General features: G+C 53.9%; 4 protein-coding genes across 4 annotated transcripts; 2 read left to right on the forward strand and 2 right to left on the reverse strand.

The window, feature by feature from the left end:
* Window positions 1-7247: 7247 nt before the first annotated feature.
* On the reverse strand, window positions 7248-9570 carry LOC134057350 (olfactory receptor 14J1-like). The gene has a single exon (XM_062514339.1). It carries the CDS (start codon window positions 9544-9546, stop codon window positions 8614-8616), a length of 933 nt encoding a protein of 310 aa, XP_062370323.1. The 5' UTR covers window positions 9547-9570; the 3' UTR covers window positions 7248-8613.
* Window positions 9571-17651: 8081 nt separating this feature from the next.
* Window positions 17652-25282, forward strand: LOC134057245 (serine/threonine-protein kinase pim-1-like). Its single transcript, XM_062514242.1, has 6 exons — window positions 17652-17694; window positions 17961-18067; window positions 18157-18207; window positions 18403-18769; window positions 19409-19588; window positions 25185-25282. The coding sequence occupies exons 1-6, from the start codon at window positions 17652-17654 to the stop codon at window positions 25280-25282; spliced, it is 846 nt and encodes a 281-aa protein (XP_062370226.1).
* A 16381-nt stretch (window positions 25283-41663) lies between these two features.
* Window positions 41664-44237, reverse strand: LOC134057345 (olfactory receptor 14J1-like; the record flags this gene model as incomplete). The annotated part of the gene is made up of 1 exon (XM_062514333.1): window positions 41664-44237. A coding segment is annotated over one exon (870 nt), but the record flags the coding sequence as incomplete, so codon positions are not given.
* Window positions 44238-47669: 3432 nt separating this feature from the next.
* Window positions 47670-54701, forward strand: LOC134057246 (serine/threonine-protein kinase pim-2-like). The gene is made up of 8 exons (XM_062514243.1): window positions 47670-47711; window positions 48441-48542; window positions 49075-49257; window positions 52121-52819; window positions 52906-52956; window positions 53154-53540; window positions 54176-54338; window positions 54595-54701. Exons 1-8 carry the CDS (start codon window positions 47670-47672, stop codon window positions 54699-54701), a joined length of 1734 nt encoding a protein of 577 aa, XP_062370227.1.
* The last annotated feature ends 14348 nt before the right edge of the window (window positions 54702-69049 follow it).

The following is a 69049-nucleotide window of genomic DNA, read 5'->3' on the forward strand; positions in this document are numbered from 1 at the left end:
CACTCCCCAGGTGATGTTGATGCTGAAAGTCTCCCTAGGAGTTCTGGGCACAGAGAAGAATGATCCCTGTTTGGACCACCTGCTCCTCACCCCAACCTCACCGTGTCTGACATTGCCCACCCGGGACTGACATCCTGAAAAATAAAAAAAAAATCCCTATAAATGTATTCTTATAATTACAATTAAAGTAAGCAATAAAATTATAAATATATTTTCCTCATAAAAGGAAATATTAGCAGTTTTTCATTTAATAAATGAAAAATAATTAAATTTAGTAAAGAAATTTATTTTTGTACTACTAAAAAGAAACATTATTTTTAATTATCTAATTTTAGTTTTTATATTAAAATCTATCAATTTTTTAGAAACCAGAGAAGTTACAAGTCATTGGATCGAAGCAACACAAATCCTTTAAATTATTGGCTGTTGATTTCTCCTTCTTTATGCTAGTCTTTTTATCAGTCCTTTTGTAATCCTTTTTATGCCAATTTGGGATCTATGGAAACTTTTTTGGGGCACATTTGGGGCAGATTTGGGTCTGTGGAGGGAATTTCGAGAGAACTTGAGGGTCTGGAGGACACTTCAGGGAGCCGGGTGGGCACTGGGCAGGGCACTGAGGGATTCTGACGGACACCTCGGCGTCCGGGGGAGCTCTTGGGGATCCAGGGGGGAAAACTTGGAGGTCAGGGAGGGGAATGTGGAGCCCTTCGGGGTCCGGGCGGGCACTTGGGGGGCTCGAACGGGGCTCTCTGGAGCGGGGGGGATGATGGGAGTTGTAGGCGCGGGTAGAATACTGTTCAGTGGAGCCGCGGAGCATCACGGGGGTTGAAGGCGCAGCCGCAATGTCTCTCTGTCGGGCGCGGTGCATGACGGGAGCTGTAGTCCCGGAAGTGTCTCGGACTGGGCATTTGGGGTCCGGGAAGGCTCCTGGGGGACACTTTTGAGTCCGAGCTGTGACTTGAGGTGTTCAGGGGGAACGTATAAGGTTCGGGAGCATTTGGGGGGGGCTTGGGGAGGTCTAACGGGGCCCTGTAGGGCGCGGAACACGGCGGGTGTTTTAAACGTGAAACTGCGTTGTATGGGGCTATGGGGCCGCGAGAGGTGACAGGAGATTAATTCCCAGAAGTGGTTGTAACGGGAATCTGTGGCGCTGGGAGCAATCAGGGAATCCGGAGCCGCTTTTGGGGGCTTCTGAGTGGATGGTGACGGGGCACTTCGGGATCCTGGAGAGTGTGGGGGACGCTTATGGGACATGGGGGGAGGGGGCAGATAGCGGAATTCTGTGGAGCGCGGGGCATGATGGACGTTGTAGTCCCAGCTCCAATGGGGCTCTATCGGGCCGCGGTGCATGATGGGAGTTATAGGCAAAAAGGAAAAGCTGGCGCTGTCACCAGGCCCCGCCCCCAGTCCCCGATCCCCGGCGCTGATTGGTTGGCGGCAGTGATGGGCGGGGGTGGGAGCAGCCCATTGAACCCCTCCAGTCTCTCCCAGTACAGCCCAGTTCATCCCCAGTACAGTTCAATGCAACCCCAGCACCTCTCCAGGCCCTCCCAATACACCTGAGTTCATTTGTATTCTCTTCCAGTTCTCCCCAGTGTCATCCATAGTACACCCACGTCATCCCCACACTATTCAGAGTGTCTCCAGCTTGTCCCAGTATACCCCAGAATTGCTCAAAGTATTCAAAATTTGCTCCAGTATTGCCCAGTATCAGTCCCAGTATGTCCCAGTATGTCCCAGTGTGTCTCTGTGTACGCCCACAGTCCATCCCAGTCCACCCAGATTCCCCCTCAGCATTCCCAGTGTTCCCCAGTGAGTTCCAGTCCTCCCCAGCGTTTCCAAGGTAAATTGAACTTCTCATGGTTTCCATGGCACCCAAACCCAGCAGTGGGGTCAGTGCAGTGTCCATGGCCACAGCCCCTGGCAGTGCCCAGTGCAGGTTGGGATGATGATCCACCCTCACAGCTGGCCCAGGGCAGCTCTGCAGTGGTTTTGGTGGCACCTTGGGCTGGCACACACCTGAGGAGTGTGTCTGTTTGCAGTGGGGGAAATTAGAAGATTGCTTCAAGAAAAGAGGAAAACCCCTCTTTGCCAGATCTCCTGAGGAGTGACCCTGGATCAGTATCGGTCACTGAATGCTGCAATCACCTCTGCTCTCTAGAGAACAGTAATAAAAAGGACACCATTTAAAATAGGAATGTGGTTACATTTCTTAGAAGTTCTTCTTGTAATATTTGTCCATAACTGAAGTTGAAGCTTTCCTCATGAACTGCACCAGACCAGAGGGAAATCAAGGCAGAGCTGTGGTTTGTTAGGAAACCTCTCAAGAGCTCCAAGTCACAATCAAAGTCCAAAGTTTCCTTTACTTTTAATGGGTCCCATTGAGGGACACAACTGAGAAAGTGTGCCCAGGTTGCAGTCAGAGCAGGAAATTGGAGGCAGTGATGACAGGAGGGGACAAAGAGAAGCCAAGTCTTGGTGGCCTGGGGCACAGCAGGGTCTGTGCCACCAAGGGCTGTGAGCAGACACCTTGTCCTGAGCCACTGGGGCCTCCTGGCACAGCCCCAGCAAGGCTGGGCACTGTCAGCCCTTGTCCTGCCCTCAGCATCCCCCCACATGCCAGTGGCCTCAGGGATCTGCTGGGACCAGTCCCTGGGGAGCCTTGGTCAGGAATGGCCCTGGGGGCTCCTTCATGCTCCCAGGGACTGCAGGTTTTTCCATGGACTTGGGGTTTTGCTCTTGTCTTGGAGTCTCTGAGAGCTTTGTGCAATCATGGCCTCCAATTCTCTGCTTTAATTAGTCTCTTGAGAGGCTTTGTCAGTAACAACACTCAGTGGGGCTCATGGGATCTTTAAGGTACTTCAATTTTTGAGGTACTTTCCTTTGTCCTTTCATCTCTCAGTCTCTCAGATGTTTTTGGACATTCGTGGCCCCCAGTTCTCTCCTCGAAGGAGTCAAAGAGAATCCTGTGTTGGGGATGGACCTCAGTGGAACCCATTAATGCTTTGAGACACTTTGGGTTTTTCTTCTGACTCTCACTCTTGGAAAGATAACTGCAATCTCCTCTCAGGCCCTGAGGTTCAAGGGCTCAGTGCCAAAAGCACCACGGAGCTCACTGGGATCAAGCAAGTCCTGACAAACCACGGCTCTGCCTTGATTTCCCTCTGGTCTGGTGCAGTTCTTCAGGAAGGTTTTCAAATCCACTTAGGGAGAAATATTTCAAAGAGCTTCTAAGAAATATTCATTCCTATTTTGAATGAATGGTTTTTAATACTGCTCTGTTTAGAGCAGATTTGACTGCAGCACTCTGTGACTGATATTGATCCAGGGTCTCTCCTCAGGAGCTCTGGCCTGCTCAGAGGAGCTGTGACTTGAGGTCTGACCCCATGTGGACAACCTTGCTCCATATTCCCCTACTCCATCCTGTCTGTCCTCCCTCATCTGGGACCTGCTTTGCTTGGAGACCTGGCTGCACTCAGACAGAGACAGGATTTTCCTTTACTTTTTTAGAAGAATCTAGAACTCCTAACTTTCACCATAAAAAACAGAGTCACTCCTCAGGTGTGTGCCAGACCAAGGTGCCACCAAGGAGGTTCCCCTTCCCTAAGGCAGAACCCTGGAAAGAATGTTTGAGACCTTTGAACTCCTTGGTTCCCTGAGGCCTTGCAGTGTCACAAAGGTCCCTTGGTTCCATGAGGTTCATTGGTGTCATCATGGTCTCTCTCCCTGGTTACATGAGGTTCATTGGTGTCACCATGGTCTCTCTCCTTGGTTCCAGGAGGTTCATTGGTGTCACCATGGTCTCTCTCCATGGTTCCAGGAGGTTCATTGGTGTCACCATGGTCTCTCTCCTTGGTTCCATGAGGTTCATTGGTGTCACCATGGTCTCTCTCCCTGGTTCCAGGAGGTTCATTGGTGTCACCATGGTCTCTCTCCTTGGCTCCAGGAGCCATCACAATGTCACAACAGCCCCCTGGTTCCAGGAGGTTCCTGCAGCAGGACTTCCCCTGTGGCACAGCACAGCTCATCTGTTCTGTCCATCAGCTGGGCCATCACTCAGGGCATCTTCCCCCTCTCAGCAATTGCTGAGATAACCCAGGCTGGACATCTGTCCTGTGCTGAGTTATCTCTGGTGCCAGGGAGGTGGAATTCCCAGCTGTCCATGAACATCATGCCTTGAGAGCAGACTGAAGGGAGGGAGATAAGCCTTGAATTTCTGAGTGACACACACTTCAGTTTAAAAAACTATAAAATATACACTAAACTTGCACCATACAAAACTCTTCTGCATAGTCCCTGGAAACAGGTAGGGCTTCACTCCCAAATCTGGATGAATCTTTGTGGTTCCTTTTCTGGAAGCTGAGTGAAAGGGCTCCATGTGCACTCCCTCATCAGTTCAGTGGTAAGTTCCATTGACTCCTGATCTCTGCTATTTCTTCACTGGCTGTAATATAGGTAACTTTATTGAGCACTGTGTTTGTAGTTCTGTTTATCCTGCGCACTACGTATGTTACTTAAAGTCTCTTGTCTGTTAATCTTGAGTCCATTCAAAATAAATATTTCATTTTATACTAGACATAATTTGCCATTCTAAAGAACTTGTGAGCAAAGGGAGTTTGGGGATCAGGTATCCTGAAACAGATCTACTGCCAGAAACCTGAGCATAAGGCAGGACTTGTCTAAGTTTTCACTAAAGTTTTAACATATTTCATTTAAAACAATGAACAAGAAATTTTTTCCCATTTATTCTTTTCCAGGTTATAGATGGATATTGCCAATCTCCAGCTGATATTGATCCCCAGCACCTCCTCACGCACTATGAACAGATATGAACATCAAGACCCTTTATGGCTGACAATCAATCACACTCTGTCCCTACCCCCACCCCACCATTTCCCTCATCCAAGCCCTGGCACTCAGAGCAGCCCAGTGCAAATCTGAGCTTCCTCCAGTCCAGGCTGTGCCTGCAGCTTTCAGCTCCTTGGCACCAAGTCCCAGTTGCTTTCCTTGGAGAAGGAGCTGCCCCAGACACAGAGGGATGTTCATTTGGGGTCAGCAAACAGAAGCCAAGGCAGGCCCAGCTCCATGGCAAACACAAGTGCAGCCCAAGGAGTGCTGGGCAATGGAGCCACATGCAGGGGTGTCCCCAGGGCTCAGGACTGGGGCCAGGGCAGTTCAATGTGTTCCTTGCTGATGTGGACCAGGCCATGGAGGGCACCCTGAGTCAGTGTCCAGGGGAGCCCAAGCTGGCTGGGAGTGTGGCTGTGCTGCAGGGCAGCAAGCTCTGCACAGGGATCTGGCCAGGCTGGAGCCATGGGCCCAGGACAATTGGATGAGCTTCAGCAAGGCCAAGGGCCGGCTCCTGCCCTGGGCTCACAACCACCCCAAATCCCTGGCCGTGCCCTGCCCCTGATCCCCACAGCCTGTCCTGTTTCCTTCATCCCTGCATTGCCAGGGACTTTGTGGGACAAGGGAGCTCTGCTGTGCCTGTGGAGGGAGGTGCAAGAGCCACCAGTGCAGTGGGCACCACAGCTCATCAGTTTTGTGTCCTTTGGGGGTCAGGAACTGCTGAGACTCAGAGGCACAGAAAGGTTTCTTTTAATGGCTAAGATAAAAAAAGTGTACCAACGATATAATTTATTAAACATCAAAATTCTTCCCTCAGCTCTGTGCAGTGTCAAAGCAGTGCCTAATATTTCTTCCATGCACATGGGATTTCCGTGCAGGAACAGTTTTAGACAAAGACATTAGGAAAACCTGATTCTGTGATAGATGTAAACACAATTATGATGTTGACTGATGTGGAATGACCAGAGAACAACTGCAGGAGGAAATCTGGGAGCAATGGGAAGGCCATAGGACCAGCTGGTCTAGTGAACAGACATCCTCAGACATGGCCATTTAAACAGGAGAGGTGGAAACCCCCAAATTGAGAGGGACATGAAATAACAGACAGTACAGTGGTATCACAGGTAGAGGGAAAGAGCAGGATTTCTTCTCCTGCCATCAGTACACATCCAGAAAATTTACGTTCTCTCCTGGTGGGAAAACTTGGACGTTTCTTCAAGTACTCAAATACCCCATCTTATGACATGTGCTCACGCACCTCGCAAGCTGCAGGTTCCCAACATCCCCAGGACTGCTCTTGTCCCATAAACATCTCCTCTGGCCCATTCCAAAATTGGGATTAACATGGAAAATATTTTATCAAGTCTGCAGAAACTGGGTCAGACCAAGTGGTTCAAGGCTGGATTTGGTCTGAATCTGGAAATCCCAAAAGACAGAAACAGCATCATTTCAGAACCTGTCTGAGCCCATGGGAACAAGAGTTTTCCACATGTCCTGTCAGATCTCCCCTCTGTCCCCCTTTCCACCCACTGTCTTTTGTCTCCCCCCTGGCCCCCCGGTGAAGATCCTGGCTCTGTGTTCTCCATCAGCTCCTGGCTGGCACTGCCAGGCTGGGATGAGGAGCCCCTCAGCCTTCCCTGCTCCGGGCTGGACAAGCCCAGCTCCCTCAGCCTCTGCTCACAGCCAAAGGGCTCCAGCCCCACCTTGGAGGCCCTTCCCTCACCCTGCTCCAGCTGCCAGACATCTTTCCTGCCCTGGGCAACCCAAACCAGGCCCCAGTGCCCTGGATAATCCACGTCCTTGATGTCCTGGTCCCACAGCCCTGGGTGCTCCTGCCCTGCCTCGCTGCCAGGGCACACGGCTGCCTCCTGCCCAGCTCCTGCCCACCAGGAGTTTTCTGACAGGGCCTGGTGGATACAGGGAGGGCTGTGGATGTTGTCTGCTTGAACTTTAGCCTTTGACACCCCATCCCACAGCATTCCCTGGAAAAGCTGAAGCCTGTGTCTTGGAGCGGTTCACCCCTCCCTGGGCTAAGAACTGGATGGACATCGGGGCCCAGAGAGTGGTGGGGAATGGTGCCACATGCAGCGTGTGTGCAGTGGTGTCCTGCAGGGATCAGTGTGGGCCCAGTCCTGTTTAACATCTTTATTGATGATGTGGAGAAGGGAGCACAGTGCACCATCAGCAAATGTGCAGATGGCACCAAGCTGGGTGTGAGTGTGGATGTGCTGGAGGGTAGGAGAGCTCTGCAGAGGGACCTGGACAGGCTGGATCCAGGGCACAAATCCAACAGGGTGAGGTTTAACAAGACCAAGAGCTGGGTCCCGCACCTTGACCACACCAACCCCTGCAGTGCTCCAGGCTGGGGACAGAGTGGCTGGAGAGGGGCCAGGCAGAAAGGGACCTGGGGGCAGTGATGGACAGCAGGGTGGACATGAGCCAGCAGTGTGCCCAGGTGGGCAATGGCACCTGGCCTGTGTTATAAGTGAGTTACAGGAATTGATAGAAATAAATTTGATTAGATTTAGTATAATTTATTGAGTAAGTTACAGTAAGTAAAAGAGTGTTGTGTGATTGGGGAGTTTTTGTGTTATTAATGGTTCATGATTTTTTATTTGATAGTTTTGATTTATATATTTTTTAAATTTTTGTGTTATGTATCTTTTTTGTTGTGTTTTGTGTATATGTGGTGTGTTGTAAGGGGTTTTTTTTGTTTTCTAGTCGTTGTGAAGATGAAGGTTTTTTATTATTTTGGTGTTTTGACGAATTTTTATATATTTCTTATATAATTTTTAGGATTTTTAATTTTTATTTATTATATTGGATGGTTGTAGTTAGATTTCATGTTTGTAGTGAGGTTGTATATTTGTAGTTAGATTTTGGGAAATATATATTTTGGGTTTTTTTTGTTGTTAATTAGGTTTGGTGAATAAATATTGATTGCATTTTTTTTTATTATTTTTTATTTTTTTATTGAACTGTTGTAATTTTTTATGATTTAGAATTCGAGTTTTAGTTAAGATTGAGGGTTTTTTGTTGGTTTATATTTTGTTTGGATGAGTATGAAATGGGTAGTTTTTAGGTGGATTTTTATAATAGTAATTATTTTGTTAAGAATATATGGTTTAAATGATAAGTTAAAATTAGTAATATTATTAGTTTGGTAAGAGATGATAAGAGGGTGGTAAGTTATGGGGAATGGTTAAACTATGATTTATATTAATTTTGTTGGGTGGTTTTTGTGTTTTGATTTTTTTATTTTTTTGTAGTTTTGTTATGGTATTTTGTGTAATTTTGGTATGATTTGTATATATATATAGGGTTTTTTTAAAAATATTGTAAAGTTTTTTTTTGTGGTAAAAATATTAATGGATGAGGAATGGTGTGACCATCAGGAGCCGAGCTGCTGTGCCACCCCTGACCTGCCCCCACCTCTGCACACAGATATTGCTGCTGCAGCTCTAGAGAAGGGAGCAGAAGGAAGCTCCAAAGAAAGGAGATCTCCAGTAAAAACAGTTTTGGGAGATCCTTTAGTTAATTTAAAGCTACAGAGAACAGAGCCCGTCCTGGACAGAGTCTGGGGCCAGAGCAAAGGAGGAGAGACAAAATAATATCACAAATATGGGCATGATTTTGTGCACAAATTATTAGACTAAAACAAACGTAAAAAATTCCAGCAATGAAGGGGAAAAAAAAGAATTCTCAAAAATTACTCATATTACAAGTGAGTAGGAGATATTGGCAACTTGCACAAATTGGAAAGGTTTACTGTTTCTGAAACCATGCAGTCATCAGTGTCCACACTGCAGCCTTGAGCTCCTGGTTCCTCAGGCTGTAGATGAGGGGGTTCAGGGCTGGAGACACCACTGAGTACAGAACTGACAGGGCCAGATCCAGGGATGGGGAGGAGATGGAGGGGGGCTTAAGGTAGGCAAATGTGGCAGTGGTGATAAACAGAGACACCACAGCCAGGTGAGGGAGACAGGTGGAAAAGGCTTTGTGCCTTCCCTGTTCAGAGGGGATCCTCAGCACAGCCCTGAAGATCTGCACATAGGAGAAAACAATGAACACAAAACAGCCAAATACCAAACAGGCACTAACAGCAATGAGCCCAAGTTCCCTGAGGTAGGAGTGTGAGCAGGAGAGTTTGAGGATCTGGGGGATTTCACAGAAGAACTGGCCCAGGGCATTGCCATGGCACAGGGGCAGGGAAAATGTATTGGCTGTGTGCAGCAGAGCATTGAGAAAGGCACTGGCCCAGGCAGCTGCTGCCATGTGGGCACAAGCTCTGCTGCCCAGGAGGGTCCCGTAGTGCAGGGGTTTGCAGATGGACACGTAGCGGTCGTAGCACATGATGGTCAGGAGGGACAACTCTGCTGACATGAAGAACATGAAGAAAAAGAGCTGAGCTGCACATGCAGAGTAGGAGATGTTGTTGGTGTGCCAGAGGGAATTGTGCATGGCTTTGGGGACAGTGGTGCAGATGGAGCCCAGGTCAGTGAGGGCCAGGTTGAGCAGGAAGAAGAACATGGGGGTGTGCAGGTGGTGGCCGCAGGCTACGGCGCTGATGATGAGGCCGTTGGCCAGGAGGGCAGCCAGGGAGATGCCCAGGAAGAGGCAGAAGTGCAGGAGCTGCAGCTGCCGCGTGTCTGCCAATGCCAGCAGGAGGAAGTGCCTGATGGAGCTGCTGTTGGACATTTGCTGTGTCTTGGCATGAGGATCTGTAAGAACAGTAATAATGGAATAGTTTGGTTTGGAGATGACTTGAAATATCCCAGCCCAGCTTGGTGTCACTTTCCCCCCACTGCCTGCCCAGGGCTCTGCTGCCTGGAGCTCTCCCTGCCAGCTGCTGCTTCCCTGTGCCCAGGGCTGGGCCCTGCCAGTGCTGCCAGAGCCCAGCCCAGCCCTGGGGGCTCAGCTCTGCCCTGCAGACCCCTCCCAGCACAGGGCAATGCCAGGGCCAGCTCTGCCTCTGCAGGCTCTGATGGCAAAGTCAGAGCAACCCTGAGGAGGCTGGAAAGACAACACTGATGGTGCCTGTAAGGGACCCTGTGCTGATTTCTTTCTTTGCCTGGTTTATTCAGACCTGAGAGAAATTGTTCTTATTGTTCTCAACCTGAACACACATATGAATATCAATGTTCAATTTTCCATCTAGGCAACCCTGAGCAGTAGATTATAAAATCAGGATTTTCCCTTTTATGCAGCCCCTGACTTGCTGTGCTCCCTGTATAATCTATTTGGAAATGTTCTGTAGTTAAATGTTGTGCTGGGAGCAGTCCTGATCAATGCACCATCCTCACCGCACAAGGAGAACACTTCCAAGTCTCACCAGCTGTCTCCCTCCACCCAGACCTTGTCCCCCAGTGCTGTCAGCAGCTCCCAGGGCTGGCTGAGAGCTGTCCCTGGCAGGCAGCAGAGTCCCTGCCCAGCACAGCACCCTGGGCTGCAGGACCCTGCTCTGCAGGACAGCCCTGGGCACCCCTGGCTGCTCTACAGGAGAGAGAATCAGAGAATGTACTCACAGAGTCTGTGGGCATTGGGATGTTCCAGCTTTAGGAGATCCCTGCAGGAGCTGCAGCTGCATTGTCCTGCAGCCAGAGGCTTCCTGTGTCCAGGGCTGGGAGTGATTCTGCCCCAGGCACTTGTGAGCATCTTCCCAGCCCTGACTGATTGAAGATCTCTGTGCTGTGCCTGGGATGGCTGCAGGCCATGCCCTCAGCCCTGCTGGGCTGGGAGAAGAGCTGCAAATCAGCAGAAAGGTCTTTTTGAAGCTTTTCATGGTTGCCAGGAGCTGCCTCTGTGCTAGGAGCCCAGCCCAGCTCACTAGCAGAGACACAACACAAGGACTTTAATGACCCTCTTGAGGCTTTGATGCTGTTTACATCAGACACAGTCCCCCATACTGTGCTTAAAATCTTCACAAAAACCCAAAGTGATATTCAAACTGCAAAGTTTCTTGAAGTTTTAACAGACTCCAGTAAGGAACACAACTGAGAAAATGTCCCCATGTTCCAGTTAGAGCAGAACACTGGTAGCTGTGATGACAGGTGGGGACAAAGACAAGGGAAAGGTGTCTGTGATACTGAGCAAACCTGGATGTGTCTCAGCAGTGCCAAGGGCCAAGGGCTGAGCCCCAGCCCCTGGCAAGGCAGATCCTGTCCCTCCCTCCTTGCTCAGGGCTCTTCCCGGGGCACTGGGCTCTGGGGATGTGCAATGCCAAGGGCAGCACCATGGGGCGGCCCCTGCCAGGCTGCTGAGCAGGGACAAGGAGGCAATGAGGCCCCAGCACAGCAAGGCTCACTTGTCCCCTGCTGGCCAAGGGCCCAGGGCCAGCAGCCATGGCCAAAGTGCTGCAGCACTTGGCTCTGGCAGGGCCTTTCAGCTGCTGCCCATCCCTGTGCCCTCTGCAGCCCAGGCTGTCCTACGGTGTCCATGCCCTGCCCCTCTGTCCCTGCAGGCTGTCCTCATCCCCCGGCTGCCCCACCTGGCTGGCCCCTTCCTTTGCTGACAGCTCTGCGTCCTGCCTGCCTCTGCCTGCACACACAAAGCCTTGGGCTGCTCCAGACTCCTTCTGGATGCCAGGTTTCACTACAGCCCTGCCCTGCGAGTGATATTTCTTTAACCTTGGGTCCAGTCTGAACCATCCCAGCTGCTCTTGGCATCAATTCTTTCTGTTTTTCTCAGGCTGTTTTCAACTATGTCCAAAGGATCCCCTATCTATGAAACCTCCCTTCAATCCCTCCCTGGGCTCTCTTCTGTCCTCAGTCTCCACTCCACTGAACACAGAGCTCCTTTGTCCTTATACATTGGTCATGTTCTTGCAGCCTCCAAACCCAAACTTGGGAGATTCACAGAATTCTTAGAATTCACAAAACTCACAGAATGAGTGGGTTGGAAGAGACCTTCAAGAACATCAAATCCAACCCATGCCCTAACACCTCAACTTGACCATAGTCACAAGTTCCATATTCAGACGTTTTTTTTAACATCCATGGGTGTTGACTCCACCACCTCTCCAGGCAGACCATTCCAGTACTTTTATCACTCTTTCCGTGAAAAACTATTTTCCTAGTATCCAGCCAATTGTTCCCTTTAAACAATTTGAGACTGTGTCCTCTTGTTCTGTTACTTGCTGCCTGGTGATCTCTGGACCCTCTCCACGTTGTTGGCAAATGAAAATATTCTGCTCATAGTCTAAGGAAATCACCAGAGAACAAGGAATCCAGACCTGTCTGTCCTAGCTACTTTTGTCTGGGCCCAGTTCTTGGACAGATGTAATTTTGGAGGTAGAATCCCAGATTTGGCATTGGCAGCTTGGTAAGGAGGGCAGTTCTTTTCCACTGGAAGGAAAGCACTGAGTCCCAGTGTGTGGTGGTAGATGAGAGACAGCCCTCAGGAGGCCTGGGCTAGCCTGAGCTGTCTGTCCTGGCAGATTTTGGCTGGGAGCAACCCTTGTATATGAAGAACTTCTCATGGGGATTGCCAATTCCAGCCCTGGGCACCTGGAAAAGGGGATGGTTCTGCTCCACAGGAAGGAAAGCCCAGAGCCCCAGTGTTCCAGGGGCTGATGAGAGGCAGCCCATGACATGCCAGGATCAGCTGGACTGTGCAGGTGGCCCCCAGGAGGCCAAACCATCCCCACCCATTCCATGTCCATTCCTTTACAAATCCATTTCTTACAAATATCAATCACACAATGCTGCAATCATGTCAGCTCTAGAGAGAACAGTAATAAAACACACACTTAAAATAGGGATGGAGATTTCTGAGAATCTCTTTGACACATTTCTCCATAGCTGGAGTTGAAATCCTTCCCGATGAATGGCACCACACCAGAGGGAAATCAAGACAGAACCATGGTTTCATAGGAAACCGCTCAAAAATTCAGTCATAGTCAAACTCCAAAGTCTCTGATACTGTTCATGGGTCCCACTGAGGGTCACAACTGAGAAAGTGTCTTCAGGTTCCAGTCAGAGCAGGAAATTGGATGCAGAAATATCAAGTTGTGTGGGAAATGCAGGCATGGAGAGCTCTCAGGGCCTTGTTCATACAGGCTGAGAGATAGAGATGGATCCAAGGTTTGACCTAAGACCTTGGAGTAAGCTTGAAGTACTAGAGTGCTGAAAGTAAAATAGACATGAATCAAGAATATAAGTTTGCAATTTAAGCAGAAATATGTTTTAAGCAAACAGATATGTATTATGTAAGCAAAGCACTATGTTAAGTGAGATCTTAAAAGATTTTCAAGTTTAGCAGTAGAAGCTGTAATAAAGGTAGCTAGAAGTTTAAGGTGTATCAGTATAAGTGTGTGAAGTGTTATATGATTGGTTGAAAAATGATGCGTTGCAGCAGAGCCATGGGAAGCAAAGCAAATAATGACTGGTGTAAAAAGACAGTAGCAAAGTTCCTAGAAGTATTGGATTGGCTAAAAGCTTACATAAGTCATTATAACTAAGAATGAAGCAGCTCCTGATATTATGGCATTGGAGCTAAGACTTTTTATGTCTCAGCCTTCTTTGAGACTGCTGCCACGAGGCAATAAACCATGTTTTGCAATGTCTCTCTCTTGCCCCATCATTTATAGTAATCATCTCCTGCTAGGGATTATTTGTCCATCAGATGTGCTGATTGAAATCCATAAGGATTTCAAGACACTAAATCTACCCCATTAAAATCAATAGGGATTTAGGGACACCAAATGTACCCAATTCAAGTCAATGGGATTTAGGGACACCAAGTCTATCCATTAAAGTCAATGGGGATTTTGCCAAAACTTGGTGCTAAAATGGGTAAATTTGGGAGACATCTTGGTCTGAATTCTGTGAATTTCTGCTCCAGGTTGACAGTGCTGATGCTTTGGAAGTTGTGGATGAATTCCTGGAAGCCAATCCCAAATGCCTGATGCCACACCTGTGGCCCATGCTGGAGCTGTTCCTCCAGGTAAGTGGGAAAATTTCCATTTTCAGCCTAAAGTGTGGGAATTGCTATCAGAAAATTGGGGTTTTTAGCAGCAAATATTTTGGGACATCAAGTCTGCCATTTGAGGTGCATGAAGATTGAATGACATCAGGTCTACCCCACTGAAATAAAGGACTATCAGGACACCAGGTCTACCACATTGAAGTCAATAGGAATGTAGAGAGACCAGGTCTACCTATTAAAGTCAATAGGGATTTAGGGAAGCCAGGTCTACCCAGAAAAAGCAATGAGGATTTTGGGATACCTGTTTTAGGAGGCCCCAGGGTTTTTCTGTGATCCAGGTGTCCAAGGGGTACCCAGATGTATCCAGGTGATTTTTGGGGGGATCCAGGAGATTTTTGATGCCCCTAGGTGTCCCGACTCACCTTGATGGGCTGGGAAAAGATCACAGCCACCACTGCATTGTGGCAGTTGATGTGGACACAGATGACCCTTGGTGTTGGGGGCCTGTCAGAGGGCACCCTAACATTCTGCGGGTCCCCCAAAACTCCAGGTGAAGGCCTCTGGGGTGGGAGGGAGCCCCGAGTTATCTCGGGAGAGGATGCAGGGCAGGTACACTCAGGCGCTTTGGTCTGTGGGGTCGGTGAAGACGGCATTCTGCACCAGCTCCAGCTCTCACAGGGGCAAAGGGGGCACCCCAAAATCTCAGGGGGGAAGCGAGGTCAACCAAATTCATGTGCGTAAAACCTCTGTAAACCACAAAGGAAGTTCTGGGTATGTATTTTATATAGTGCTGAGGTGCATGTGGGATATCTGCTCCAAAAATGCGCACACCTTCAGTGACCTGTGCCTCTCCTTTTATTCTCTACACATTAGGATTGAACAGTTGTCCTGGTTTGAAAGACAGGTGTTTGCTAAGGAAAGCAGAAGCTTCCCTTTGGACTGAAAAAAAAAAAAGTGATTCTTCCGATTATTATAATTTTGGAATTAAGAGAGAGCTCTCAGGCAAAGATATGGGGGTAGGAATAACAGTTCTTTACTAGTATCTCTAACAAGACAAACAAGAACAACAACAGCTATGAAATTACCCACAAACAGAACAGTAACTCAGTCCCAGTGTTTTTTGGCTGCAGGCACCTTTTCCCTGAGCTGCAGTTCCCAGTGCTGGGGGCGGGCGGGTCCCGCAGAGCTGCAGGAGGGCTGGGGGTGGTGGCAGCGCTGTCCCAGGGGGAGAGAGAGATGGAGAGAGCTCTCCACTCATGGTGTGGGTCCTAGTGCTCAGCAGAGTGCTGGATGGTGGGAGTTCACAGTGAGAAGGCAGCAGGGCAGGGTCCGATAGTGGTTTCCCGACGCTGGGATGGCAGGGATGGGACACCGGCGGCGATCGTCCTTCTCGTCCGAACTCCGCGGGGGAAATGGGCCGAGGCCCAGCCTTCCGCTTCCTCTTCTGGCTGTTTGAATCTCGCGGGGTTTCCCTCTTCTCTCTCCTCCCCTTGTCACCAGGGCCCAGTCAACAGGTACCTTAGCATGACAATGGGGAAAATTGCACAGAGGGAAAAAGGGAGAGAACCAACCCCCAACATTATCCACCCCGAATTTTCCCCTACCATCATGCTAAATCAAATTAAAATCTTCAAATTATAGACATCCATACATTTACAGATACAGGCACAGTATTGTAGATAGTTCACCCTAAAACAAGGTCTCCTTGGGGTATGCATCGGGTCTATCCATCCCTTTGCATCACTGACCAGGTACAACCTGGCCCTTGAGCAAAAACCACCCCACAAATTGGATTGTCTTTGCTGGAGGCAGAGTTCACCCAAACAGTTTTTCCTAGCATACCTCTCATATGCACCACTGGAACCTTGTCCCCATCTGGTGTTCTCAAGGGCTCAGACTGGGCAGGGCCTGCTCAATTAGTGGAACCTCGGGTGTTCACTAACCATGTGGCCTTTGGTAGATTAATCTCCCAGTTCTTGAAAGTCCCCCCACCCAGTGCCTTCAAGGTGGTTTTAAGCAGCCCATTGCACCGTTCCACTTTCCCAGCCGCTGGTGCATGATAAGGAATGTGGTACACCCACTCGATGCCGTGTTCTCTGGCCCAGGTGTTTATGAGGCTGTTCTTGAAATGAGTCCCATTGTCTGACTCAATTCTCTCAGGGGTACCATGTCTCCAAAGGACTTGTTTTTCCAGGCCCAGGATGGTGTTGCGGGCAGTGGCATGAGGCACAGGGTAGGTCTCCAACCATCCAGTGGTGGCTTCCACCATGGTCAGCACGTAGCGCTTGCCTTGGCGTGTCTGAGGCAGTGTGATGTAGTCAATCTGCCAGGCCTCCCCATACTTATATTTGGACCACCGCCCCCCATACCAGAGGGGCTTCACTCGCTTGGCTTGCTTGATGGCAGCACACGTCTCACAGTCATGGATAACCTGGGAAATGCTGTCCATGGTGAGATCCACCCCTCGGTCTCGTGCCCACTTATAGGTAGCATCTCTGCCTTGGTGACCTGAGGCATCGTGGGCCCATCGAGCCAGGAACAACTCTCCCTTGTGTTGCCAGTCTAAGTCTATCTGTGACACCTCTCTCCTTGCAGCCTGATCTACTTGCTCATTGTGTTGGTGCTCCTCATTAGCCCGACTCTTGGGGACATGGGCATCTACATGACGGACCTTTACGGGTAGCTTCTCTACCCGACTGGCAATGTCTTTCCACTCATCAGCAGCCCAGTTTGGTTTTCCCCTATGTTGCCAGTTAGCTTTTTTCCATCTTTCCAGCCAGCCCCACAGAGCATTGGCTACCATCCATGAATCAGTGTAAAGGTAAAGCTTTGGCCACTTCTCTCTTTCAGCAATGTCCAGGGCCAGCTGAACGGCTTTGAGTTCAGCAAGTCGACTTGATCCACCTTCTCCTTCAGTAGCTTGTGCAACCTGTCGTGTGGGGCTCCATACGGCTGCTTTCCACTTCTGGTTCATCCCCACGATGTGAAAAGAGCGTAGCGAGTTTCATCTGCTGGCAGTTGGTTGTATGGCGGGGCTTCATCAGCCCGGGTCACTTGTTCTTGCTCCTCTTCATCGGCAAGACCAAAATTTTCACCTTCTGGCCAGTTTGTAATTGTTTCCAAAATCCCAGGGCGATTTAGGTTTCCGATACGGGCGCACAGTGTGATGAGGGCGATCCACTTGCTCCATGTGGCATCGGTGGCATGGTGGGTAGAGGAGACCTTCCCTTTAAACATCCATCCCAGCACTGGTAGTCGGGGTGCCAGGAGGAGCTGTGCTTCTGTGCCAATCACCTCTGAGGCAGCTTGAACTCCTTCATAAGCAGCCAAGCTACCCTTGCATATATACAGAAATTAGGAGGCAGAATCCCAGTGTTGGCCATGAATGCCTGTGCTTGAAAGATCTTTTTATCATGGGAAGAAAATATCCAGGGACTGCCGCCGGGGTACGCAGGGCTTGGCACAGGCCTAGAAGGCAACGGAAAATCAGACATGGGGACAAATGGCCCCAGGGCTTCAGTGACAGCAGCAGCAGCAGCAGCAGTGACAGAAGCGATTTTGTCGACCCTCTGGCTCTCCTCTCCCTCTCCCGCAGTCCCACAGCCTCTCTCGGTCTCTCTTCCCCTGGGTCCCCCTCCTCTGCCAGTCTCCATCTCCCAGTTCCGAGCCGGGCCATGCCCTCGGGCTGCCCTGGCCCCAGGCGGGGCTTTCCCATCTCCATCCCCGTCCCCATCCATCCCGCCACGGTCTCACCTCCACCCGGCTCTGGCTGTACTGGCGGTGGTGCTGCTGGATGGACATCAGTGCGTGGAGCGGCATCGCCTCCCTTTGGCTCCGCCTGTCCCGACACCGGCCCCGGACCCGGCCCCGGCCCCAACATGGGCCCCGACCCCAACCCCGGCCCCTGGCCCTGGCCCCAAGGTGTGCCCTGGCCACGGTCCTGGTCTTGGTCCTGGCTCCTGCCAGGCCCGTGGAGCACACACACGGCACGGCTGCTCCTGCTGCCTGTGTTGCGGTTTCCCAGGCCCCAGCTCCACCGCTTGGCAGCGCGGTCGCTGGCCCTGAGCCTCTGCTGTCCCGTTCCAAAGAGCGAACACCTGGGGCTGCCCGGCCCGGGGCGGCTGAGGGGTGCTCAGGGCTCATGTCTGGCCCCGGGCCGAGCGCTGACAGCCGCGTCTCGCTGGCAGGGGAGGCGCAGCACGGCACGAAGGAGCGGTACCAGCTCGGTTTGCTGCTGGGGTGTGGCAGCTTTGGCAGCATTTGGGAGGTGACTCGGCTCTCGAACGGTCTTCTGGTGAGTGGTGGGATCAGTGGCAGGCAGAGGAGGAGGAGGAGGGAGGAGGAGGAGGAGGAGCTCAGCCTGCTGTTGCCCTTGGCTTGCAGGTGGTCATCAAAAGGGTGCCATGGAACCACATCCAGCACTGGGGCAAGCTGGTGAGTGAGCGGGGACCAGCGGGAGAAGCTGGGGCGTGCTGGGATGGGATGAGTAGAGGCACGGAAGGGTGGAAGCTGCCAAGAGCCTGGAGGGAGAGCGGGTGTGGGGCCAGCAGAGCATCCCGTGCTGGGGGAGAGCTTCCCAAGCTCTGGCACAGCATCAGCCCCGCTGACGGCATCGTGGTCCTCCTGCAGTCCAATGGCACCAGCGCACCAGTGGAGATCGTGCTGCTGGACAAGGTGTCCACTGGCTTCCCTGGAGTTCTCCAGCTGCTGGAGTGGCTTGAGCTCCCCAACGACATCCTGATGGTGCTGGAGCACCCGGAGCGGTGTCAGGACCTCTGTCATTTCATTCGGTCACAGGGGTTCCTGTCAGAGGAGGTGACACAGGAGCTGTTCAGCCTGGTGCTGGAGGCCATGCAGTACTGCACCAGCTGTGGGGTCCTGCACAGGGACATCAAACCGGAGAACATCCTGCTTGACCTGGCCACCTGGCAGGCAAAATTGATTGACTTTGGCTCTGGCACCTACCTGCAGGACACAGCCTACACTCACTTTACAGGTGAGCCCACACAGGGCTGTGTTCCCGGTCCCGGCATCTCCTGGCCCAACATCTCAGGGCCCAGCCTGGCTGTGGCAGCAGGGACTCTCCTTTTTGCTGCCAGTCATGGCACTGAGTCTTCATCTGAGTTGCTTTTGACTGGGGTGGGTGGGGGCCCAGCTTCCAGCCCTGCTGGCACCATTTGCCAGCCACTGTGTCCAGGACTGGGGCTGGGGCAGCCAGCCTGACAAAAACACCCGTGGGTGGGGGTAGTGGGTTGTGGGGGGGTCCAAGCCTGTGCAGCAGCTGTTTTGGTGGGCAGGTGAGAAAGGGCTTGCACTACTGTGCTCACATTGCTTGCCTTGTCCTCATAATGTCTTTTGGGGCAATGCAGGCAGGGAGGATGAAGACATGGATTTTCCCCACCACGGAGTGGGTTTTTCCTTGTCATGGTCAGGCCTTGCCAGGGCTTCTGCTGCACTCTTCCAGCACCAGTGGCTCCTTTTCCAACCCCAAGTTTGTACACAAGTCCCAGGTGCTGGCCAGAGGCAAGGGGTCACACCATGTGCCACTGGTGCAGCCCTAGCATGCCCAAGGATTCTGGGGCCAGGCTCTGGGAGCAGCAGCATCCCCCTGATGAATTCCATCTGTATTCCATAGGAACACCGTCCTACAGCCCGCCAGAATGGACCCACTTTGGCTGGTACTATGGCAAGCCAGCTACCCTCTGGTCCCTGGGCATCCTGCTGCACCAGATGGTCTGTGGGGAGCACCCTTTCAGGAGAGGCCAGAACATCAGCTGGAACCATCAGCTCTCGCTGCCACAACAGGTCTCTCAAGGTGAATCCTCATCTCTGGGCACGGGGGGAATACCAGTGCTGGGAGACAGCAGTGGGCTCGTGAACATCCCGCTCTGGCAGCTGCTGAGGAGGTGGCACATGTCCTGCTCTCCTGCTCTCCTCCAAAACAAAGAACTGATGGGAAGGTTTAGGCCCAGCTCTGAGCACATGCAGCACAGCCTGAGCATGAGAACAGTGGGGCAAAGCAGACTGGAGCCTCCTCCAACTGACCAGTGGTTTCTGCTTTCTCTGTCCAGAGTGCCAAGATCTGATCAGATGGTGCTTATCCATGCTCCACATGGAAAGGCCCTCATTAGAAGACCTGTTTTGTGACCCTTGGATGCAGCAAATTCACCTGCCATAGAAGAAGGGAGAGAGCCACAGGCACACTTGGATGCAGGGCTTTGGTGAGTTCCAGTTGCACACAGGCCTTGGCAATCAGAAGCAAAGAAGCCCAGACTTTTTTGTCCTGCCTGTGTCACTGTACAGGGGTCATCAGGTGGGAACACACAGCCCTTGAGCTGCTCTGCCCAGCACTGGTGGCCACCATCTGAGCTGCTTTGGCTTGTCCTGGTTCACTGACAGCTGGACCCTGGGCAGAACACTGAGAGCCTGGTCTCACCCCAGGGAAGGAGAAGGAGCCCCTGGAGAAGCTGTAGCAGGTGGGGCTGCTGCTGCTGGAGACAGTGAGGATGACATCAAGGATGGCAACCTCTTCCTCCACCTGGCCACTGGCAAGCTGAAGATGGACTTGGATTCTGGCACCTTCTTCAAAGCCAGGCTCCACGGCGAATTTACAGATGAGTCCAGACCCAGGGGGATGCTCCCAGATTTGGGCATTGCACAGCCTGGCCAGGAAGCAAAGGTTCCCCCTTTGCTGGGGAGGATTAAACTGATTCTTCTGTCATCTGCCAAGCTGCTTTTTGGCAGGGCCAGGGGGATGGGCTGGGGTGGGTACGAAATGGGAGTCAGCTCCTGGCCCTGCCAACAGCCCCCAGCACCCACCGTGCCCCGGGCTGGGGCAGCCAGCACGACACAAACAAAGCCCCATGGTGGGAGTGAGATGGGACTCCAGAACTGTGCATGGCTGCTTTCCTTGGCAGGCAAGGAAGGGCTTGGGCTGCTCCACTGCCCTTGCTTGCTTTGGGATCACCATGACTTTTGGGGCCAGTGCAGGGGAAAAGGGAGAAAGCATGGGCTTCTCTCACCCGTGGGTGGGTTTTTCCCTGGCATCTAGGGTTGGGCCTTCCTCAAGCCCCTGACAGAGATGAGATTTTTTACCATTTTTCTTTTCTCCCCTTCTGGACTGTAATCTATTTTCATTAATTTGTTGATTTTTTCTCTAAAGGAAGTGTTCCAGGTGGGCTCCAGTGTGGATCAGGAAGTGCTCGGGACCAGCTGCGGCGTGGATGGGCCGTGCCCTTGGAGAAGGCTGAGGACATCCCTTGGGACCAGCTTTTCTTCCAGCAGCGATGGCATGAGGTGGGTCCCCATCTTCTTGTCACGGTGGGATGAGAGCTTTTGGGAGATGGCAGCGAGCACAGGAGCATCCTGCTGTGGCAGCTGCTGAGGAGGTGGATGTGCCATGGCTGGCTGCAGGCTGGGCACATGTCCTGCCCTCCTGCTCTGCTGCCCAAGGCAGCAGTGATGGGCACTGCTCTGGGCACGGCCAGCATGGCCTGGGCACCGTGGCAGCTGGGACAAGGGGCACAGGAGCCTTCAGCTGACGGGCAATTTCTGGTTTCTCTCCTTGGAGCCGGGCCCTGTGGATGCTGAGGCTGCTCTGGGCTCTGCCAGGGCTCTGCTGCAGCTCAGCACCAGGCTGGAATCAGCCAAAGGAGAAATGGAGTGACCTGCAGCAGAGACTTGCTTGAGAATTTCGGCAACGCAGCTCAAGTTTGCAGAGTGTACACCTCCAAGGGAAAACATGACATCCTCCAAAAAGTAAATTTCTTCAATAACTTCTGAAAAGAAATCAATCTGGGATGACCCCAAATGATATTTTTCAGCCTGCTCAAGCTCTAGCTCAGTCCTTCTCTGAACAGTTCTCTCCCCCACCTGCCTTTTACTTCACAGGTTTGGGGCAGAGAGTGGAACCAGGGCTGAGGTGCATGGGGAGCACCCAGAGCTGTGGCTTGCACTCAGTGTTTGCAAGTGTTGTGTTCTCATCTCATGCAGCCTGTGGGGAAAACAGCCTGTGCTGCCAGGCCAGCACTGCCCCTCTGGGCAGGGACAAGGCTGAAGGGCTTTCCCATTCCAGAGGAGCCAGCACTGAGCCTTGGCAGGGCCTGGCAGGGCTGGACACAGGTCTGGCTCCTGTCCAGGACTCACTGCCCACCCACCCCCAATGTGCTCCCATGGACAGAAGGGTCTGACTGTGCCATGGGCTCTGGGATGTCTCTGTATCCATGGACAGAAGGGTCTGTCTGTGCCAGGGGCTCTGGGATGTCTCTGTACCCATGGACAGAAGGGTCTGACTGTGCCAGGGGCTCTGGGATGTCTCTGTATCCATGGACAGAAAGGTCTCACTGTACCAGGGGCTCTGGGATGTCTCTGTATCCATGGACAGAAAGGTCTGACTGTGCCAGGCTATCCATATTGTCTTTGTACCTGTGGGACCAACATGGAGAGTGAAAGTGTCAGTCACGTTGCTTGCACACCCCTTCCTTTCTATACCATACACATCCATGCACACCCCCATGTATGGATATATTAAAAGGATATGGATGCACAGACATTTCCCACAGAGCTCTAACTTTGGCTTAACTCACCTTGTAAGGCAGGGGACAGGGGATTTGTTCCCTAGCTTTGTGAGTAGGTGTCCAAGAGCTGAAGGCAGCAGCATTTGGGAGCAGTTTCAGGATTTCTAGGCAGGAAGTGGAGCTGACAACCATCTGAGTAAATTCCTGGATTCATTGGGATGGGCTGCTATTAATTGAGGAATATGGCACAATGGAGACATGAGACTTGGAAAAATCCCAGTCGTCGTGGATTTGTGCCAAGGGGGTAGCTGCAGAAACACTTTGTGTCTGCTTTGGGGACACAAGGTCCAAGGATCTGCAGTGTCAGAAGGTGACTGTGGATGGTGGCAGGTGAATTCCCGTTTCATGACATCCCAGAGTGGCACAGGACAAAGATAAAAGCACCCACAACCTCACTGATGAAGTCTTTCTGATGCTGCACATCCTATAGGAAAAGCTGCTGTCACCCAATCCATTTGGAGATATCACATTAATTTTCAATACTTGAGGTTACAGTTTCAAACTGCAGTGTTTTTACCTTCAAAACACAATCATGCACAATCCATATTTCAATTTTCTCTTTCTTCAACCACAATTAAAAATGATTTAATATTGCAATCAAATCCCAAAATCTTTTAAAAAAGGATGCTGAGCTCAGTAATATGGATCCATGTCATCAGAACTTTCACAAAGCAAATAATTTACTTGTCTTTTTAAAAAAGATCAGATACTAATTAATCCAAAGTTACAGAAGATTTTTCACTACACATTGGGGTTTTTTTCCTCTAAACTTTCACTTTCACTTTTTGTTCTGTTTTTTACTTTTTTTTCTATTTCTTTAAATAGAGAGAACACATCCTAAGAAAGGAATGTACAGCAAAATGAGATGCATTTCTGATAAACAATGAAAATGTAGGCTCCTCCTCTGTTTACTTTTGTCTGGATACTCTGAAAATAATTATAGCAGATAGCAGCATCAGATGCAGAGTGGTTGCTTTGGACTAAACTGGAGTTTAGCACTGGTGACATCCTGATCCAGTCACGAGTTGCAGAATCCTTGTGCAGATCTCAAGCCCTGTGTTTGCAGGCACAGCACCTGCAGCTCTGACACAGCAGTGCATGAGAACAGCTCTGCTATTCCCCCAGAGAATCGGGGCTCTGCCCAAGAACGAGGTGCTGCAGTCCTTTGCTCCTGGTTCCCGTGTGGAGCAGCTCCTTCCCGCTGGCTGAGCTGCTCAGGCAGAGCCCGGCAGCTCCTGGCCCTGCAGGGCTGAGGCTTTTCCCCCTTGCTGGGCACAGACTGATGGAGCAGCACTGCTGAGCACGGGGACACAGCGAGGGACCAGGAGCAGCTGCCTTTGTCCACCTGCAGCTCCAAGGCCCAAGCTCTGAGCAGACAGGGCTGGAAGGGACTCGCAGGCTCCCTGTTTGCTGGGCTGCCCCCCTTGTGCCCGGCCCAGCTCTGTGTGGGGCAGAGGGAGAACGAGGGGCAGCTCCCTCCCAGCTCCCAGCCCCAGCCCAGGGACCCCTCTGGCCCCGGGGCTTGGGGCACTGTCAGCACCCTCTGCTCCAGCCACCGCTTCTGCTGGCACTGACAGCAACACCCAAACTGTGGCTGATCCCGAGGGAGCAGCAGCAGTGCCTGCATCTGATCCCTGACTCTGGGGCACGGCTGGACAAACGACACCCACAGCAGCAGCAGCAGCAGCAGCAGCAGCAGCAGCACATGGACCTGACTTTGAGCACAGCCCCTGGCACTGTTCCCTCCCGTGTGCAGTGGTGTCACAGCAGCCTGGGGCACCTGGGAGCCCTCAGTGCCAGCAGGGACTGGAGATGGCAGCCCTGGGCTCCTGGAGGTTGTGCAGGGAACAGAGGTGGGGACTCCCTCTCCATGTGGAGCTTCCAGATGGAAAAGGCTGCTGTGACCAGGCAGCTGCAAGGGCAGAGAAAGGAGGGGCTGGAGCCCTTGATTTGTGCCAGTTCCACAGTCCTGGGGAGCAGCCACTGAGCACAGGGGGAACAGAGGGCACAGCAAGAGGGACAAAACCAGTCAAGGTCAGAGACAGGAAAGAGCCAGAGCTGGGAGCAGGAACAGCTGCTTCATTGCACCCTTGGACAAAGCTCTTGGCTGAGCTTTCAAAGTGCTGAAAGGCATGAAGGGCAGAGAGGTGACAGCAAACCATGCTCCTGTTTGCACAGCCTCCCCTCTCAGTGTCCCAGAAGGATTTGGATGAACTGTATTCTTCTCTCTGAGTTGTCACATTCAGCATGAGCAGCTTAGCCCCAGGAGCTAAAGCAGCTGAAGCTTTAGGCCACAAGGTCTGACCAAGAGGGAACTTTTGGACCCCCAGGTTAAGGAGAGCCAGAAGTTGGGATGTGTCCCAAGGAGGCTGTGCCAGCTTCTCTGGAAGGCCCTGTGCCCTTCCAGCTACGGCTGTGTCAGCAGCCCTGGGGGCTCCTTCTGCTGCCCTGAGCCCGCAGAGCAGGGCAGTGTTTGCTGGTGGTTAGAGCTGCTCATAAACATCCTGTCAGGCAGCCTTAAACACTTGGGGCGAGGGATTCCTTCCAACCTGGGCCACTTTGGGTGGGCTGAGGGTGTCCCCAGGGCAGGTGGCAGTGTGTGCAAGGGCCTTTGTGACACAGAGCAGCACGGTCACCATGGCATGGAATGGGACACGGTGTCAAAGGACCCTTTGTGACCTGTGCTGACATAGGACCTGGCAGTGACACAGCCACACCACAGCGCTCGGAGCAGGCGACGGGACAAGACGCGCCGGAGCGGTGCTGTGAGGAGCCCCCACACAGCGCACTCGTTCGTGTCTGACCCGGAGCTTTTCTGAGGCGTTATTCCTGCAGGTGACCTCGTGGCAAGGTCGTGGGACTTGGTGGCCCGCGGCCTTCCCGAGGCTTCTCTTTTGCAGGTGCACTCACGGCCGGACCGCGGGACTTGGTGACTAGAATTGCTTACGAGGAGTCTCCTGTCCTTGTGGCAGGAGCCCTCAAGAGCAGAGTGCAGGACTTGCTGTCCTGCAGCCTTCCTGAAGCAACTCTGTCGTGGGTGTCTTCAAGGCACAGCTGCACGACTTGTTGCCTCACAGCTTTCCCAAGGCATCTCTCTAGAAGGTGCCCTTGAGGCCAGACTCTGACATGGCAGGCAGATTTCTCAGCCTGTTCAATGTTTGCAGAGGGAAAAAAGAGAAAGGCCCTGGAGTATCCCCAGCACAACCACCTGAGGAGCTGGAGCAGTTCCAGCCAATGCAGGATGGTGAGAGGCACAGCTGGGCCACAGGGCTAATGGCTGCTGCCACCTGGGCTCCATCCCATCCCATCCCATCCCATCCCATCCCATCCCATCCCATCCCATCCCATCCCATCCCATCCCATCCCATCCCATCCCATCCCACCCCACCCACTGTGGACATGGCCAGGGACAGGACAGAAGAGGGGCTGGGCAGACACCCCGCAGCAGCCGTGCTCCATCCCCTGGGGCATCCCGGGGCTGTCCCTGCCTGGGGAGCGCAGGGCTGGGCTGTGTTCTCTGGCCTCTCCCACAGCCCCTCAGCTCTGGCTGCACTCGCTCTTACCCAGGTGCAGCCATGGACCGGACACAAGAGCAGGAACCCCCCCACGGCCGCTTCCGCACAACACTGAAGGTACCTGCAGCCATCCCTACCTGGGCTGGGCCTGCTGTCACTGCTCAGCCCAGCACAGCGCTTGGAGCATTGCATGGAACTTGCCTCTCTTCCCTGTCCTTTGTTCTCGTGCAGAGGTTCCAGAAGTTCCTACGCATTCGACGTAGGAAGACCAGAACCACAGCTACAGAGGGCACAGCTGAGCCTGACTCCAGGCTGACCGAGCTCCAGGCAGAGCCAGATGTCAGCCCAAATTCACCTGAGTGCTCAGAGGGCTCTGACACTGCAAGGAATGATGGCAGGGCAAAGGCTGACATGGCAGAGACTGAGGACATGGCCGGCACTGCAGAGACTGAGGGCATCACAAATACTGACACCACTGCCACTCTGAGTCAGGAACTCATTGGGGACTATTTCAAGGAGCCCTGTGTTTCTTCCCAGCCAAACGTAAGCAGCCTGAGGCCAGGGCTTGAGGCCTCACAGGAGTGCATGCCCACTCACGCCATGGTCACTGGGCCCCCTCAGTCTTTGAGGCCAGCACAGTGTGGCGGGGAGGGAAGCACTTCTTAGGGGAAGCTGGGGAGTGTCTCCCATGGACAGTGCTCCAAGTCTTGCCCACCCCCTCCAGGTGCCAGCCATGGTGAAAAGCATTCACCAGAGTCTCGTGTCCCATGCCACTGTGGGTGTCAGGCTGCGCACTGACATTTGGAGGCTGGCTGGAGAACACCCTGCTGACGTGGTGCTGACCCTCCTGCGCTGTGCCCCAACGTGTGACAGGTACGGGGTCCACGTGCCTTGAGAGCTCAGGGCTCAACAGCCTTTAGGGCCCATGGCCCTGTACAGCCTGTCCAGTGGGGTCTGCCAGACAGGCACAGAGCTCCAAGACCCTCAGGCCCCTCTGTTTCCTCAGCCTGCTGCCATGCTCCCTCCCTCCCCCTCAGGGCATTGGGGCTCTGTCACCTGGGCCCCACAGCTGTACAGGGCATGGTCCTGTGACTGAGACCCCCTGACACAGAGCTGTGATCCCACAGAGCTGCTGCAAGGATGTGGAGAGCCATAGGCTCGTCAGGACCAACAGTGGAGAAGGTGCTGCCCACACTGCTCTGTGTGATGGAGGATTGGCCTCTGCACAGCATGAGCACCTCTGATGGAGACAACAAAGACGTGTTTGCCCTGGCTGTGAGTTTCTGGAACTGGCCTCTGCTCGCTCTCCAGTCGCCTCTCCAGCAGCTCTCCATCCTCTCCGTGCCTCAGGCACTGGGCTGAAACCTGGGCTAGTGACAGGCTCAGGTGGCACTGGGCCCGCTGCTCCCCCTGCGTCTCCCCTCGGGCCCTGCCCTATGGACAGCTCAGCCCTGAGCGCTGTCTCGGGTTGCTTCTTTTGCAGGCTACTCTGGTGATCTGGCTAATTGTGCCTCAGTGCCAGAAGGCAATGATCCTTTATTCCTCCCGCCTGTTTGTGGCTCTGCTCTTCCACGTTGTCATCACCACACAGCAGATGCCAGAGGAAGTTGATAACTTCTGGACAGCGTGCCGGGAGGAACATCGCCTTCCCAGCCAGCCCAACAGGTCCCAGTCCCCCTGTCCTTCCCATGCCCTTGTGGCCAGCACCAGTGCTCCCAGTGTGACCTGGACTTTGCTCTGCACACAGGTTTGCGGTGCAGGCCATGAAGGCTCTGCTCTTCTGTCTGCACTATGACCCTGAGGTGATGGCCATGGAGCGCAAGCGTGGCTGGGACACGCTGCTCTGCGCTGACACCCAGCACTATGCCGTGGGTCTGCTGGCCAGGTGAGACCCCCATTTCCCCTCTGTCCCCAACATTTGTGCTCTGTGCCCGGGGTGCCCCACACAGTCCCTGTGCTCATGGGCCAGAGGGATTTGTCACCAAGGGACAGCCAAGCAGACTGGAAAAGGCTGGGAGAGGAGGTGCCCAGAAGGAGCAGCCTCCCAAAATGCCCACATCCGCTCCAGGGATGCTTGGGAAAGACAGGACCTCTGTGACTCAGTCCTGAGAGAGGTTTGCCTGCCCACCTCAGTGTCTTGGTGCCTTTTCCCCCATCAGGCAGATGCGCCGTGCCTCCCTCTCCGTGTGTTCTGGGATTGCACGCCGCCTGCTTGGCTGGCTCAGCAGGGAAGAGCCACGCTGGGATCTGCCTTTCCTGGCATTCCTTGTGGAGGTGAGCCCGATGGCCAGCGCTGCCTCTCTGAGCTGCCTCCCAGCTCTCTGTGGTCATCGCCACAGCTGCCTGGGACGGTGCCCGTGCCCTGTGCTGCTGTCTGGGCCCAGCCCTGTGCGGATCTGGGCTCCTGCTGGCTGGGTCCCCTGTCACTGCCCTGTGCCTTCCAGGTCCTGGACTGCTTGGATTTGAGTCACTGTGCTGACAGCATCCTTGAGATCATGTCAAGGCATGTGCAGAGCAAGTGCAGGGAGAGGCGTCGCCTGGCGCTCCGAGGCCTTGTGGTGCTCAGCAAGGATCCCTCGATGGTGAGAAGGGGACAGCGGCTGAAGCTGCGCTGGGGAAAGCAGCCCCTTGGGCTGGCTGGGCTTCAGGAACTGAGGCAGATGCTCCCAGCTCTCCTGCCTCACCTCCCTGAGTTCTTTGGGACAGGCCTTTGGCCTCTGGGCCCTGCAGTTGGGGTTGCAGTGCCAGGGCAGTGTTGGTGGTGCTGTCGTTTGTGGCTTCACAGCACAACCTTGTGTTCCACACAGGCCCTAAAAATGTGTAGCCTGTCTCAAAGCCTTTTGGAGCTGCTGGGTGATGCAGATGGAGAGGTGGTTGGCATGAGCCTCCACGTGTTCACCAATGTGCTCCAGGACAAAGACATCCTGATATCCAGCACCACCGCCCTGAAGCTGGCCCAGGCACTCCTGGCCCTCTTTGACAACGTAAGGCTCAGTGTCCTCAGCCACGGGCACTGGCTGCTGCCCAAAAACTTGGTGCCCTGTGGATTATTTGGGCTGTTGTTCAGGGGCTGCAGTAGTTGGTGCTGAGGTTTTTTCCTTTCCTCCAGGACAACAGCCACGTGCAGCTGCTCTCCCTAGACCTATTCTGCAAGGTGATGGAATTGGTAGTAGACGAGGGAAAAAAGCCCCTTAAGTCAACTGTGTGCCAGAGCCTACTCCCACTTTTATTCCACTGTCATGATGAAAATCAGCGTGTGGCAGAGGTGAGGACTCGTGGGCTGCTGGTGCATCCCTGGGAGGGGGCTCGGCTGCCTCCTGCCCTGGCACCTCCCGGGCTGCAGCCTCCTCCAGGCCTTGGCACAGGGACACGGGTCCTGTGCCCTGAACTGCGCTGCCATCTCCACATCTCTGCTGCTCTCCAGGCCTCTCGGGCAACGCTGCATTGTGCGACCAAATTCCTGAAGAGGAGGAATCTGGAGCAGCTGCTGAAGAAGGAGCAGCTGTGGAAGTTGGCCGAGTGCCTGGTAAGGACGGCCTGGAAGCCCCAGGCTCAGGCTGGAGAAGCCCCCTGAGCGCGGTGCTCGCTGTGTGGGGCTGGCAGCTGTGGCCGTGCCCAGTGCTGCACCCAGGGGCCGCACGGGCTCTGCTCCGGGCTCCCGTGGCCCCGAGCCGGGTGCCGACGGAGCCCCGGCCCAGCGGGGCCGCGGGGCGGGTTGGCACCGCGGCTCCCCGGGCAGCACCCGGCCCTCTGCCCCTGCAGAGCCCGGCGCCAGCGGCTGCCGGCCGCGCCTCAGGGCTGGGCGGGCAGGGGAGGCCGGGGCCGGGCGCCTCAGGGCAGCGCCTGCCAAAGGGGCAGAGCCCGCCCCGACCCTTCCCTGCCTGCCGCCGCTCTCCCCAGCTGGCAGAGGACAGGAGCCGAGCGGCCCAGCACCTGCGCCAGGCCCTGCCGTACCTGCAGAGCCCCCAGGAGCCCCTGCGAGAGGCGGCCATCAGGTTCATCGGTGAGCCCGGGGTCCCTCCCCACCCACCACGGCTCGGCCCCGGCCCCGGCTGCTGCCCCGGCGGCGCCATCCGGGCCCGGTGCCGTGGAGCCCCGGCTGCCCTTGGGGCTGCTGCCGCCCTCTCCCAGCCGTGCCCTTCCTTGGGTGTCAGGAGGTGGCGAGGGCCAGGGCTGAGCCCTGCCTGGCCAGGAGGGCCAGCGGCCACAGGGCTGGCAGCGCCGCTGGCAGGGAGCTGTGCCGCTGGGGCAGTGACAGGCTCTGTGTTCACAGGGCTCGCCGGGCAGAGCTTGAGGGGGCAGAAGGAAGAGCCCCAGGTGCTCAGGGAGGGTGAGTGAGGGCAGCGGGCTGTCAGCGGGGCTGGCGGGGGGAGTTGCAATCCCTGGGCAGGGAGCTGCAATCCCTGCCCTTGCTGTGGAGGGTTTCACTCCCTGTGTGGATGAACGGTGGCGTGGATGGAGCACACAGAGATTTCAGGGACATGGGTGGGGGTATTTGTGGCCAACACCTTGCAGCTGATCCCCTTGGCCCCTCCTCTGTATTGGCCATGGAATAAGCTAGCTGGGATGGCCCTAGCAGGAAGGTCACCTTGGATTCCCACAGATCTGGGCTCTGACCATGGCTCCTTTCCTCTCTCTTCCAGTCTTTCAAGCCCTGATGACAGACGACAGCCCTTCCCAGACAAACATAGGAATTCAAGATACACTCAATTGAAGAGCTGCAGAACCATGCTCATCTGCTGGCTCAGAAGAACCAGCATCCCTTTAAGCTCTCCAGATGCCATGGAAGATGAGGCAACCTTGAGACCAGAAGAGACCAGCTGGAGCTCCAGGCACAGCTGAGCCTGTTGAAGTTCATGTGGCTTCAGCCCTCTCCCTGCTTGTACATAGCTCTCTCCCTCCAGCCTTCAGACACTGCCCATCCTCTCATCTTCCCTCCACTATCTCTCCCTTTTCACTGCTCCCTCCCTCCAGCCCTCACACTGTGCCCATCCCTTTTTTCTCTTATGCCTCATTCCTCCCTTTTCACTGCCCCCTCCCTCCAGCCCTCACACTGTACCCATCCTTTTTGTCCCCTCCATCTCCTCCCTTTGCTTTACCCTCCATCAATAAAGAGTTTGGCTTCTTCACTTTGACTGCATCTCTGTGGAGCTCAAGCGCCGCAAATCCGGAGCCCTGGGACACATGGGCTCTTCCTGCCGTTCTCTTCCACGCTGTGTTTTGTGCAGAGATGCAGAGGAACAAGGGCAGATCAGGCTGGAAATATCTCTGTGCTAAAGGTCCAGTTCCACAACACTGTGGAGTTAAAGGTCTTGCTGAGCACTCTTGGAGGCCCTGGGTTTTAGAAGAGCCACTCCACCTGAGTATGCTCTGAACCCAACTGAGAGGGATTCCATGACAAGCATCCACAGAGGGCAAAGGAGACTGGAATGCTGCAAGGTTTCAACACCAGCTTCCTGAAAGCACAGCAATGCTCCATCCCTGCCCAGGTCAGGAAGAGGGCAGAACCAGAGACCATCAGGGCTTCTCAAGGAGCGTTGGGTGTGCCAAAGGACAAATGAAGCAGCAGCACAGTGCCCGAGACTCGGACGCGTGACCGTGCCAGTGTCCAGAGCGCTGTCAGGCAGTGCTGGGATCCTGAGTGCGGTTCTGGTCCCCACAAATGAGGAATCACAGCCCCTGCCCCAGACCCAGTCAGAAAGCCAAGCAAGTGAGACCAGAGGGAGGGCACCCTTCCAGTCTCTCTTGGGCATGGCTGCAAAACAGCCCCTGCTTCTTCTTCCTCCACCTGTGATTGGGGTGTGCTGATGGCAGAGCCAGCCAGGTTGTGCTCTGTGTGCCAAAGCCTGTTGAGAGGGGGAAGGAAAAGTGCTGGGTGCAGAGCAGAATCCTGTAAAGTGCTGGCAAGAGCATCCTGCAGGAGCAGGGCTCTGGTCTCTGGCCAGGAACAGCCTGGTTTTGCTGCCATGAACGCAGGCAGGACTCCAGGCAGGTGAAGAGGCAGCGGGCAGCTTGTGTTTGTAGAGGGCCTGGGGATGCATATCTGAACCTCCACCTGGAAACACACTTGGGACCATATGACCTAGAGCTGGAGTGCCTGTTCTGCAGCCCTCAGGGCTCTTGGCCAGCCCAGGGCATGTGCCACCTGCCAGGGACAGCTCTCAGCCTGCCTGGCAGCTCCCCATGGACTGTGGGCAGAAGTTGGAGGTGGAAGGAGCCACCCCCAGCAGGGCAGATTCCTCCTGCTCTGGAGATGCTGCTGCATGGCCAGGGCTGCTCTCAGCTCTCTCCTTAAGGCAAGGCAAAGGGGCTGTCAGGTGTGTCTGTGTCCCTGAGACACCTGCACTGTCCCACGGGGCATCAGCAGATGTGCCTCAGATCTGCCTCACAAAGTGCCTCCTCCTCAGCCTGCTCTGCCTACAGACAGCAGCAGCAGCACCTTGGCTTGCAGCATCTCAGTTTGTCTGAGCTGCCCTTCAGGCCCTGCTGCCAGGGAGATGCCCCTGGGCAGTGCCCTGTGCTGGGAGGGTTCTGCAGGGCAGAGCTGAGCCCCCAGGGCTGGGCTGGGCTCTGGCAGCACTGGCAGGGACAAGCCTTGGATAGAGACAAACAGCTCCCAGTAGGAACAACTCCAGGCAGCAGAGAGCCAGACTAAAGCTGGATATCCCTCCATGTCCAGATGCACAAGGAAAGACAGGATGATTCAGAGAAAATGATTATTGAACTGGAGTCTTCAAAAAGTCCACTTTATTTTTCAAGAATGCTTATGTTCACGCTGAAATAGAGGAAGGTGTAATCAGGAAATGGCACCTGTGTGGGACAGTTAGGTCTGACTGCACTGGGGTACAGGGAGCTCTGTTTTCCCTCTGGGCTCCCTAGTGTTCAGACTGAGAGAGATGCTGAAGATGATGCAGTAACTCAGCAGCAAAAACCTAAACTTAAAAATAAAAATGTGTAGTGAGGTTTCCCCATAGGAAGATAAGTAGTTTTGACTGGATTCCAGAAATTATTCCATAGGATTGAATGAGAGATATTGCTCCAAGCTTGTCAATAACTTCTTTGAACAGCCCACAATACCCAGAGTGCAGAAATGTCCAACAGCAGCTCCATCAGGCACTTCCTCCTGCTGGCATTGGCAGACACGCGGCAGCTGCAGCTCCTGCACTTCTGCCTCTTCCTGGGCATCTCCCTGGCTGCCCTCCTGGCCAACGGCCTCATCATCAGCGCCGTAGCCTGCGGCCACCACCTGCACACCCCCATGTTCTTCTTCCTGCTCAACCTGGCTCTCACTGACCTGGGCTCCATCTGCACCACTGTCCCCAAAGCCATGCACAATTCCCTCTGGCACACCAACAACATCTCCTACTCTGCATGTGCTGCTCAGCTGTTTTTCTTTGCCTTCTTCATCTCAGCAGAGTATTCCCTCCTGACCATCATGTGCTACGACCGCTACGTGTCCATCTGCAAACCCCTGCACTACGGGACCCTCCTGGGCAGCAGAGCTTGTGCCCGCATGGCAGCAGCTGCCTGGGCCAGTGCCTTTCTCAATGCTCTGCTGCACACAGCCAATACATTTTCCCTGCCCCTGTGCCATGGCAATGCCCTGGGCCAGTTCTTCTGTGAAATCCCACAGATCCTCAAACTCTCCTGCTCACACTCCTACCTCAGGGAACTTGTTCTTCTTGCTGTTGTTGTCTGTTTAGCATCTGGGTGTTTTCTGTGGTGTTTTCTCCTATGTGCGGATCTTCAGGTTTCATGCTGAGGATCCCCTCTGAGCAGGAACGGCACAAAGCCTTTTCCACCTGCCTCCCTCACCTGGCTGTGCTCTCCCTATTCCTCAGCACTGGGACATTTGCTCACCTAAAGACCCCTTCAATCTCATTCTCATCCCTGGATCTGTTCCTGTCAGATCTGTACTCGGTGGTGCCTCCAGCTCTGAACCCCCTCATCTACAGCCCGAGGAAACAGGAGCTCAAGGATGGTCTGAGAAAAATCATTGTTCATGCTTTCAGAAGCAAGAAACTCTCATTCTCCTTTCTAGCTCTTACGATGTTACTCATTAATGCCCACTCTGTGTCCTGTGTATTTTTTTTCTTCTGGCACATGTAATATATTTTTGTGTATTTGTTAACAGGAAAACCTTTGTCTCTAACACTTTCATCTCAGTATTTGCATTTGTAGTGCAAATTTCAGACTATATAGTCCCAGAGCTGTATTATATACGCGGTTACACAAAATAAAGTACTCTGTATTGCCATGTTTGCCGTGACATCTTTCCTCCATGACTTCTCTGGAGCTACAGGGTCGGTGCCTCAAGGCAGAGCTGGGGAGAAAAAGGAACCCCAGTGCTGTTCACTGCCAGGGAGCCCCAAGGCTTCAGCTCCACAACCTCCTCGCTATGCAGCACACAGAGGGGGCACAGGGTGCAGGAGAGATGGCCGAGGGCTGGGCAGGGCTGGCAGGGCCAGAGGCACCCAGGCCTTTGTCCCCTGGGCTCGGGCAGGGCCTCTGCAGGCCCCACAGAAGGAACTTTCCTGGCAGGGGCCGCACTTTGCTTCTGCCTCGGCCCTCCCTGAGGAGGCTGGCAGGGCTTGCAGGCTGATGCCATTTGTCCTTGCTGCCCCTGCCATCCCACTGCCCCAGCAACAGCCCCGAGCCACCCGTGAGGGACAGGCCCTGCTGTCCCAGGCCTGGGCTCAGCCTTGGCCTTTCTGCTTCCTCCAGCCAGCCCAGGCCTTGCTCAGCATTGCAGTTCCCTGCTCACAGCCTTTGGCTCCTGCAATCCTGCCCTCAAGGATCTGCTCTCCCCAGGCCCTGGGGAGCCTTGGGCACTCCCTGCCCTCACTCATGGCGGCCACTGATGCTCCAAGGCACTTGCAGTTTTGCTGCTGACTCCTGCAGCAGCTTCTTCAACCTTCTCTCAGTGCCTCAGGCTCCTGCCATCAGCCCCAAATCCCCAAATCTGGGCATCATTAAAATACGCAAAGGCCTTGGGAGCTCTTTGTCTTCCTTCCATTGTCTTCAAGTCTCAAGGGCTTGTGCAGCTGCTTGCAGTCACTTTGGAGTTCTGTTAAGGAGGGAGATTTCAAAGTGCACCTCATGATTTTTGGTTTTACTCAAGGGCATATTATTTTTGGTTTTCAGTTCCGAGAAGAGGTGACAGAAGCATTCCCCAAGTGATGTTGATGCTGAATGTCTCCTTAGGAGATCTGGGCACAGAGAAGAATGATCCCTTTCAGGGCTGACCCTGTTTGGACAACCTGCTCCTCACCCCCACCCTCACCGTGTCTGACATTGCCCACCTGAGACTGACATCCTGAAAAACAAAAAAAAATCCCTATAAATGTGTTCTTATAATTACAATTAATGTAAACAATAAAATTATAAATATATTTTCCTTATAAAAGGAAATATTAGCAGTTTTTCATTTAATAAATGGAAAATAATTAAATTTACTAAAGAAATTTATTTTTCTATTTCTAAAAAGAAACATTATTTTTAATTATCTAATTTTAGTTTTTATATTAAAACCTATCAATTTTTTAGAAACCAGAGAAGTTACTAGTCATTGGTGCGAAGCAACACAAATCCTTTAAATTATTGGCTGTTGATTTCTCCTTCTTTATGCTAGTCTATTTATCAGTCCTTTTGTAATCCTTTTTATGACAGTTTGGGATCTATGGAAACTTTTCTGGGGCACAGTTGGGGATGATTTGGGTCTGTGGAGGGAATTCAGAGAGAACTTGAGGGTCTGGAGGACACTTCAGGGAGCCGGGTGGGCACTGGGCAGGGCACTGAGGGATTCTGACGGACACCTCGGCGTCCGGGGGAGCTCTTGGGGGTCCAGGGGGAAAACTTGGAGGTCAGGGAGGGGAATGTGGAGCCCTTCGGGGTCCGGGCGGGCACTTGGGGGGCTCGAACGGGGCTCTCTGGGGCGCGGGCCATGATGGGAGTTGTAGGCGCGGGTAGAATACTGTTCAATGGAGCCGCGGAGCATCACGGGAGTTGAAGGCGCAGCAGCAATGTCTCTCTGTGCGGCGCGGTGCATGATGGGAGCTGTAGTCCCGGAAGTGTCTGGGACGGGGCATTTGGGGTCCGGGAAGGCTCCTGGGGGACACTTTTGAGTCCGAGCTGTGACTTGAGGTGTTCAGGGGGGAACGTGTACGGTTCGGGAGCATTTGGGGGGAGCTTGGGGAGGTCTAACGGGGCCCTTTAGGGCCAGGAACACGGTGAGTGTTTTAAACGTGCAACTGCGTTTTATGGGGCTATGGGGCCGCGGGAGGTGACAGGAGATTAATTCCCAGAAGTGGTTGTAACGGGAATCTGTGGCGCTGGGAGCAATCAGGGAATCCGGAGCCGCTTTTGGGGACTTCTGAGAGGATGGTGAGGGGGCACTTCGGGATCCTGGAGAGTGTGGGGGACGATTATGGGACATGGGGGAAGGGGGGCAGATAGCGGAGTTCTGTGGAGCGCGGGGCATGATGGACGTTGTAGTCCCAGCTCCAATGGGGCTCTATCGGGCCGCGGTGCATGATGGGAGTTAGAGGCAAAAAGGAAAAGATGGCGCCTTCACAGGCCCCGCCCCCACTCCCCGATTCCCGGCGCTGATTGGCTGCGGGCAGTGATGGGCGGGGACAGGAGCAGCCCATTGAACCCCTCCAGTCCCTCCCAGTACAGCCCAGTTCATCTCCAGTACAGTTCAATACAACCCCAGCGCCTCTCCAGGCCCTCCCAATACACCTGAGTTCATTCCTACTCTCTTCCAGTTCTCCCCAGTGTCATCCATAGTACACCCCAGTGTCCCCCGTCATCCCCACACTGTTCAGAGTGTCTCCAGTTTGTCCCAGTATACCCCATTATCACTCAAAGTATTCATAAATTGCACCAGTATTGCCCAGTGTCAGTCCCAGTATGTCCCAGTATGTCCCAGTGTGTCTCTGTGTAAGCCCCCAGTCCATCCCAGTCCACCCAGTTTCCCCCTCAGCATTCCCAGTGTTCCCCAGTGTGTCCCAGTCCTCCCCACTGTTTCCAAAGAAAATTGAACTTCTCATGGTTTCCATGGCACCCAAACCCAGCAGTGGGGTCAGTGCAGTGTCCATGGCCACAGCCCCTGGCAGTGCCCAGTGCAGGTTGGGATGATGATCCACCCTCACAGCTGGCCCAGGGCAGCTCTGCAGTGGTTTTGGTGGCACCTTGGGCTGGCACACACCAGAGGAGTGTGTCTGATTGCAGTGGGGGAAATTAGAAGATTGCTTCAAGAAAAAAGGGAAAACTCCTCTTTTCCAGACCTCCTGAGGAGTGACCCTGGATCAGTATCGGTCACTGAATGCTGCAATCACCTCTGCTCTCTAGAGGACAGTAGATAAAGACAGCACTTAAAACAGGAATGTGCATTTCTTAGAAGCTCTGTGAAATCTTTCTCCATAAGTGGAGTTGAAACTTTCCTCATGAACTGCAGCAGACCAGAGGGAAATCAAGGCAGAGCTGTGGTTTGTTAGGAAACCTCTCAAGAACTCCAAGTCAGAATCGAACTCCAAAGTTTCTTAAAAGTTTTAATGGGTCCCACTGAAGGACACAACTGAGAAAGTGTGCCCAGGTTGCAGTCAGAGCAGGAAATTGGAGGCAGAGATGACAGGAGGGGACAAAGAGAAGCCAAGTCTTGGTGGCCTGGGGCACAGCAGGCTCTGTGCCAGCAAGGGCTGTGAGCAGACACCTTGTCCTGAGCCCCTGGGGCCTCCTGGCACAGCCCCAGCAAGGCTGGGCACTGTCAGCCCTTGTCCTGCCCTCAGCATCCCCCCACATGCCAGTGGCCTCAGGGATCTGCTGGGACCAGTCCCTGGGGAGCCTTGGTCAGGAATGGCCCTGGGGGCTCCTTCATGCTCCCAGGGACTGCAGGTTTTTCCATGGACTTGGGGTTTTCCTTTTGCCTTGGAGTCTCTGAGAGCTTTGTGCAATCATGGCCTCCCATTATCTGCTTTAATTAGTCTCTTGAGAGGCTTTGTCAGTAACAACACTCAGTGGGGCTCATGGGATCTTTAAGGTACTTCAATTTTTGAGGTGCTTTCCTTTGTCCTTTGTTCTTTAAGTCTGGGAGGTTTTTGTGCAATCATGGCCTCCAGTTCTCTCCTCCAAGGAGTCCAAGAGGATCCTGTTGGGGATGGACCTCAGTGGAACCCATTAATGCTTTGAGACACTTTGGGTTTTTCTTCTGACTCTCACTCTTGGAAAGATAACTGCAATCTCCTCTCAGGCCCTGAGGTTCAAGGGCTCAGCACCAAAAGCACCACGGGGCTCATTGGGATCAAGTAAGTCCTGACAAACCACGGCTCTGCCTTGATTTCCCTCTGGTCTGGTGCAGTTCATCAGGAAGGTTTTCAAATCCACTTAGGGAGAAATATTTCAAAGAGTTTCTAAGAAATATCCATTCCTATTTTGAATGAATGGTTTTTAATACTGCTCTGTTTAGAGCAGAGTTGACTGCAGCACTCTGTGACTGATATTGATCCAGGGTCTCTCCTCAGGAGCTCTGGCCTGCTCAGAGGAGCTGTGACTTGAGGTCTGACCCCGTGTGGACAACCTTGCTCCATATTCCCCAACTCCATCCTGTCTGTCCTCCCTCATCTGGGACCTGCTTTGCTTGCAGAACTGGCTGCACTGAGACAGAGACAGGATTTTCCTTTAATTTTTTAGAAGAATCTAGAATTCCTAACTTTCACCATTAAAAACAGAGTAACTCCTCAGGTGTCTGCCAGACCAAGGTGCCACCAAGGAGGTTCCCCCTTCCTCAAGGCAGAACCCTGTAAAGAATGTTTGAGACCTTTGAACTCCTTGGTTCCCTGAGGCCTTGCAGTGTCACAAAGGTCACTTGGTTCCAGGAGGTTCCTGCAGCAGGACTTCCCCTGTGGCACAGCAGAGCTCATCTGTTCTGTCCATCAGCTGGGCCATCACTCAGGGCATCTTCCCCCTCTCAGCAATTGCTGAGATAACCCAGGCTGGACATCTGTCCTGTGCTGAGTTATCTCTGGTGCCAGGGAGGTGGAATTCCCAGCTGACCATGAACATCCTGCCTTGAGAGCAGAATGAAGGGAGGGAGATAAGCCTTGAATTTCTGAGTGACACACACTTCAGTTTAAAAAACTATAAAATATACACAAAATTTCACCATACAAAACTCTATTGCATAGTCCCTGGAAACAGGTAGGGCTTCACTCCCAAATCTGGATGCATCTTCATGGTTCCTTTTCTGGAAGCTGAGTGAAAGGGCTCCATGTGCACTCCCTTATCAGTTCAGTGGTAAGTTACATTGACTCCTGATCTCTGCTATTTCTTCACTGGCTGTAATATAGGTAACTTTATTGTGCACAGTCTATGTAGTTCTGTTTATCCTGCGAACTACGTATGTTACTTAAAGCATCTTGTCTGTTGTTCTTGAGTCCATTCAAAATAAATATTTCATTTTATACTAGACATAATTTGCCATTCTAAAGAACTTGTGAGCAAAGGGAGTTTGGGGTTCAGGTATCCTGAAACAGAGCTACTGCCAGAAACCTGAGCATAAGGCAGGACTTGTCTAAGTTTTCACTAAAGTTTTAACATATTTCATTTAAAACAATGGACAAGAAATTTTTTCCCATTTATTCTTTTCCAGGTTATAGATGGATATTGCCAATCTCCAGCTGATATTGATCCCCAGCACCTCCTCATGCACTATGAACAGATATGAACATCAAGACCCTTTATGGCTGACAATCAATCACACTCTGTCCCTACCCCCACCCCACCATTTCCCTCATCCAAGCCCTGGCACTCAGAGCAGCCCAGTGCAAATCTGAGCTTCCTCCAGTCCAGGCTGTGCCTGCAGCTTTCAGCTCCTTGGCACCAAGTCCCAGCTGCTTTCCTTGGAGAAGGAGCTGCCCCAGACACAGAGGGATGTTCATTTGGGGTCAGCAAACAGAAGCCAAGGCAGGCCCAGCTCCATGGCAAACACAAGTGCAGCCCAAGGAGTGCTGGGCAATGGAGCCACATGCAGGGGTGTCCCCAGGGCTCAGGACTGGGGCCAGGGCAGTTCAATGTGTTCCTTGCTGATGTGGACCAGGCCATGGAGGGCACCCTGAGTCAGTGTCCAGGGGAGCCCAAGCTGGCTGGGAGTGTGGCTGTGCTGCAGGGCAGCAAGCTCTGCACAGGGATCTGGCCAGGCTGGAGCCATGGGCCCAGGACAATTGGATGAGCTTCAGCAAGGCCAAGGGCCGGCTCCTGCCCTGGGCTCACAACCACCCCAAATCCCTGGCCGTGCCCTGCCCCTGATCCCCACAGCCTGTCCCGTTTCCTTCATCCCTGCATTGCCAGGGACTTTGTGGGACAAGGGAGCTCTGCTGTGCCTATGGAGGGAGGTGCAAGAGCCACCAGTGCAGTGGGCACCAGAGCTCATCAGGTTTGTGTCCTTTGGGGGTCAGGAACTGCTGAGACTCAGAGGCACAGAAAGGTTTCTTTTAATGGCTAAGATAAAAAAAGTGTACCAACGATATAATTTATTAAACATCAAAATTCTTCCCTCAGCTCTGTGCAGTGTCAAAGCAGTGCCTAATATTTCTTCCATGCACATGGGATTTCCGTGCAGGAACAGTTTTAGACAAAGACATTAGGAAAACCTGATTCTGTGATAGATGTAAACACAATTATGATGTTGACTGATGTGGAATGACCAGAGAACAACTGCAGGAGGAAATCTGGGAGCAATGGGAAGGCCATAGGACCAGCTGTTCTAGTGAACAGACATCCTCAGACATGGCCATTTAAACAGGAGAGGTGGAAACCCCCAAATTGAGAGGGACATGAAATAACAGACAGTACAGTGGTATCACAGGTAGAGGGAAAGAGCAGGATTTCTTCTCCTGCCATCAGTACACATCCAGAAAATTTACGTTCTCTCCTGGTGGGAAAACTTGGACGTTTCTTCAAGTACTCAAATACCCCATCTTATGACATGTGGTCACGCACCTCGCAAGCTGCAGGTTCCCAACATCCCCAGGACTGCTCTTGTCCCATAAACATCTCCTCTGGCCCATTCCAAAATTGGGATTAACATGGAAAATATTTTATCAAGTCTGCAGAAACTGGGTCAGACCAAGTGGTTCAAGGCTGGATTTGGTCTGAATCTGGAAATCCCAAAAGACAGAAACAGCATCATTTCAGAACCTGTCTGAGCCCATGGGAACAAGATTTTTCCACATGTCCTGTCTGATCTCCCCTCTGTCCCCCTTTCCACCCACTGTCTTTTGTCTCCCCCCTGGCCCCCCGGTGAAGATCCTGGCTCTGTGTTCTCCATCAGCTCCTGGCTGGCACTGCCAGGCTGGGATGAGGAGCCCCTCAGCCTTCCCTGCTCCGGGCTGGACAAGCCCAGCTCCCTCAGCCTCTGCTCACAGCCAAAGGGCTCCAGCCCCACCTTGGAGGCCCTTCCCTCACCCTGCTCCAGCTGCCAGACATCTTTCCTGCCCTGGGCAACCCAAACCAGGCCCCAGTGCCCTGGATAATCCACGTCCTTGATGTCCTGGTCCCACAGCCCTGGGTGCTCCTGCCCTGCCTCGCTGCCAGGGCACACGGCTGCCTCCTGCCCAGCTCCTGCCCACCAGGAGTTTTCTGACAGGGCCTGGTGGATACAGGGAGGGCTGTGGATGTTGTCTACTTGAACTTTAGCCTTTGACACCCCATCCCACAGCATTCCCTGGAAAAGCTGAAGCCTGTGGCTTGGAGCGGTTCACCCCTCCCTGGGCTAAGAACTGGATGGACATCGGGGCCCAGAGAGTGGTGGGGAATGGTGCCACATGCAGCGTGTGTGCAGTGGTGTCCTGCAGGGATCAGTGTGGGCCCAGTCCTGTTTAACATCTTTATTGATGATGTGGAGAAGGGAGCACAGTGCACCATCAGCAAATGTGCAGATGGCACCAAGCTGGGTGTGAGTGTGGATGTGCTGGAGGGTAGGAGAGCTCTGCAGAGGGACCTGGACAGGCTGGATCCAGGGCCCAAATCCAACAGGGTGAGGTTTAACAAGACCAAGAGCTGGGTCCTGCACCTTGACCACACCAACCCCTGCAGTGCTCCAGGCTGGGGACAGAGTGGCTGGAGAGGGGCCAGGCAGAAAGGGACCTGGGGCAGTGATGGACAGCAGGGTGGACATGAGCCAGCAGTGTGCCCAGGTGGGCAATGGCACCTGGCCTGTGTTATAAGTGAGTTATAGGAATTGATAGAATTAAATTTGATTAGATTTAGTATAATTTATTGAGTAAGTTACAGTAAGTAAAAGAGTGTTGTGTGATTGGGGAGTTTTTGTGTTATTAATGGTTCATGATTTTTTATTTGATAGTTTTGATTTATATATTTTTTAAATTTTTGTGTTATGTATCTTTTTTGTTGTGTTTTGTGTATATGTGGTGTGTTGTAAGGGGTTTTTTTTGTTTTCTAGTCGTTGTGAAGATGAAGGTTTTTTATTATTTTGGTGTTTTGACGAATTTTTATATATTTCTTATATAATTTTTAGGATTTTTAATTTTTATTTATTATATTGGATGGTTGTAGTTAGATTTCATGTTTGTAGTGAGGTTGTATATTTGTAGTTAGATTTTGGGAAATATATATTTTGGGGTTTTTTTGTTGTTAATTAGGTTTGGTGAATAAATATTGATTGCATTTTGTTTTATTATTTTTTATTTTTTTATTGAACTGTTGTAATTTTTTATGATTTAGAATTCGAGTTTTAGTTAAGATTGAGGGTTTTTTGTTGGTTTATATTTTGTTTGGATGAGTATGAAATGGGTAGTTTTTAGGTGGATTTTTATAATAGTAATTATTTTGTTAAGAATATATGGTTTAAATGATAAGTTAAAATTAGTAATATTATTAGTTTGGTAAGAGATGATAAGAGGGTGGTAAGTTATGGGGAATGGTTAAACTATGATTTATATTAATTTTGTTGGGTGGTTTTTGTGTTTTGATTTTTTTATTTTTTTGTAGTTTTGTTATGGTATTTTGTGTAATTTTGGTATGATTTGTATATATATATAGGGTTTTTTTAAAAATATTGTAAAGTTTTTTTTTGTGGTAAAAATATTAATGGATGAGGAATGGTGTGACCATCAGGAGCCGAGCTGCTGTGCCACCCCTGACCTGCCCCCACCTCTGCACACAGATATTGCTGCTGCAGCTCTAGAGAAGGGAGCAGAAGGAAGCTCCAAAGAAAGGAGATCTCCAGTAAAAACAGTTTTGGGAGATCCTTTAGTTAATTTAAAGCTACAGAGAACAGAGCCCGTCCTGGACAGAGTCTGGGGCCAGAGCAAAGGAGGAGAGACAAAATAATATCACAAATATGGGCATGATTTTGTGCACAAATTATTAGACTAAAACAAACGTAAAAAATTCCAGCAATGAAGGGGAAAAAAAAGAATTCTCAAAAATTACTCATATTACAAGTGAGTAGGAGATATTGGCAACTTGCACAAATTGGAAAGGTTTACTGTTTCTGAAACCATGCAGTCATCAGTGTCCACACTGCAGCCTTGAGCTCCTGGTTCCTCAGGCTGTAGATGAGGGGGTTCAGGGCTGGAGGCACCACTGAGTACAGAACTGACAGGGCCAGATCCAGGGATGGGGAGGAGATGGAGGGGGGCTTCAGGTAGGCAAATGTGGCAGTGGTGATAAACAGAGACACCACAGCCAGGTGAGGGAGACAGGTGGAAAAGGCTTTGTGCCTTCCCTGTTCAGAGGGGATCCTCAGCACAGCCCTGAAGATCTGCACATAGGAGAAAACAATGAACACAAAACAGCCAAATACCAAACAGGCACTAACAGCAATGAGCCCAAGTTCCCTGAGGTAGGAGTGTGAGCAGGAGAGTTTGAGGATCTGGGGGATTTCACAGAAGAACTGGCCCATGGCATTGCCATGGCACAGGGGCAGGGAAAATGTATTGGCTGTGTGCAGCAGAGCATTGAGAAAGGCACTGGCCCAGGCAGCTGCTGCCATGTGGGCACAAGCTCTGCTGCCCAGGAGGGTCCCGTAGTGCAGGGGTTTGCAGATGGACACGTAGCGGTCGTAGCACATGATGGTCAGGAGGGACAACTCTGCTGAGATGAAGAACATGAAGAAAAAGAGCTGAGCTGCACATGCAGAGTAGGAGATGTTGTTGGTGTGCCAGAGGGAATTGTGCATGGCTTTGGGGACAGTGGTGCAGATGGAGCCCAGGTCAGTGAGGGCCAGGTTGAGCAGGAAGAAGAACATGGGGGTGTGCAGGTGTTGGCCGCAGGCTACGGCGCTGATGATGAGGCCGTTGGCCAGGAGGGCAGCCAGGGAGATGCCCAGGAAGAGGCAGAAGTGCAGGAGCTGCAGCTGCCGCGTGTCTGCCAATGCCAGCAGGAGGAAGTGCCTGATGGAGCTGCTGTTGGACATTTGCTGTGTCTTGGCATGGAGACCTGTATAAAAAGAAATCATGGATCAGTTCAGACTGGAGATGACTTGAAATATCCCAGCCCAGCTTGGTGTCACTTTCCCCCCACTGCCTGCCCAGGGCTCTGCTGCCTGGAGCTCTCCCTGCCAGCTGCTGCTTCCCTGTGCCCAGGGCTGGGCCCTGCCAGTGCTGCCAGAGCCCAGCCCAGCCCTGGGGGCTCAGCTCTGCCCTGCAGACCCCTCCCAGCACAGGGCACTGCCAGGGCCAGCTCTGCCTCTGCAGGCTCTGATGGCAAAGTCAGAGCAACCCTGAGGAGGCTGGAAAGACAACACTGATGGTGCCTGTAAGGGACCCTGTGCTGATTTCTTTCTTTGCCTGGTTTATTCAGACCTGAGAGAAATTGTTCTTATTGTTCTCAACCTGAACACACATATGAATATCAATGTTCAATTTTCCATCTAGGCAACCCTGAGCAGTAGATTATAAAATCAGGATTTTCCCTTTTATGCAGCCCCTGACTTGCTGTGCTCCCTGTATAATCTATTTGGAAATGTTCTGTAGTTAAATGTTGTGCTGGGAGCAGTCCTGATCAATGCACCATCCTCACCACACAAGGAGAACACTTCCAAGTCTCACCAGATGTCTCCCTCCACCCAGACCTTGTCCCCCAGTGCTGGCAGCAGCTCCCAGGGCTGGCTGAGAGCTGTCCCTGGCAGGCAGCAGAGTCCCTGCCCAGCACAGCACCCTGGGCTGCAGGACCCTGCTCTGCAGGACAGCCCTGGGCACCCCTGGCTGCTCTACAGGAGAGAGAATCAGAGAATGTACTCACAGAGTCTGTGGGCATTGGGATGTTCCAGCTTTAGGAGATCACTGCAGGAGCTGCAGCTGCATTGTCCTGCAGCCAGAGGCTTCCTGTGTCCAGGGCTGGGAGTGATTCTGCCCCAGGCACTTGTGAGCATCTTCCCAGCCCTGACGGATTGAAGATCTCTGTGCTGTGCCTGGGATGGCTGCAGGCCATGCCCTCAGCCCTGCTGGGCTGGGAGAAGAGCTGCAAATCAGCAGAAATGTCTTTTTCAAGCTTTTCATGGTTGCCAGGAGCTGCCTCTGTGCTAGGAGCCCAGCCCAGCTCACTAGCAGAGACACAGCACAAGGACTTTAATGACCCTCTTGAGGCTTGGATGCTGTTTACATCAGACACGGTCCCCCATACTGTGCTTAAAATCTTCACAAAAACTCAAAGTCATATTCAAACTGCAAAGTTTCTTCAAGTTTTAATAGATTCCAGTAAGGAACACAACTGAGTAAGTGTCCCAGGTTCCAGGTACAGCAGAACACTGGTGGCAGCGATGACAGGTGGGGACAAACAAGGGAAGGGTGTGTGTGATGCTGAGCAAACCTGGATGTGTCTCAGCAATGCCAAGGGCCAAGGGCTGAGCCCCAGCCCCTGGCAAGGCAGATCCTGTCCCTCCCTCCTTGCTCAGGGCTCTTCCCGGGGCACTGGGCTCTGGGGATGTGCAATGCCAAGGGCAGCACCATGGGGCGGCCCCTGCCAGGCTGCTGAGCAGGGACAAGGAGGCAATGAGGCCCCAGCACAGCAAGGCTCACTTGTCCCCTGCTGGCCAAGGACCCAGGGCCAGCAGCCATGGCCAAAGTGCTGCAGCACTTGGCTCTGGCAGGGCCTTTCAGCTGCTGCCCATCCCTGTGCCCTCTGCAGCCCAGGCTGTCCTACGGTGTCCATGCCCTGCCCCTCTGTCCCTGCAGGCTGTCCTCATCCCCCGGCTGCCCCACCTGGCTGGCCCCTTCCTTTGCTGACAGCTCTGCGTCCTGCCTGCCTCTGCCTGCACACACAAAGCCTTGGGCTGCTCCAGACTCCTTCTGGATGCCAGGTTTCACTACAGCCCTGCCCTGTGAGTGAAATTTCTTTAACCTTGGGTCCAGTCTGAACCATCCCATCTGCTCTTGGCATCAATTCTTTCTTTTTTTCTCAGGCTGTTTTCAACTATGTCCAAAGGATCCCCTATCTATGAAACCTCCCTTCAATCCCTCCCTGGGCTCTCTTCTGTCCTCAGTCTCCACTCCACTGAACACGGAGCTCCTTTGTCCTTATACATTGGTCATGTTCTTGCAGCCTCCAAACCCAAACTTGGGAGATTCACTGAATTCTTAGAATTCACAAAACTCACAGAATGAGTGGGTTGGAAGAGACCTTCAAGAACATCAAATCCAACCCATGCCCTAACACCTCAACTTGACCATAGTCACAAGTTCCATATTCAGACTTTTTTTTTAACATCCATGGGTGTTGACTCCACCACCTCTCCAGGCAGACCATTCCAGTACTTGTATCACTCTTTCCGTGAAAAACTCTTTTCCTAGTATCCAGCCAATTGTTCCCTTTAAACAATTTGAGACTGTGTCCTCTTGTTCTGTTACTTGCTGCCTGGTGATCTCTGGACCCTCTCCACGTTGTTGGCAAATGAAAAGATTCTGCTCATAGTCTAAGGAAATCACCAGAGAACAAGGAATCCAGACCTGTCTGTCCTAGCTACTTTTGTCTGGGCCCAGTTCTTGGACAGATGTAATTTTGGAGGTAGAATCCCAGATTTGGCATTGGCAGCTTGGTAAGGAGGGCAGTTCTTTTCCACTGGAAGGAAAGCACTGAGTCCCAGTGTGTGGTGGTAGATGGGAGACAGCCCTCAGGAGGCCAAGGCTAGCCTGAGCTGTCTGTCCTGGCAGATTTTGGCTGGGAGCAACCCTTGTATATGAAGAACTTTTCATGGGGATTGCCAATTCCAGCCCTGGGCACCTGGAAAAGGGGATGGTTCTGCTCCACAGGAAGGAAAGCCCAGAGCCCCAGTGTTCCAGGGGCTGATGAGAGGCAGCCCATGACATGCCAGGATCAGCTGGACTGTGCAGGTGGCCCCCAGGAGGCCAAACCATCCCCACCCATTCCATGTCCATTCCTTTACAAATCCATTTCTTACAAATATCAATCACACAATGCTGCAATCATGTCAGCTCTAGAGAGAACAGTAATAAAACACACACTTAAAATAGGGATGGAGATTTCTGAGAATCTCTTTGACACATTTCTCCATAGCTGGAGTTGAAATCCTTCCCGATGAATGGCACCACACCAGAGGGAAATCAAGACAGAACCATGGTTTCATAGGAAACCGCTCAAAAATTCAGTCATAGTCAAACTCCAAAGTCTCTGATACTGTTCATGGGTCCCACTGAGGGTCACAACTGAGAAAGTGTCTTCAGGTTCCAGTCAGAGCAGGAAATTGGATGCAGAAATATCAAGTTGTGTGGGAAATGCAGGCATGGAGAGCTCTCAGGGCCTTGTTCATACAGGCTGAGAGATAGAGATGGATCCAAGGTTTGACCTAAGACCTTGGAGTAAGCTTGAAGTACTAGAGTGCTGAAAGTAAAATAGACATAAATCAAGAATATAAGTTTGCAATTTAAGCAGAAATATGTTTTAAGCAAACAGATATGTATTATGTAAGCAAAGCACTATGTTAAGTGAGATCTTAAAAGATTTTCAAGTTTAGCAGTAGAAGCTGTAATAAAGGCAGCTAGAAGTTTAAGGTGTATCAGTATACGTGTGTGAAGTGTTATATGATTGGTTGAAAAATGATGCGTTGCAGCAGAGCCATGGGAAGCAAAGCAAATAATGACTGGTGTAAAAAGACAGTAGCAAAGTTCCTAGAAGTATTGGATTGGCTAAAAGCTTACATAAGTCATTATAACTAAGAATGAAGCAGCTCCTGATATTATGGCATTGGAGCTAAGACTTTTTATGTCTCAGCCTTCTTTGAGACTGCTGCCACGAGGCAATAAACCATGTTTTGCAATGTCTCTCTCTTGCCCCATCATTTATAGTAATCATCTCCTGGTAGGGATTATTTGTCCATCAGATGTGCTGATTGAAATCAATAAGGATTTCAAGACACTAAATCTACCCCATTAAAATCAATAGGGATTTAGGGACACCAAATGTACCCAATTCAAGTCAATGGGATTTAGGGACACCAGGTCTATCCATTAAAGTCAATGGGGATTTTGCCAAAACTTGGTGCTAAAATGGGTAAATTTGGGAGACATCTTGGTCTGAATTCTGTGAATTTCTGCTCCAGGTTGACAGTGCTGATGCTTTGGAAGTTGTGGATGAATTCCTGGAAGCCAATCCCAAATGCCTGATGCCACACCTGTGGCCCATGCTGGAGCTGTTCCTCCAGGTAAGTGGGAAAATTTCCATTTTCAGCCTAAAGTGTGGGAATTGCTATCAGAAAATTGGGGTTTTTAGCAGCAAATATTTTGGGACATCAAGTCTGCCATTTGAGGTGCATGAAGATTGAATGACATCAGGTCTACCCCACTGAAATAAAGGACTATCAGGACACCAGGTCTACCACATTGAAGTCAATAGGAATGTAGAGAGACCAGGTCTACCTATTAAAGTCAATAGGGATTTAGGGAAGCCAGGTCTACCCAGACAAAGCAATGAGGATTTTGGGATACCTGTTTTAGGAGGCCCCAGGGTTTTTCTGTGATCCAGGTGTCCAAGGGGTACCCAGATGTATCCAGGTGATTTTTGGGGGGATCCAGGAGATTTTTGATGCCCCTAGGTGTCCCGACTCACCTTGATGGGCTGGGAAAAGATCACAGCCACCACTGCATTGTGGCAGTTGATGTGGACACAGATGACCCTTGGTGTTGGGGGCCTGTCAGAGGGCACCCTAACATTCAGGGGGTCCGCCCAAACTCCAGGTGAAGGCCTCTGGGGTGGGAGGGAGCCCCGAGTTATCTCGGGAGAGGATGCAGGGCAGGTACACTCAGGTGCTTTGGTCTGTGGGGTCGGTGAAGACGGCGTTCTGCACCAGCTCCAGCTCTCACAGGGGCAAAGGGGGCACCCCAAAATCTCAGGGGGGAAGCGAGGTCAACCAAATTCATGTGCGTAAAACCTCTGTAAACCACAAAGGAAGTTCTGGGTATGTATTTTATATAGTGCTGAGGTGCATGTGGGATATCTGCTCCAAAAATGCGCACACCTTCAGTGACCTGTGCCTCTCCTTTTATTCTCTACACATTAGGATTGAACAGTTGTCCTGGTTTGAAAGACAGGTGTTTGCTAAGGAAAGCAGAAGCTTCCCTTTGGACTGAAAAAAAAAAAGTGATTCTTCCGATTATTATAATTTTGGAATTAAGAGAGAGCTCTCAGGCAAAGATATGGGGGTAGGAATAACAGTTCTTTACTAGTATCTCTAACAAGACAAACAAGAACAACAACAGCTATGAAATTACCCACAAACAGAACAGTAACTCAGTCCCAGTGTTTTTTGGCTGCAGGCACCTTTTCCCTGAGCTGCAGTTCCCGGTGCTGGGGGCGGGCGGGTCCCGCAGAGCTGCAGGAGGGCTGGGGGTGATGGCAGCGCTGTCCCTGGGGGAGAGAGAGATGGAGAGAGAGCTCTCCGCTCAGGGTGTGGGTCCCAGTGCTCAGCAGAGTGCTGGATGGTGGTAGTTCACAGCGAGAAGACAGCCGGGCAGGGTCCGATGGTGGTTTCCCGACGCTGGGATGGCAGGGATGGGACACCGGCGGCGATCGTCCTTCTCGTCCGAACTCCGCTGGGGAAATGGGCCGAGGCCCAGCCTTCCGCTTCCTCTTCTGGCTGTTTGAATCTCGCGGGGTTTCCCTCTTCTCTCTCCTCCCCTTGTCACCAGGGCCCAGTCAACAGGTACCTTAGCATGACAATGGGGAAAATTGCACAGAGGGAAAAAGGGAGAGAACCAACCCCCAACATTATCCACCCCGAATTTTCCCCTACCATCATGCTAAATCAAATTAAAATCTTCAAATTATAGACATCCATACAGTTACAGATACAGGCACAGTATTGTAGGTAGTTCACCCTAAAACAAGGTCTCCTTGGGGTATGCATCGGGTCTATCCATCCCTTTGCATCACTGACCAGGTACAACCTGGCCCTTGAGCAAAAACCACCCCACAAATTGGATTGTCTTTGCTGGAGGCAGGGTTCACCCAAACAGTTTTTCCTAGCATACCTCTCATATGCACCACTGGAACCTTGTCCCCATCTGGTGTTCTCAAGGGCTCAGACTGGGCAGGGCCTGCTCGATTAGTGGAACCTCGGGTGTTCACTAACCATGTGGCCTTTGGTAGATTAATCTCCCAGTTCTTGAAAGTCCCCCCACCCAGTGCCTTCAAGGTGGTTTTAAGCAGCCCATTGCCCCGTTCCACTTTCCCAGCCGCTGGTGCGTGATAAGGAATGTGGTACACCCACTCGATGCCATGTTCTCTGGCCCAGGTGTTTATGAGGCTGTTCTTGAAATGAGTCCCATTGTCTGACTCAATTCTCTCAGGGGTACCATGTCTCCAAAGGACTTGTTTTTCCAGGCCCAGGATGGTGTTGCGGGCAGTGGCATGAGGCACACGGTAGGTCTCCAACCATCCAGTGGTGGCTTCCACCATGGTCAGCACGTAGCGCTTGCCTTGGCGTGTCTGAGGCAGTGTGATGTAGTCAATCTGCCAGGCCTCCCCATACTTATATTTGGACCACTGCCCCCCATACCAGAGGGGCTTCACTCGCTTGGCTTGCTTGATGGCAGCACACGTCTCACAGTCATGGATAACCTGGGAAATGCTGTCCATGGTGAGATCCACCCCTCGGTCTCGTGCCCACTTATAGGTAGCATCTCTGCCTTGGTGACCTGAGGCATCGTGGGCCCATCGAGCCAGGAACAACTCTCCCTTGTGTTGCCAGTCTAAGTCTATCTGTGACACCTCTATCCTTGCAGCCTGATCTACTTGCTCATTGTGTTGGTGCTCCTCATTAGCCCGACTCTTGGGGACATGGGCATCTACATGACGGACCTTTACAGGTAGCTTCTCTACCCGACTGGCAATGTCTTTCCACTCATCAGCAGCCCAGTTTGGTTTTCCCCTATGTTGCCAGTTAGCTTTTTTCCATCTTTCCAGCCAGCCCCACAGAGCATTGGCTACCATCCATGAATCAGTGTAAAGGTAAAGCTTTGGCCACTTCTCTCTTTCAGCAATGTCCAGGGCCAGCTGAACGGCTTTGAGTTCAGCAAGTCGACTTGATCCACCTTCTCCTTCAGTAGCTTGTGCAACCTGTCGTGTGGGGCTCCATACGGCTGCTTTCCACTTCTGGTTCATCCCCACGATGTGAAAAGAGCGTAGCGAGTTTCATCTGCTGGCAGTTGGTTGTATGGCGGGGCTTCATCAGCCCGGGTCACTTGTTCTTGCTCCTCTTCATCGGCAAGACCAAAATTTTCACCTTCTGGCCAGTTTGTAATTGTTTCCAAAATCCCAGGGCTATTTGGGTTTCCGATACGGGCGCGCTGTGTGATGAGGGCGATCCACTTGCTCCATGTGGCATCGGTGGCATGGTGGGTAGAGGAGACCTTCCCTTTAAACATCCACCCCAGCACTGGTAGTCGGGGTGCCAGGAGGAGCTGTGCTTCTGTGCCAATCACCTCTGAGGCAGCTTGAACTCCTTCATAAGCAGCCAAGCTACCCTTGCATATATACAGAAATTAGGAGGCAGAATCCCAGTGTTGGCCATGAATGCCTGTGCTTGAAAGATCTTTTTATCATGGGAAGAAAATATCCAGGGACTGCCGCCGGGGTACGCAGGGCTTGGCACAGGCCTAGAAGGCAACGGAAAATCAGACATGGGGACAAATGGCCCCAGGGCTTCAGTGACAGCAGCAGCAGCAGCAGCAGTGACAGAAGCGATTTTGTCGACCCTCTGGCTCTCCTCTCCCTCTCCCGCAGTCCCACACCCTCTCTCGGTCTCTCTTTCCCTGGGTCCCCCTCCTCTCCCAGTCTCCATCTCCCAGTTCCGAGCTGGGCCATGCCCTCGGGCTGCCCTGGCCCCAGGCGGGGCTTTCCCATCTCCATCCCCGTCCCCATCCATCCCGCCACGGTCTCACCTCCACCCGGCTCTGGCTGTACTGGCGGTGGTGCTGCTGGATGGACATCAGTGCGTGGAGCGGCATCGCCTCCCTTTGGCTCCGCCTGTCCCGACACCGGCCCCGGACCCGGCCCCGGCCCCAACATGGGCCCCGACCCCAACCCCGGCCCCTGGCCCTGGCCCCAAGGTGTGCCCTGGCCACGGTCCTGGTCTTGGTCCTGGCTCCTGCCAGGCCCGTGGAGCACACACACGGCACGGCTGCTCCTGCTGCCTGTGTTGCGGTTTCCCAGGCCCGAGCTCCACCGCTCGGCAGCGCGGTCGCTGGCCCTGAGCCTCTGCTGTCCCGTTCCAAAGAGCGAACACCTGGGGCTGCCCGGCCCGGGGCGGCTGAGGGGTGCTCAGGGCTCATGTCTGGCCCCGGGCCGAGCGCTGACAGCCGCGTCTCGCTGGCAGGGGAGGCGCAGCACGGCACGAAGGAGCGGTACCAGCTCGGTTTGCTGCTGGGGTGTGGCGGCTTTGTCAGCGCCTGGGCGGTGACTCGGCTCTCGGACGGTGCCCCGGTGAGTGGTGGGATCAGTGGCAGGCAGAAGAGGAGGAGGCAGGAGGAGGAGGAGGAGCTCAGCCTGCTGCTGCCCTTGGCTTGCAGGTGGCCATCAAAAGGGTGCCATGGAACCACGTCCAGCACTGGGGCAAGCTGGTGAGTGAGCGGGGACCAGCGGGAGAAGCCGGGGCGTGCCAGGATGGGATGAGTCGAGACCTGGAAGGGTGGAAGCCACGCCAGGAGCCTGGAGGGAGAGTGGGTGTGGGGCCAGCAGAGCATCCCGTGCTGGGGGAGAGCTTCCCAAGCTCTGGCACAGCATCAGTCCCGGTGACGGCATCGTGGTCCTCCTGCAGCCCAATGGCACCAGCGCACCACTGGAGATCGTGCTGCTGGACAAGGTGTCCACTGGCTTCCCTGGAGTTCTCCAGCTGCTGGAGTGGCTTGAGCTCCCCAACAACATCCTGATGGTTCTGGAGCACCTGGAGCGGTGTCAGGACCTCCGTCATTTCATTTGGTCACAGGGGTTCCTGTCAGAGGAGGTGGCACAGGAGCTGTTCTGCCAGGTGCTGGAGGCCGTGCAGTACTGCACCAGCTGTGGGGTCCTGCACAGGGACATCAAACCGGAGAACATCCTGCATGACCTGGCCACCTGGCAGGCAAAATTGATTGACTTTGGCTCTGGCACCTACCTGCAGGACACAGCCTACACTCACTTTACAGGTGAGCCCACACAGGGCTGTGTTCCCGGTCCCGGCATCTCCTGGCCCAACATCTCAGGGCCCAGCCTGGCTGTGGTAGCAGGGACTCTCCTTTTTGCTGCCAGTCATGGCACTGAGTCTTCATCTGAGTTGCTTTTGACTGGGGTGGGTGGGGGGCCAGCTTCCAGCCCTGCTGGCAGCTTTTGCCAGCCACTGTGTCCAGGACTGGGGCTGGGGCAGCCAGCCAGACAAAAACACCCCTGGGTGGGGGCAGTGGGTTGTGGGGGGGTCCAAACCTGTGCAGCAGCTGTTTTGGTGGGCAGGTGAGAAAGGGCTTGCACTACTGTGCTCACATTGCTTGCCTTGTCCTCATAATGTCTTTTGGGGCAATGCAGGCAGGAAGGATGAAGACATGGATTTTCCCCACTACGGAGTGGGTTTTTCCTTGTCATGGTCAGGCCTTGCCAGGGCTTCTGCTGCACTCTTCCAGCACCAGTGGCTCCTTTTCCAACCCCAAGTTTGTAAACAAGTCCCAGGTGCTGGCCAGAGGCAAGGGGTCACACCATGTGCCACTGGTGCAGCCCTAGCATGCCCAAGGATTCTGGGGCCAGGCTCTGGGAGCAGCAGCATCCCCCTGATGAACTCCATCTGTATTCCAGAGGAACACCGTCCTACAGCCCCCAGAATGGACCCACTTTGGCTGGTACTATGGCAAGCCAGCTACCCTCTGGTCCCTGGGCATCCTGCTGCACCAGATGGTCTGTGGGGAGCACCCTTTCAGGAGAGGCCAGAACATCAGCTGGAACCATCAGCTCTCGCTGCCACAACAGGTCTCTCAAGGTGAATCCTCATCTCTGGGCACAGGGGGAATACCAGTGCTGGGAGACAGCAGTGGGCTCGTCAGCATCCCGCTCTTGCAGCTGCTGAGGAGGTGGCACATGTCCTGCTCTCCTGCTCTCCTCCAAAACTAAGAATTGATGGGAAGGTTTAGGCCCAGCTCTGAGCACATGCAGCACAGCCTGAGCATGAGAACAGTGGGGCAAAGCAGACTGGAGCCTCCTCCAACTGACCGGTGGTTTCTGCTTTCTCTGTCCAGAGTGCCAAGATCTGATCAGATGGTGCTTATCCATGCTCCACATGGAAAGGCCCTCATCAGAAGACCTGTTTTGTGACCCTTGGATGCAGCAAATTCACCTGCCATAGAAGAAGGGAGAGAGCCACAGGCACACTTGGATGCAGGGCTCTGGTGAGTTCCAGTTGCACGCAGGCCTTGGCAATCAGAAGCAAAGAAGCCCAGACTTTTTTGTCCTGCCTGTGTCACTGTACAGGGGTCATCAGGTGGGAACACACAGCCCTTGAGCTGCTCTGCCCAGCACTGGTGGCCACCATCTGAGCTGCTTTGGCTTGTCCTGGTTCACTGACAGCTGGGCCCTGGGCAGAACACTGAGAGCCTGGTCTCACCCCAGGGAAGGAGAAGGAGCCCCTGGAGAAGCTGTAGCAGGTGGGGCTGCTGCTGCTGGAGACAGTGAGGATGACATCAAGGATGGCAACCTCTTCCTCCACCTGGCCACTGGCAAGCTGAAGATGGACTTGGATTCTGGCACCTTCTTCAAAGCCAGGCTCCACGGCGAATTTACAGATGAGTCCAGACCCAGGGGGATGCTCCCAGATTTGGGCATTGCACAGCCTGGCCAGGAAGCAAAGGTTCCCCCTTTGCTGGGGAGGATAAAACTGATTCTTCTGTCATCTGCCAAGCTGCTTTTTGGCAGGGCCAGGAGGATGGGCTGGGGTGGGTACGAAATGGGAGTCAGCTCCTGGCCCTGCCAACAGCCCCCAGCACCCACCGTGCCCCGGGCTGGGGCAGCCAGCACGACACAAACAAAGCCCCATGGTGGGAGTGAGGTGGGACTCCAGAACTGGGCATGGCTGCTTTCCTTGGCAGGCAAGGAAGGGCTTGGGCTGCTCCACTGCCCTTGCTTGCTTTGGGATCACCATGACTTTTGGGGCCAGTGCAGGGGAAAAGGGAGAAAGCATGGGCTTCTCTCACCCGTGGGTGGCTTTTTCCCTGGCATCTAGGGTTGGGCCTTCCTCAAGCCCCTGACAGAGATTAGATATTTTACCATTTTTCTTTTCTCCCCTTCTGGACTGTAATCTATTTTCATTAATTTGTTGATTCTTTCTCTAAAGGAAGTGTTCCAGGTGGGCTCCAGTGTGGATCAGGAAGTGCTCGGGACCAGCTGCGGCGTGGATGGGCCGTGCCCTTGGAGAAGGCTGAGGACATCCCTTGGGACCAGCTTTTCTTCCAGCAGCGATGGCATGAGGTGGGTCCCCATCTTCTTGTCACGGTGGGATGAGAGCTTTTGGGAGATGGCAGCGAGCACAGGAGCATCCTGCTGTGGCAGCTGCTGAGGAGGTGGATGTGCCATGGCTGGCTGCAGGCTGGGCACATGTCCTGCCCTCCTGCTCTGCTGCCCAAGGCAGCAGTGATGGGCACTGCTCTGGGCACGGCCAGCATGGCCTGGGCACCGTGGCAGCTGGGACAAGGGGCACAGGAGCCTTCAGCTGACGGGCAATTTCTGGTTTCTCTCCTTGGAGCCGGGCCCTGTGGATGCTGAGGCTGCTCTGGGCTCTGCCAGGGCTCTGCTGCAGCTCAGCACCAGGCTGGAATCAGCCAAAGGAGAAATGGAGTGACCTGCAGCAGAGACTTGCTTGAGAATTTCGGCAACGCAGCTCAAGTTTGCAGAGTGTACACCTCCAAGGGAAAACATGACACCCCCCAAAAAGTAAATTTGTTCAATACCTTCTGAAATGAAATCAATCTGGGATGACCCCAAATGATATTTTTCAGCCTGCTCAAGCTGTAGCTCAGTCCTTCTCTGAACAGTTCTCTCCCCCACCTGCCTTTTACTTCACAAGTGCTCCCTCCTTTCCCCAGTGAATTCCCAGCCCATCACAGTCTCCATCACATTGTTGCCTTCCTTGATGACCCTCAGCACGAGGAAGACTGAGTTCCAGGATTAGGGGCTCATTCTTTCACTGGCTGAAGAGCAGCAATGTCTCAGAGGTCCAGTGAGATTTTCATGGCCTTCAGAGCGGCTCTCCTGCTCTCAGCTCTCCTCACTGCTGAGTTCCCACTCCCTTCTCCTCGTCCTTCCCGCAGGATGAACTCTGTGCATCCCCTTGAGCCTCCCCACTCTTCCCAGCCCACCCACCCAGCTCAGTTAGGCTGAAGCTGAAGCTTGTGTCCTCTGGCACAGCAGTGCAGTCCCCTGTGCAGGGAGCCCCAGCCCCAGAGCACAGCACAGAGCAGTGCAATCAAGGCTGGACCAGCTCCCCTCCACCCCTGCCTTGGCTGTCTGTGGCACCTGAATGCTCCCTGTTTGGAGCTGTCACTGCAGGATGGCCCCAGGGCAGAGCCCAGCCGGGCTCCCACTGCATCCCCTGAAGATTGGGGCAGAGAGTGGAACCAGGGCTGAGGTGCATGGGGAGCACCCAGAGCTGTGGCTTGCACTCAGTGTTTGCAAGTGTTGTGTTCTCATCTCATGCAGCCTGTGGGGAAAACAGCCTGTGCTGCCAGGCCAGCACTGCCCCTCTGGGCAGGGACAAGGCTGAAGGGCTTTCCCATTCCAGAGGAGCCAGCACTGAGCCTTGGCAGGGCCTGGCAGGGCTGGACACAGGTCTGGCTCCTGTCCAGGACTCACTGCCCACCCACCCCCATTGTGCTCCCAGGGACAGAAGGGTCTGTCTGTGCCAGGGGCTCTGGGATGTCTCTGTATACATAAACAGAAGGGTCTGACTGTGCCAGGGGCTCTGGGATGTCTCTGTATCCCTGGACAGAAGGGTCTGACTGTGCCAGGGGCTCTGGGATGTCTCTGTATCCATGGACAGAAGGGTCTGTCTGTGCCAGGGGCTCTGGGATGTCTCTGTATCCATGCACAGAAGGGTCTGACTGCGCCAGGTGCTCTGGGATGTCTCTGTACCCATGGACAGAAGGGTCTGACTGTGCCAGGGGCTCTGGGATGTCTCTGTATCCATGGACAGAAGGGTCTGTCTGTGCCAGGGGCTCTGGGATGTCTCTGTATCCATGCACAGAAGGGTCTGACTGTGCCAGGTGCTCTGGGATGTCTCTGTACCCATGGACAGAAGGGTCTGACTGTGCCAGGGGCTCTGGGATGTCTCTGTATCAATGGACAGAAGGGTCTGTCTGTGCCAGGGGCTCTGGGATGTCTCTGTACCCATGGACAGAAGGGTCTGACTGTTGCAGGGTTTCCATAATGTCTTTTTACCCATGGGTATGGAGTAAACACGGAGAGGGAAAAAGTCAGTCACGTTGCTTGCACACCCCTTCCTTTCTATACCAGACACATCCATGCACACCCCCTTGTATGGATATATTTAAAGGATAGGGATGGGCAGAGATTTCCCACAGAGCTCTTACTTTGGCACAGCTCACCTTGTAAATCAGTGGCCAGGGGATTTTTTTCCCAGCTCTGCTTTGGGGACACAAGGTCCAAGGATCTGCAGTGTCAGAGGGAGAGTGTGGCTGGTGGCAGGTGAAGCCCCATTTCATGACATCCCAGAGTGGCACAGGACAAAGATAAAAGCACCCACAACCTCACTGATGAAGTCTTTCTGATGCTGCACATCCTATAGGAAAAGCTGCTGTCACCCAATCCATTTGGAGTTATAACTTTAATTTTCAATACTTTAGGGTGAAGTTTCAAACTGCAAGGTTTTTTTACCCTCAAGACACAATCATACACAATCCATTTTTCAATTTCCTCTTTCTTCAACCACAATTTAAGATGTCTTAATATTACAATCAAATCCCAAAATCATTTAAAAAATTATGTGAGGTCAGTAAGATGGATCCATGTCATCAGAACTTTCACAAAGCAAATAATTTAGTTGTCTTTTAAAATGATCAGTTACCAATTAATCCAAAGTTACAGAAGATTTTTTTACTACACATTGTGGTTTTTTCTCCTCTTCTTCACTATTTGTTTGTTCATTTTTTCCCTTTATTCTTTTTTTAAACAGAGAACACATCCTAAGAAAGGAATGTACAGCAAAATGAGATGCATTTCGGATAAACAATGAAAATGTAGGCTCCTCCTCTGTTTACTTTTGTCTGGATACTCTGAAAATAATTATACCAGAGAGCAGCAGCAGATGCAGAGTGGTTGCTTTGGACTAAACTAAAGTTTAGCACTGGTGACATCCTGATCCAGTCACGAGTTGCAGAATTCTTGTGCAGATCTCAAGCCCTGTGTTTGCAGGCACAGCACCTGCAGCTCTGACACAGCAGTGCATGAGAACAGCTCTGCTATTCCCCCAGAGAATCGGGGCTCTGCCCAAGAACGAGGTGCTGCAGTCCTTTGCTCCTGGTTCCCGTGTGGAGCAGCTCCTTCCCGCTGGCTGAGCTGCTCAGGCAGAGCCCGGCAGCTCCTGGCCCTGCAGGGCTGAGGCTTTTCCCCCTTGCTGGGCACAGACTGATGGAGCAGCACTGCTGAGCACGGGGACACAGCGAGGGACCAGGAGCAGCTGCCTTTGTCCACCTGCAGCTCCAAGGCCCAAGCTCTGAGCAGACAGGGCTGGAAGGGACTCGCAGGCTCCCTGTTTGCTGGGCTGCCCCCCTTGTGCCCGGCCCAGCTCTGTGTGGGGCAGAGGGAGAACGAGGGGCAGCTCCCTCCCAGCTCCCAGCCCCAGCCCAGGGACCCCTCTGGCCCCGGGGCTTGGGGCACTGTCAGCACCCTCTGCTCCAGCCACCGCTTCTGCTGGCACTGACAGCAACACCCAAACTGTGGCTGATCCCGAGGGAGCAGCAGCAGTGCCTGCATCTGATCCCTGACTCTGGGGCACGGCTGGACAAACGACACCCACAGCAGCAGCAGCAGCAGCAGCAGCAGCAGCAGCACATGGACCTGACTTTGAGCACAGCCCCTGGCACTGTTCCCTCCCGTGTGCAGTGGTGTCACAGCAGCCTGGGGCACCTGGGAGCCCTCAGTGCCAGCAGGGACTGGAGATGGCAGCCCTGGGCTCCTGGAGGTTGTGCAGGGAACAGAGGTGGGGACTCCCTCTCCATGTGGAGCTTCCAGATGGAAAAGGCTGCTGTGACCAGGCAGCTGCAAGGGCAGAGAAAGGAGGGGCTGGAGCCCTTGATTTGTGCCAGTTCCACAGTCCTGGGGAGCAGCCACCGAGCACAGGGGGAACAGAGGGCACAGCAAGAGGGACAAAACCAGTCAAGGTCAGAGACAGGAAAGAGCCAGAGCTGGGAGCAGGAACAGCTGCTTCATTGCACCCTTGGACAAAGCTCTTGGCTGAGCTTTCAAAGTGCTGAAAGGCATGAAGGGCAGAGAGGTGACAGCAAACCATGCTCCTGTTTGCACAGCCTCCCCTCTCAGTGTCCCAGAAGGATTTGGATGAACTGTATTCTTCTCTCTGAGTTGTCACATTCAGCATGAGCAGCTTAGCCCCAGGAGCTAAAGCAGCTGAAGCTTTAGGCCACAAGGGCTGACCAAGAGGGAACTTTTGGACCCCCAGGTTAAGGAGAGCCAGAAGTTGGGATGTGTCCCAAGGAGGCTGTGCCAGCTTCTCTGGAAGGCCCTGTGCCCTTCCAGCTACGGCTGTGTCAGCAGCCCTGGGGGCTCCTTCTGCTGCCCTGAGCCCGCAGAGCAGGACAGTGTTTGCTGGTGGTTAGAGCTGCTCATAAACATCATGTCAGGCTGCCTTAATACTTGGGGCGAGGGATTTCTTCCAACCTGGGCCACTTTGGGTGGGCTGAGGGTGTCCCCAGGGCAGGTGGCAGTGTGTGCAAGGGCCTTTGTGACACAGAGCAGCACGGTCACCATGGCATGGAATGGGACACGGTGTCAAAGGACCCTTTGTGACCTGTGCTGACATAGGAGCTGGCAGTGACACAGCCACACCACAGTGCTCGGAGCAGGCGACGGGACAGGACGCGCCGGAGCGGTGCTGTGAGGAGCCCCCACACAGCGCACTCGTTCGTGTCTGACCCGGAGCTTTTCTGAGGCGTTATTCCTGCAGGTGACCTCGTGGCAAGGTCGTGGGACTTGGTGGCCCGCGGCCTTCCCGAGGCTTCTCTTTTGCAGGTGCACTCACGGCCGGACCGCGGGACTTGGTGACTAGAATTGCTTACAAGGAGTCTCCTGTCCTTGTGGCAGGAGCCCTCAAGAGCAGAGTGCAGGACTTGCTGTCCTGCAGCCTTCCTGAAGCAACTCTGTCGTGGGTGTCTTCAAGGCACAACTACACGACTTGTTGCCTCACAGCTTTCCCAAGGCATCTCTCTAGAAGGTGCCCTTGAGGCCAGACTCTGACATGGCAGGCAGATTTCTCAGCCTGTTCAATGTTTGCAGAGGGAAAAAAGAGAAAGGCCCTGGAGTATCCCCAGAACAACCACCTGAGGATCTGGAGCAGTTCCAGCCAATGCAGGATGGTGAGAGGCACAGCTGGGCCACAGGGCTAATGGCTGCTGCCAGCTGGGCTCCATCCCATCCCATCCCATCCCATCCCATCCCATCCCATCCCATCCCATCCCATCCCATCCCATCCCATCCCATCCCATCCCATCCCATCCCATCCCACCCCACCCACTGTGGACATGGCCAGGGACAGGACAGAAGAGGGGCTGGGCAGACACCCCGCAGCAGCCGTGCTCCATCCCCTGGGGCATCCCGGGGCTGTCCCTGCCTGGGGAGCGCAGGGCTGGGCTGTGTTCTCTGGCCTCTCCCACAGCCCCTCAGCTCTGGCTGCACTCGCTCTTACCCAGGTGCAGCCATGGACCGGACACAAGAGCAGGAACCCCTCCACGGCCGCTTCCGCACAACACTGAAGGTACCTGCAGCCATCCCTACCTGGGCTGGGCCTGCTGTCACTGCTCAGCCCAGCACAGCGCTTGGAGCATTGCATGGAACTTGCCTCTCTTCCCTGTCCTTTGTTCTCCTGCAGAGGTTCCAGAAGTTCCTACGCATTCGACGTAGGAAGACCAGAACCACAGCTACAGAGGGCACAGCTGAGCCTGACTCCAGGCTGACCGAGCTCCAGGCAGAGCCAGATGTCAGCCCAAATTCACCTGAGTGCTCAGAGGGCTCTGACACTGCAAGGAATGATGGCAGGGCAAAGGCTGACATGGCAGAGACTGAGGACATGGCCGGCACTGCAGAGACTGAGGGCATCACAAATACTGACACCACTGCCACTCTGAGTCAGGAACTCATTGGGGACTATTTCAAGGAGCCCTGTGTTTCTTCCCAGCCAAACGTAAGCAGCCTGAGGCCAGGGCTTGAGGCCTCACAGGAGTGCATGCCCACTCACGCCATGGTCACTGGGCCCCCTCAGTCTTTGAGGCCAGCACAGTGTGGCGGGGAGGGAAGCACTTCTTAGGGGAAGCTGGGGAGTGTCTCCCATGGACAGTGCTCCAAGTCTTGCCCACCCCCTCCAGGTGCCAGCCATGGTGAAAAGCATTCACCAGAGTCTCGTGTCCCATGCCACTGTGGGTGTCAGGCTGCGCACTGACATTTGGAGGCTGGCTGGAGAACACCCTGCTGACGTGGTGCTGACCCTCCTGCGCTGTGCCCCAACGTGTGACAGGTACGGGGTCCACGTGCCTTGAGAGCTCAGGGCTCAACAGCCTTTAGGGCCCATGGCCCTGTACAGCCTGTCCAGTGGGGTCTGCCAGACAGGCACAGAGCTCCAAGACCCTCAGGCCCCTCTGTTTCCTCAGCCTGCTGCCATGCTCCCTCCCTCCCCCTCAGGGCATTGGGGCTCTGTCACCTGGGCCCCACAGCTGTACAGGGCATGGTCCTGTGACTGAGACCCCCTGACACAGAGCTGTGATCCCACAGAGCTGCTGCAAGGATGTGGAGAGCCATAGGCTCGTCAGGACCTACAGTGGAGAAGGTGCTGCCAACACTGCTCTGTGTGATGGAGGATTGGCCTCTGCACAGCATGAGCACCTCTGATGGAGACAACAAAGACGTGTTTGCCCTGGCTGTGAGTTTCTGGAACTGGCCTCTGATCGCTCTCCACTCGCCTCTCCAGCAGCTCTCCATCCTCTCCGTGCCTCAGGCACTGGGCTGAAACCTGGGCTAGGGACAGGCTCAGGGGGCACTGGGCCCGCTGCTCCCCCTGCGTCTCCCCTCGGGCCCTGCCCCATGGACAGCTCAGCCCTGAGCGCTGTCTCGGGCTGCTTCTTTTGCAGGCCACTCTGGTGATCTGGCTAATTGTGCCTCAGTGCCAGAAGGCAATGATCCTTTATTCCTCCCGCCTGTTTGTGGCTCTGCTCTTCCACGTTGTCATCACCACACAGCAGATGCCAGAGGAAGTTGATAACTTCTGGACAGCGTGCCGGGAGGAACATCGCCTTCCCAGCCAGCCCAACAGGTCCCAGTCCCCCTGTCCTTCCCATGCCCTTGTGGCCAGCACCAGTGCTCCCAGGGTGACCTGGACTTTGCTCTGCACACAGGTTTGCGGTGCAGGCCATGAAGGCTCTGCTCTTCTGTCTGCACTATGACCCTGAGGTGATGGCCATGGAGCGCAAGCGTGGCTGGGACACGCTGCTCTGTGCTGACACCCAGCACTATGCCGTGGGTCTGCTGGCCAGGTGAGACCCCCATTTCCCCTCTGTCCCTGACATTTGTGCTCTGTGCCCATGGTGCCCCACACAGTCCCTGTGCTCATGGGCCAGAGGGATTTGTCACCAAGGGACAGCCAAGCAGACTGGAAAAGGCTGGGAGAGGAGGTGCCCAGAAGGAGCAGCCTCCCAAAATGCCCACATCAGCTCCAGGGATGCTGGGCAAAGACTGGATCTCTGTGACTCAGTCCTGAGAGAGGTTTGCCTGCCCACCTCAGTGTCTTGGTGCCTTTTCCCCCATCAGGCAGATGCGCCATGCCTCCCTCTCCGTGTGTTCTGGGATTGCACGCCGCCTGCTTGGCTGGCTCAGCAGGGAAGAGCCACGCTGGGATCTGCCTTTCCTGGTATTCCTTGTGGAGGTGAGCCCGATGGCCAGCGCTGCCTCTCTGAGCTGCCTCCCAGCTCTCTGTGGTCATCGCCACAGCTGCCTGGGACGGTGCCCGTGCCCTGTGCTGCTGTCTGGGCCCAGCCCTGTGCGGATCTGGGCTCCTGCTGGCTGGGTCCCCTGTCACTGCCCTGTGCCTTCCAGGTCCTGGACTGCTTGGATTTGACTCACTGTGCTGACAGCATCCTTGAGCTCATGTCAAGGCATATGCAGAGCAAGTGCAGGGAGAGGCGTCGCTTGGCGCTCCGAGGCTTTGTGGTGCTCAGCAAGGATCCCTCGATGGTGAGAAGGGGACAGCGGCTGAAGCTGCGCTGGGGAAAGCAGCCCCTTGGGCTGGCTGGACTTCAGGAGCTGAGGCAGATGCTCCCAGCTCTCCTGCCTCACCTCCCTGAGTTCTTCGGGACAGGCCTTTGGCCTCTGGGCCCTGCAGTTGGGGTTGCAGTGCAGGGCAGTGTTGGTGGTGCTGTCGTTCGTGGCTTCACAGCACAACCTTGTGTTCCACACAGGCCCTAAAAATGTGTAGCCTGTCTCAAAGCCTTTTGGAGCTGCTGGCTGATGCAGATGGAGAGGTGGTTGGCATGAGCCTCCACGTGTTCACCAATGTGCTCCAGGACAAAGACATCCTGATATCCAGCACCACCGCCCTGAAGCTGGCCCAGGCACTCCTGGCCCTCTTTGACAACGTAAGGCTCAGTGTCCTCAGCCACGGGCACTGGCTGCTGCCCAAAAACTTGGTGCCCTGTGGATTATTTGGGCTGTTGTTCAGGGGCTGCAGTAGTTGGTGCTGAGGTTTTTTCCTTTCCTCCAGGACAACAGCCACGTGCAGCTGCTCTCCCTTGACCTCTTCTGCAAGGTGATGGAATTGGTAGTAGACGAGGGAAAAAAGCCCCTTAAATCAACTGTGTGCCAGAGCCTACTCCCACTTTTATTGCACTGTCATGATGAAAATCGGCGTGTGGCAGAGGTGAGGACTCGTGGGCTGCTGGTGCATCCCTGGGAGGGGGCTCGGCTGCCTCCTGCCCTGGCACCTCCCGGGCTGCAGCCTCCTCCAGGCCTTGGCACAGGGACACGGGTCCTGTGCCCTGAACTGCGCTGCCATCTCCACATCTCTGCTGCTCTCCAGGCCTCTCGGGCAACGCTGCATTGTGCAACCAAATTCCTGAAGAAGAGGAATCTGGAGCAGCTGCTGAAGACGGAGCAGCTGTGGAAGTTGGCCGAGTGCCTGGTAAGGACGGCCTGGAAGCCCCAGGCTCAGGCTGGAGAAGCCCCCTGAGCGCGGTGCTCGCTGTGTGGGGCTGGCAGCTGTGGCCGTGCCCAGTGCTGCACCCAGGGGCCGCACGGGCTCTGCTCCAGGCTCCCGTGGCCCCGAGCCGGGTGCCGACGGAGCCCCGGCCCAGCGGGGCCGCGGGGCGGGTCGGCACCGCGGCTCCCCGGGCAGCACCCGGCCCTCTGCCCCTGCAGAGCCCGGCGCCAGCGGCTGCCGGCCGCGCCTCAGGGCTGGGCGGGCAGGGGAGGCCGGGGCCGGGCGCCTCAGGGCAGCGCCTGCCAAAGGGGCAGAGCCCGCCCCGACCCTTCCCTGCCTGCCGCCGCTCTCCCCAGCTGGCAGAGGACAGGAGCCGAGCGGCCCAGCACCTGCGCCAGGCCCTGCCGTACCTGCAGAGCCCCCAGGAGCCCCTGCGAGAGGCGGCCATCAGGTTCATCGGTGAGCCCGGGGTCCCTCCCCACCCACCACGGCTCGGCCCCGGCCCCGGCTGCTGCCCCGGCGGCGCCATCCGGGCCCGGCGCCGTGGAGCCCCGGCTGCCCTCGGGGCTGCTGCCGCCCTCTCCCAGCTGTGCCCTTCCTTGGGTGTCAGGAGGTGGCGAAGGCCCGGGCTGAGCCCTGCCGGGCCAGGAGGGCCAGTGGCCACAGGGCTGGCAGCGCCGCTGGCAGGGAGCTGTGCCGCTGGGGCAGTGACAGGCTCTGTGTTCCCAGGGCTCGCCGGGCAGTACTTGAGGGGGCAGAAGGAGGAGCCCCAGGCGCTCAGGGAGGGTGAGTGAGGGCAGCGGGCTGTCAGCGGGGCTGGTGGGGGGAGCTGCAATCCCTGGGCAGGGAGCTGCAATCCCTGGCCCGGCTGTGGAGGGTTTCACTCCCTGTGTGGATGAACGGTGGCGTGGATGGAGCACACAGAGATTTCAGGGACATGGGTGGGGGTATTTGTGGCCAACACCTTGCAGCTGATCCCCTTGGCCCCTCCTCTGTATTGGCCATGGAATAAGCTAGCTGGGATGGCCCTAGTAGGAAGGTCTCCTTGGATTCCCACAGATCCGGGCTCTGACCATGGCTCCTTTCCTCTCTCTTCCAGTCTTTCAAGCCCTGATGACAGACGACAGCCCGTCCCAGACAAACGTAGGAATTCAAGATACACTCAATTGAAGAGCTGCAGAACCATGCTCATCTGCTGGCTCAGAAGAACCAGCATCCCTTTAAGCTCTCCAGATGCCATGGAAGATGAGGCAACCTTGAGACCAGAAGAGACCAGCTGGAGCTCCAGGCACAGCTGAGCCTGTTGAAGTTCATGTGGCTTCAGCCCTCTCCCTGCTTGTACATAGCTCTCTCCCTCCAGCCTTCAGACACTGCCCATCCTCTCATCTTCCCTCCACTATTCCTCCCTTTTCACTGCTCCCTCCCTCCAGCCCTCACACTGTTCCTATCCCTTTTATCTCTTATATCTCATTCCACCCTTTTCACTGCTCCCTCCCTCCAGCCCTCACACTGTACCCATCCCTTTTGTCCCCTCCATCTCTTCCCTTTGCTTTGACCCCCATCAATAAAGAGTTTGGCTTCTTCACTTTGCCTGCATCTCTGTGGAGCTCAAGCGCCGCAAATCCGGAGCCCTGGGACACATGGGCTCTTCCTGCCGTTCTCTTCCACGCTGTGTTTTGTGCAGAGATGCAGAGGAACAAGGACAGATCAGGCTGGAAATATCTCTGTGCTAAAGGTCCAGTTCCACAACACTGTGGAGTTAAAGGTCTTGCTGAGCACTCTTGGAGGCCCTGGGTTTTAGAAGAGCCACTCCACCTGAGTATGCTCTGAACCCAACTGGGACGGATTCCATGGCAAGCATCCACAGAGGGCAAAGGAGACTGGAATGCTGCAAGGTTTCAACAACAGCTTCCTGAAAGCACAGCAATGCTCCATCCCTGCCCAGGTCAGGAAGAGGGCAGAACCAGAGACCATCAGGGCTTCTCAAGGAGCGTTGGGTGTGCCAAAGGACAAATGAAGCAGCAGCACAGTGCCCGAGACTCGGACGCGTGACCGTGTCAGTGTCCAGAGCGCTGTCAGGCAGTGCTGGGATCCTGAGTGCGGTTCTGGTCCCCATAAATAAGGAATCACAGCCCCTGCCCCAGACCCAGTCAGAAAGCCAAGCAAGTGAGACCAGAGGGAGGGCACCCTTCCAGTCTCTCTTGGGCATGGCTGCAAAACAGCCCCTGCTTCTTCTTCCTCCACCTGTGATTGAGGTGTGCTGATGGCAGAGCCAGCCAGGTTGTGCTCTGTGTGCCAAAGCCTGTTGAGAGGGGGAAGGAAAAGTGCTGCGTGCAGAGCAGAATCCTGTAAAGTGCTGGCAAGAGCATCCTGCAGGAGCAGAGCTCTGGTCTGTGGCCAGGAACAGCCTGGTTTTGCTGCCATGAACGCAGGCAGGACTCCAGGCAAGTGAAGAGGCAGCAGGCAGCTTGGGTTTGTAGAGGGCCTGGGGCTGCATATCTGAACCTCCGCCTGGAAACACACTTGGGGGAATATGACCTAGAGCTGGAGTGCCTGTTCTGCAGCCCTCAGGGCTCTTGGCCAGTCCAGGGCATGTGCCACCTGCCAGGGACAGCTCTCAGCCTGCCTGGCAGCTCCCCATGGACTGTGGGCAGAAGTTGGAGGTGGAAGGAGCCACCCCCATCAGGGCAGATTCCTCCTGCTCTGGAGATGCTGCTGCATGGCCAGGGCTGCTCTCAGCTCTCTCCTCAAGGCAAGGCAAAGGGGCTGTCAGGTGTGTCTGTGTCCCTGAGACTCCTGCACTGTCCCCCTGGGCATCAGCAGATGTGCCTCAGATCTGCCTCACAAAGTGCCTCCTCCTCAGCCTGCTCTGCCTACAGACAGCAGCAGCAGCACCTTGGCTTGCAGCATCTCAGTTTGTCTGAGCTGCCTTTCAGGCCCTGCTGCCAGGGAGATGCCCCTGGGCAGTGCCCTGTGCTGGGAGGGGTCTGCAGGGCAGAGCTGAGCCTCCAGGGCTGGGCTGGGCTCTGGAAGCACTGGCGGGGACAAGCCTTGGATAGAGACCAACAGCTCCCAGGAGGAACAACTCCAGGCAGCAGAGAGCCAGACTAAAGCTGGATATCCCTCCATGTCCAGATGCACAAGGAAAGACAGGATGATTCAGAGAAAATTATTATTGAACTGAAGTCTTCAAAAAGTCCACTTTATTTTTCAAGAATGCTTATGTTCATGCTGAAATAGAGGAAGGTGTAATCAGGAAATGGCACCTGTGTGGGACAGTTAGGTCTGACTGCACTGGGGTACAGGGAGCTCTGTTTTCCCTCTGGGCTCCCTAGTGTTCAGACAGAGAGTGATGCTGAAGATGATGCAGTAACTCAGCAGCAAAAACCTAAACTTAAAAATAAAAATGTGTAGTGAGGTTCCCCCATAGGAAGATAAGTAGTTTTGACTGGATTCCAGAAATTATTCCATAGGATTGAATGAGAGATATTGCTCCAAGCTTGTCAATAACGTCTTTGAACAGCCCGCAATGCCCAGAGTGCAGAAATGTCCAACAGCAGCTCCATCAGGCACTTCCTCCTGCTGGCATTGGCAGACACGCGGCAGCTGCAGCTCCTGCACTTCTGCCTCTTCCTGGGCATCTCCCTGGCTGCCCTCCTGGCCAACGGCCTCATCATCAGCGCCGTAGCCTGCGGCCACCACCTGCACACCCCCATGTTCTTCTTCCTGCTCATCCTGGCCCTCACTGACCTGGGCTCCATCTGCACCACTGTCCCCAAAGCCATGCACAATTCCCTCTGGCACACCAACAACATCTCCTACTCTGCATGTGCTGCTCAGCTCTTTTTCTTTGTGTTCTTTTTGTCAGCAGAGCTGTCTCTCCTGACCATCATGTGCTACGACCGCTACGTGTCCATCTGCAAACCCCTGCACTATGGGACCCTCCTGGGCAGCAGAGCTTGTGCCCACATGGCAGCAGCTGCCTGGGCCAGTGCCTTTCTCTATTCCCTGCTGCGCACAGCCAATACATTTTCCCTGCCCCTCTGCCAGGGAAATGCCCTGGGCCAGTTCTTCTGTGAGGTGCCCCAGATCCTCAAACTCTCCTGCTCACACTCCTACCTCAGGGAACTTGATCTTCTTGCTGTTATTGTCTGTTTAGCATCTGGGTGTTTTCTTTGGTGTTTTCTCCTATGTGCAGATCTTCAGGTTTCATGCTAAGGATCCCCTCTGAGCAGGGAAGGCACAAAGCCTTTTCCACCTGCCTTCCTCAC

This window comes from Cinclus cinclus, unplaced genomic scaffold, assembly GCF_963662255.1.
Source record: "Cinclus cinclus unplaced genomic scaffold, bCinCin1.1 SCAFFOLD_32, whole genome shotgun sequence".
Classification (NCBI taxonomy): domain Eukaryota; kingdom Metazoa; phylum Chordata; class Aves; order Passeriformes; family Cinclidae; genus Cinclus; species Cinclus cinclus.

Excerpts from the sequence above, each read along its gene's own strand:
- LOC134057350 (XM_062514339.1), bottom strand. The coding sequence starts at position 9,546 with ATGTCCAACAGCAGCTCCATCAGGCACTTCCTCCTGCTGGCATTGGCA.
- LOC134057245 (XM_062514242.1), top strand. The coding sequence starts at position 17,652 with ATGGGCCCCGACCCCAACCCCGGCCCCTGGCCCTGGCCCCAAG. Across the intron at positions 17,695-17,960 it reads CCCCTGGCCCTGGCCCCAAG|GGGAGGCGCAGCACGGCACG; the intron begins GTGTGCCCTGGC and ends TCTCGCTGGCAG. Across the intron at positions 18,770-19,408 it reads AGCCTACACTCACTTTACAG|GAACACCGTCCTACAGCCCG; the intron begins GTGAGCCCACAC and ends TGTATTCCATAG.
- LOC134057246 (XM_062514243.1), top strand. The coding sequence starts at position 47,670 with ATGGATCCAAGGTTTGACCTAAGACCTTGGAGTAAGCTTGAA. Across the intron at positions 52,820-52,905 it reads GGCTCTCGGACGGTGCCCCG|GTGGCCATCAAAAGGGTGCC; the intron begins GTGAGTGGTGGG and ends CTTGGCTTGCAG. Across the intron at positions 53,541-54,175 it reads GTGAGCCCACACAGGGCTGT|CCCCCAGAATGGACCCACTT; the intron begins GTTCCCGGTCCC and ends ACCGTCCTACAG.